This window comes from Eubalaena glacialis, chromosome 10 (genome assembly GCF_028564815.1).
Source record: "Eubalaena glacialis isolate mEubGla1 chromosome 10, mEubGla1.1.hap2.+ XY, whole genome shotgun sequence".
Lineage (NCBI taxonomy): Eukaryota > Metazoa > Chordata > Mammalia > Artiodactyla > Balaenidae > Eubalaena > Eubalaena glacialis.
This window is the reverse complement of record NC_083725.1, coordinates 121,546,560-121,607,507: the sequence shown is the minus strand read 5'-3', so window position 1 is coordinate 121,607,507 and position 60,948 is coordinate 121,546,560. Positions and strand designations below refer to the sequence as shown.

Sequence of the window (60,948 nt, the reverse complement as noted above, 5' to 3'; positions counted from 1 at the left end):
CTGAGTGCTACCGGGTGGCAGAGCCAGAGCGGGTGGGGGCACACACGAGGGAGGGGATGGGTAGCAGCAGCCCAGCCCTCATTCTGCTCTGCCAGGAGCCTGCTCTAGACTCTGTCCATGCTCTCAGTTGACAGCGGGGGCGGAGGGCCCCCCAGGCTCCTAAGCTGTGAGATGGAGCGATTCCTGGCGTCATGAGGCCGCTGCAGCAGCCAGGGAGCTCACTGCTGGAGGTGGGCTGGTCCTCATCCTGCCCTCCCCTCTCCCCGTGGTTCAGTGCCCACTCCTCCTGCCCTCACCCCAGGCCACCAAGTCCACTCCACTCCCCCGTCACACTTTCCCTTTCCTGGGCCCACGCCACTCCCCGCCACCAGCCCAAGTCTCTTGGTGTGACTCAGCAAGGGGTGGAGGTTAGCAAGGAGCAGAGACAGTGGCCAGTACCAGGAAGAGAGAAAACCTGTGTGAACTTCAAGGCAGGGATGTCTGCGGAAGAGAAGGGCAGCAGAGACGGACACACACGAGGGAGGGGAGCCAAGCGCCGGCCTTGGTGCCTCAGGTGGGATTGCGGGGTCTATGCCGTTAGTCACAAGCCCAAGCACTGCTGTCTGTCACACTCATCCTTGGAGTCAGGCCCTGGGCGAAGTGAATCATCTCTGTGGGCCCTCAAAATGACCCTATGAGAGTTCCATGGCCCATCTTACAGATGTATGAGTTTCCTATCGCTGCTGTAACAAGTTACCAAAAACCAAGTGGCTTAAAACCACACAAATGTGCCATCTTAAGATCTGGAGGTCAAGAACTGGGTCTCACTGAAATGGGTCTCACTGGCTATAATGAAGGTGCTGGCAGGGCTGCGTTCCTTCTGGAGGCCCTGGGGGAAATCCATTTCCTTGTCTCTTCCAGCTTCTTGAGGCCGCCTGCACCCTTGGCTCGCAGCCCCTTCCTTGGTCTTCAAAGCCAGCAACATCAGACTGGGCCCTTCTCACACCGCCATCTCTCTGCTTTCCCCTCTTCTGCCGCCCCCTTCCAGTTTTGAGGAATCTTGTGATTATACTGGGTCCAGATAATCTCTCCATCTCAAGTTCAGCTGATTAGCAACCTTAATTCCACCTGCAGCTTTACTTCTCCTTTGCTATGGAAGGTAACATGTTGACAGTTTCCAGGCATTAGGGTGTGGACTCTTTTTCACAAAAGGGGGTGGGGGGAGGTGCGCATTATTCTGCCTACCACAGACTGCCCTCTAGCAAGTCTCAGATCTACCTCACGTGTAAAACACACCCCATTCCTGAGGTCTCCAAAAGTCTCAACGCATTACAGTTTCAAGTCAAACCCCAAATCTCATCTAAATCATCTGAATCAGGTAAAAGTGAGACTCTGAGTACGATCCATCCTAGCACAAAATTCCTTTCCATGTTGAACCTAGAAAAGTTATCTACTTCCAAAATACAGTGGTAGAACAGACATAAGATGCCAGGTTCAGATATTTCCATCCAAAAAGGGAGAAAATGGAAGGAGGTGGACAATTTCAGAATCCAGCTGGGCAAACCCCATTAGGTGCCCATCAAGGCCTGGGAATCGTCCTCTGTGGCTCAAAGCCTCTGCCCTGAGGACTCACAGCTCCACCTTCATCATTTCTTTTTAAGAAAGGTAGCAAGTGTCCTCAGCTGAGGTTTCATCAGTCTGTTTCCTGCCCAGAGAATTTTGAGTCCAACAGCCTTTCACCGGATCCTCTGTCCCTTTCAGTCCAAGCGGGCAGGGTTTCTGATGGAATTAAATTCTCAAGAACCATGTGGGTCCCTTGTGTATGTCATGGGGATTCACTCCATAAGACAAGAGGCTCCTCCAGATCCTTCCAAGAAAATCTTTCCCGTCTCTGCCTTTGCTGAGAGGACTGAGGTCTTTTCAAAGAACCCTCCGTGGGACTGAACACTCTGACCTTGTTCATCTTTCTGAGGTATTAACAAAAGGCTGTCCAGCTACCCTTGACTTTTTCTCTTTTTAGGGCACATTTTCCCGACAGTGAATCTCCTAATTTTAGCGTCTTTTGCAATCTGGCTTGGCTGAGAATTTCTCAAATCATCAAGTGTTTCCTTCCCTTTTGTTAACAGTTCTTCCCTCAATTTATCTTTCATCTCATCTTTTACTACACACAGCAAGAAGAAAGCAGGCTGTACCTTTTAACACTTTGGTTGGAGGTCTCCTCGGCTAAATATCCAAGTTGACTGCTTACAAGTCGGGCTGTACGTATAGCTGGAGGACCCAGCAGCCCGGCTCCACTCTGCCCTTCCTTTTGCTTCCCCCGGAGGGTCCTCCCTGGGCCCCAGGCCCGGCCCATGGTCAAGTTCCACGGGTGCCTTGAGGCCTCTACTTAAGAGGAGGAGGGGGACACAGCTGGAGGAGGGGCCCATGTGGCCTGTGGGCCAAGGGTTCACAGCAAGGCCTGAAGGCAGAGGGGAGGAAGGCACGGCGGACGGGGTGGATGGCCCGGGAGGGGCTGTAGGCTCCCCAGAGGCGCAGGGCTCCTGGCAGCAAGGTGTGGGGACACAGCACGGTGGTCAGCCAGGAGTCACCACTCCGGGAGACAGAGGTAGCAGGTGGTCCCGCTAGGCCCCAGGGGCTGGTGACGTGCCAGGAAAGCAGAGAAAGGGTCTGTTGGCCACAGCTGAGCTTGAGGACTAGGTGAGCGTCAAGAGAGCAGGAAATCCAGGACCCGGCAGGGAAGGCGCAGGAGCCCCAGTGAGCTGGGAGACAGAGACCAGGGCCCAGGATCCCACCATTGCCATGTAAGGGCTGGCGGGGAGTGGGGGGGGGGGTGTGCTTAGCACAACAGAAATTAACAACCAGAGAAGGCTGTCCCTGCGTCACCAGGCGCAATGTCAGGGTCGGGGGACAGGGCCCTACAGAAGCCCCTCACCTCTGCCCACAGGGGGCTGGACAAGCTCCAGGGTTGTTCACGCCACGGCCACCCTGCCCAGCCTGCACTGCAGGCACACACCCCTCTCCCGAGCTCTCCCTATGCCCACCCCTCAGGCAGTGCTGCCCTGTCCAGAGCCCCTGGGACGGGCGGGCGGGTGGGCTGGGAAGCACCCCCAGCCGACTCCAGCCCACACTCTAGGGTCCCTGCCGCCTGCGTGGCGAGGGCACAGCACAGTGAGTGAGTGGTCAAGGGCCCCTGGAGACTCGAGACACAAAGCACGGCCCCCACCCCCCGCAGACACGTTCAGCAGAGGAGCCTGTGGTCGGCCCCTGCAGGAAGGGTGGCACCTGCCCTTGGCCAGCACAGCCTTGGTCAGTGAGAGGGCTCCACCGCCCGGGCTGCAGGGGAGGGCGCTGCCCCAGGGGCGCAGAGAGGCGGGGGAGGGCAGAGGAGAGGGGTGTGTGGCCAGACCGCCCTCCACGCAGGGCACCGAGACACTGAGGACACACGCAGGCGCTGACCTGAGAGAAGTCTTTTTATTACACCCGCACAGGGAAGCCAGGCTCTCCCCCTGCCCCCGGCCGCGTCTCCGCACAGGCCGCCCGCCAGGGCACCGGGATCCGAGCCGGCCAGCCCGGGGGCCCCTCCTGGGCAGCGGGGGCAGCAGAGGGAGACAGGGCCGCGGCTCGGTGCTCCGCGGCCTCCCCCTCCCCACCCGCCCTGAGCCACCAACAGCCGAGGTCCAGACCAAGCGGGAGAGAGCAGGAGAAAGCCACCCCCAGCCCGAACCAAGACGAAACACGGTGGAAGCGAAGCCTGCGGTCCCCGCCTCGGGGGAAGGAGCCCCGCCTGTGGCGTGTCTCCCCGGAGGCCGAGCCGGCGGCGGGGCGGGCGCGGAAGACCGGGAGAGACGGACCCACAGAAGGGGACTTGGACGGGGGCGGTCCCTAAGCGCCTGCTGAGCAGACGAGCGGAGTCCCACAGTTCTCGGTGCCGGCGGCGCAGAGTGCCCGCGCCCACACTCCGCGCGCCGCCGGGCGCCGCCTCCCCCGCGGCCGCGCCGCCTCTCCGCACGCGGGCGGCCGGGCTCACCTCTCCTTCACGTGGTTCTGTGCGCCCGCCGCCCCGCCCGCCCCGTCCCCGCCCCCGCGGCCCCCGCCGCCGCCGCCGCCGCCGCCGCCGCCGCCGCCGCACAGCACCTCCGTCAGGTCGTCCATGACCGCCGTCTCTTTGGGGTCGAGCAGGTTGAACTCGCGGGCGAAGAGGATGAAGTGCACGTAGAGCGTGTTCAAGTGTCCGTGCAGCTCGAGCGCCAGGGTCTCCTTGAAGTGCGACGAGTAGATGTGCGCCAGCACGTGGAACAGGTACTTGCAGATCTTCTTCACCAGGGACTCGAAGGAGCTGGGGAACTCGCGGCCTGCGGGGAGGGGGCCGCTGTCAGCCCGCCCTGGCCCCACCGCGCCCCCCCCCCCCGCCCCGACCCCGCAGCCCTCACGGAGCCGCCCACCGCAACACCTGAGCGAGCCGGCACCCGGGGCGGGGCCGCGAGGGTGGCTGCTCGCGAGCTGTACTGGGCGCCTCTGTGCGGGGCCCGCGACCCCGCCGCGCATGGCCTAAAGCCGGGACAGGCGCCCAGGGCGCTCTCTGTGGCCTGGGCCGCAGAGGAGGGGGGGACCCGGGAGACGGGCACCTCCTGTCGGCCAGGTGCTGCCCTCGGCAGCTCAGGATGGGTCTGGGACCCGGCTGGGCCCGCTCAGGGCTGTACACAGCTGTGGGTGCTGCTCGACGGCTGCAAGCCCCCGCCTCCCCGGCAGGGGGACCTCGAGGGCCCGGCCATGGGGGGTGGGGGGGGTAGTGGAGGCCACAGGTCCCAGAGCCTGGGGTGGGAGGGGCCACGCACCGTATTTTGTGGGGAACACGTCCTCGTCGGTCACCAGCTTCTGCACGGAGCTCATGACGAAGTCGACGTACTGGGGGGCCGTGCACTTCACCTTCTTGCCCCGCTCATCATACCAGTAGTACTGTCTGTGGGGACAGAGGGGGGCGGTGACGCCCGCGGCCAGGAGAGCTGGCTGTGCACAGCATCAGGAAACCAACGCGCACCTTCCGCTCTACACGTGGCCTCAGGCTTCATTCTCTCAAAGGAACGCGTGTTGTTTTACACATGATTTTAGAGGTATCCAAGCTGTGCCCATCCCTTCCCGGAGGCCCTGCTGTGACTTGTCAGCCGGGCCTCGACCCTCAGTAGCATCCCTGCTGCCACCAGTAGAGGCCAAACCTTTGCCCTGGGCCGGGTGGGGTGAGGAGGCCTCAGTACACGGGAATCTGGCCCCTGGATGCCCCCCAAAGACCCCAACCTGCCCCGTACACGGGGGTGGGTGTGGGGCAGACAGTCCTCAGGCCGGAGTGGGCCAGGGTGTTTGGGGTGTGGACACCTGGGTTTTCTTCTCCCTGCATAAGCCCAGCCGTGAAACCAAGCGCGTCTCCTAGCTCATGTAAACATGGCCTATCCTCCAGCAGAACAAACACAAGCCCCTGGTGGGCTCCCCCTGCAGCCACCAGCATCCCTCCCACCAAGGGCTCCAGTCTTCCCAGCAGCAGGCCCTGTACCTGCAGGCTGGCTCGCCAAGAGCTGCACCGGAGCCCATAGGGGGGCTGGGGGGACACAGGCTGCATCTGTCAGTGAGCGAGCGAGTGACCAGAGCACCCCCTTCCGTGGCCTAGCCGCCAACCCTGCCACACCCCTGCCCCAGCCAGACGGGCTTCATGGAGACCTCCGCCCAGCATCCCCGCCCCCATTTAGCTGACTTTACTTGGCTTCAGAACTGGCTTAGACCAGTTCCCCCAACACCTCACCATCCCACCTTATCCCAGGCCAGCACCCCAGGCTGGCTCTGAGCACCTTGCCCTGATTTCCTGAGCTCACTAAGCACCCCTGGGTGACAGCCATGTGGGCTCACCCACCCCCACCACCTTGCCAGGCCTGTCGTCAGGACAGCAGGGTCCCCATCTCTCGTGGCCAGCCTGACTCCAGCCAAAATAAAAAGGCACGCCCCGCCCACGTGACCTCAAGGCAGCCCTGCTGCCCGCCGCGCCCCCGCCCCCCACTCCCTCTAGCAGGAACCAAGGCTCTTCCCCGCCCCCAGGACCGGTTAGCTTATCTGTGCCCCTGGCAGGGCTGGGTGGGGGTCAGGCTGCAAGACAGGGAAAACAGCCCACACACAAATGGACAGGCCACCAGGAAAAAGGCCAACCTTCAGTGGACAAGGGGACACAGCCCTGACTGCCCCTGGGTATCAGGCCCCGCCCTACACCTGCAGTGCCACCTCAGCAGAGCCCTCCCTGCCACGCCTGCTCCCAGGCTGCCCCTAGGCACTGCTGGCCCCGCAGGGAGACCAGGCTGCCCCACAAGGCCCCCGAGCTGGTCAGACGAAGCCCCAAGAAGCTTGCCGAGCTCCCTGCCGGCCCCCAGCAAGGATCCAGAGCCCTCCCCACCACAGGGTGGCCCTGCTGGCCGTCCTCCCCCTGCCCGGGCATCGGCGCCATCTGAGGACGTGCTCCGTGAGAAGACACACGCGTCGTCCCTCTCCTCACAGCAGCCCCTGGGGTCCCCGGACCAGCTTGGGAGGGGCCCCAGACAGAGGTCAGACACCTGCCCCAGCGATTCCCCACCCCTGCTTGGTGCTGGATGCGCCTGGCCACGGGTGCCACAGTCAGAAAAAACCGCCGGAGCTAGAAAATGGGAAACGTTTTCATGATGTCAGGCCCGGAGAGACCAGCTCCTTAGGGGCACTGTGGTCGCCCCGCCTGCGTGAGAGCTGGAACACTCTGCTTTCAACGTTCCTCTTTTTCGTTTTCATTTTATTTTTGAACTGTCACACAGTAAGGCTGACTGGTTTTGGCGTGCAGTCTTATGCATTTTAACCCAAATAGAGGACCCACAACGGGCATAGCTCCCACCCTGGCCCCTGGCCTGCTGGTCAGTCCCCAGCACACTAGTGACATGTCCTCAGGAACGCCACGCGATGTCCTGAGCCGGGCTCTGCGATCCATGCCACTGAGATGGACACCTTGTGGACGCGCCAGTCTGTCCAGACATTCACCTGCCGAAGGACACCTGTGTGGCCTCCTGTTTGGGGCAATTATGGGTCAGGCTGTTAAAACCCTCCCGGGCGGGTGTTTGTATGAGCACTAGTTCTCGTTTCTCTAGGGTGGACGCCCAGGAGTGGGACAGCTGGGCCCACGGTAGGTGAACGTCTTGTTTCCTGAGAAACCATCAACACGTTCTCGGAGCGACTATCCCGCCGGGACCCCCTCCGTCCTCGCCGGCACCCGGCGTGTTTTATCAGGCGCTCCTGCAGCGTGGTCTGAATTCATATTTCTCCACCTGCTCATGAGGCAGAGCCTCGCAGGTGCTCATCTGCCCTGCTTGGGTCCTCTTCCGTGATCTGTCCAAGTCCTTTCTCCACCCGTGACCAGATTTTCTTACTGATGATCTGTGAGGGCTCTTTATCCATTCCGCGCACTAGCCCTTTCTCGGACATGGGATTATTCTCTAGTCTGTCTTCCCTTTCTCCTAACAGTGTCTTTCTCAGAGCAAAAGTTCTAAATTTTGATGAAGCCCAGTTTACGGATTCTTTCTCGCCTATGGACTGCGGCTCATGTCACGACCAAGAACTCTTCGCCTAACACTATCATGAAGGTTTCCTCCTGTGTTTTCTTCTGAAAGTTTCATCTTTTATATTTAGATTTAGAATTCACTTCAAGTTAATTCTGGCAGAAGAGGACATGCAGATGACTGGTTTTTCCAACAGCTCTGGTTGAAAAGTCTGTCCTTTCTCCATTGAATTCCTTTTGCATCTCTGTCAAACATCAAGGGGCCATGTTTGTGGGGGTCCATTTCTGGACTCTATTCTGTTGCACTGATCTCTGTGTCTCTTCCTTCACCACCGCCATGCCGTCCTGATTACCACAGTTTTACAGTAAATCTTAAAAACAGGCCGTGGGATTCTTCCAACTTGACTGTTCTTTTTTCAAAATCATTGTAGCTATTCCAGTGACTTTGCTATTCCATATAAATTTTAGAATCAGCTTGTTTATATCAACAAAAACTCTGCTAGGATCTTAACTGAAATTGCAATAAATGAATTTACACTTCCAGTGTGTTGAGTCTTCCCATCCATGAACACAGTATGTCTCTCCATTTACGACAGTCTTTGATTCCATTCATCAGCATTTTGTAGTTTCCAGCATAAAGATCCTGTGCATGTTTCCTTAGATCTGTACCTAAGTATTTCATTGTGTTTGGAGCTACTGTAAGTGATATAATTTTATCAATTTCGTGTTCCAATTGTACACTGCCAGTATACAAACTATGATTGATTTTTGTGTGCTGACCTTTGCTAAATTTATTCGACTTTTTGCTAGAATCCTTCGGTTTTTTTTTTTTTTTCTACATAGACAATCATGTTGTATGCAAATTCAGTTTTATTTTCTTCTTCTCCAATTTGAAAGACTGTTATTTCTTTTTCTTGCCTTACTGCATTACCCATCTTGGGTAAATTGTGATATTTTGTGCTTTCCAAGGAATTGGTCCATTTAATCTAAACTGTCAAATTTAACGTATGCAGAGATTTTGTTTCTTTATTATCCTTTTATTATCTCCTGGGTTTATCATTATTTCCCCTTTCATTCCTTATATTGATAATCTGTACCTTTTCTCTCTTTACCTTTGTTAGTTTTACTAAAGGTGTCTCGATTTTACCAATCCTTTCAAGGAGTCAGCTTCCGGTCTCATGAAGTTTTCCCAGCTGTTTTCAGACATCAATGTCAGGATTTTCTGTTCTTCTTTTACCATTTCTTTCCTTCTGCTCAATTTAGGGGTTTTTTTTTTTTGCTTTTCTTTTTTCTAGGTTCTTAATATGGAAGCTTAGATTGAATTGAGATCTTTCTTCTTCTAAAACAAGTGGTTTAATCCTATAAACTTTCCTCTAAGCCTTGCTTTAGCTGCACCCCACAAGTTCAGATATGTTGCATTCTCGTTTGTGTTCAGTTTAAAACATTTTCTAATTTCCCTTGAGACTTCCTCTCTGACCCATGGATTATTTTAAAGTATGTTAATTTCTGGGGGCTTCCCTGGTGGCGCAGTGGTTGAGAATCCGCCTGCCAATGCAGGGTTCACGGGTTCGAGCCCTGGTCTGGGAAGATCCCACATGCCGCGGAGCAACTGGGCCCGTGAGCCACAACTACTGAGCCTGCGCCTCTGGAGCCTGTGCTCCGCAACAAGAGAGGCTGCGACAGTGAGAGGCCCGCGCACCGCGATGAAGAGCGGCCCCCACTCGCCGCAACTAGAGAAAGCCCTCGCACAGAAACGAAGACACAACACAGCCAAAAATAATTTTTAAAAAAATTAAAAAAAAAAATTAAAAGTATGTTAATTTCTAAATGTTTGGAGATTTTCCTGTTATTGATTTCTAATGTAATTATGGTCAGAAAACTTGCTCTGTATGACTCTGATTCTTTAAAGTTCGCTAAGGTCTGTTTTGTGAGCCAGGATATGATCTACACTATTTTGATGAATAATCCCAGTGCACTTGAAAGGGATGTGCATTTTACTGCCGAGGGTGGAGTGTTGTGTAAGTATCAATTCAGTCCAGTTGGCTGATGGTGTTATTTAGTTCCAGATTCTTGCTGACTTTCTGCCTACTAGGTCCGTCTATTACCAAGAGAGGAATGTTGAAATCTCCAACCATAATGTGATTTTGTCTGTTTCTCCCTTTGGTTCTGTCCATTTGCTTTGTGTAAAAGCTCTGTTGTTTGGTACATACACATTCAAGGTCAGTACTTCTTGATGAATTGACTCTTTTGTAAATAACGCAATCTTCTTCTTTATCCCTAGTTATTTTTTGCTCTGAAGTTTACTTTGGTATTAACATAGCCACTTTAGTTTTCTTCTGATTTGGTATATCTTTGTTGGTAATATCCTCTCCCATTCTTTCACTTTTAACCTACCAATGTCATTGCATTTAAAGTGAATTTCTTGGGACTTCCCTGGTGGTCCAGTGGGTAAGACTCCACGCTTCCACTGCAGAGGGCGCAGGTTTGAACCCCTGGTCGGGGAACTAAGATCCCACATGCCACGTGGCATGGCAAAAAAAAAAAGTGAATTTCTTGTATACACTGAAATCCATTCTTATGATCTGTCTTGTCACTGGCATGTTCACACCATTGACATTCACTGTAATTACTGATCTGTCTGAATTTAAGTTTACCATCATTTACTATTTGTTCCCTTTGTTTTTCACTCCTTATATTTCCTGCCTTCTTTGCGTTATTTTTAGTATTTCCTTTTAATTTATCTATTATGATTTTGACTATGTCACTTATGTAACTTTTTTAAGAGATTGCTCAAAGGATTATAAAATGCACATGACCTTTCCGTGCTGTACCTGGAGCCAAGTATCACCTCCACAAGTGGAATCACAGAGCCGACCAGCACACAGGGCTCTCTGCCTGCCCCAGGACACTACTACTGTCTCAGTGTTCCATCCACACACGCTGAAGACCCATCAGACAGGGTGATGGGTTTTGCTCACCCACCAGACACGCTTTAAAGAGCTGAAGAAGAGTGGAGCGGCCTATCACATCTCCCGTCTCTTGCTCTCCCCGAATCCTGCTGTCCCGCGGTCCCTTCTAGCACCACTTCCTTCCTGTGTGAAGAGCTCCCTGCGCAGCTCTGCTGGCTCCCTTCCTCTGAGAAATGTCTCTATTTTACCCTCATTCTTGAGGAGCATTACGTGGAACTCCCGGGGGGACCGCTCTTTCCTTTCAGCACCTGAACGATGTTATGGAGCCTCCTCCTGGCCCCCGGGGGGGAAGGAGAGCCACAGCCACCGGCACCACGTCCCCACAGGTGCAGTGCTGCTGGCTCTGATGCTCTTAAGGTGTGTGTTCTCTTCAGCAGTTTGATTATGTGTTTGTGGTGGATTCATCGGGTTTAGCCTGCTCAGAGTTCATTAAGCTTCCTGAATCTGTAGGTTTGTGTCTTGACCAAATTTGGTAAGTTTTCGGCCATATTTCTTCCAACATGTTTTCGGCATGGCCCTCTCTCCTCTTCTTCTGGGGCGCCAACATTACCCTTTGGTCTCTGTCCTTCAGGCGCCAGCAGGGTGGACTGGATGGTCCCGGGAGAGCAGTGGCTCTGTGGACCCTGACAGACTCCCTTTTTCTATTAAACGAATTCATGTGTTTCCATTCCTTGATCTCAAATGATTCCTAGGAAGGCATTTATATGCATATCAATTCATATACATTTACAAAAACCCTACAAAGTAGGTTACAGATGAGAAGAATGAACAGTAGAATTCTCAAAATCCCCAGATCTCCAAGTTTTACATGGCAGAGCCAGCATCTAGACACATGTCTGCCTGACACCAAATCCTATGCTCTTTCAAGGAGCTTCTTCTCAAACACATCGATACTGGAAGGGCATGTGGCGCCATGGAGGGGCCCCGGCTTTCCCACTCGCCAGCCCATAGGCCACCTGTGACACCGCCTGGTCAGGCACACAGCTGGCAAACGTCCTCCAAGCATGCCACACACATGGCTCTGCAGCGCTGCCCTTGCCCACTTGCAGCTGCTGTGGCCATGTCTGCTCTACAGAGGCCACTCTGTCCCATGCTGATGTTCTCCTGCCCCAAGCTCACCTCAAGCCTGCTCCCAGCACTGCCCACCCAACACTGCCCCATCCTCCCTGGGCCATGCCTGGCTGTGGCTATCTGGGGACACACGTGACACCTGAGCATACCATCAATGGCTCTCGCTGGGTGAGTAAGGAGTGAAGAGCAGCTGTCTTCTGCACTTGTGCCCTCTGAAGGGCGGGGGAACTCTACCCTCTGCCTGTGCTGAGGCTTTGGGTGGGCTCTCAGCAAGAGGAGGGCCCACGTGTCTCGGCCTGAGCTGGGTCTGCCCACAGCCTACGGGCAGGGTGAACTCAGGACGGCAGCACTGACGTGTCCACTAGTGGAGGCCCGCTGCTCACATGTGCTCCTATCAGCCCCTGGCCTGCAGAGGAGACGTCAGAAAGGAGCTTCTGTGCCCCCGCGCCACACCCTGCCCGGGCTGAGCCCCTGCAGACCTGGCCTCCTGCCTGTGGCCTCTTCTGTGGCTTCTGCTACTTGGGCCAGTGGCAAGCCCAGGGCCACGTGGTGGCTCTCCTACCCACGTGGCCTCCAAGAGCTGCCACAGAGGCAGTGGGGTACCCTGGAGCCCCTCAGGGATGCCTGCTTACTGAGGAAACGAACGGCACGTGCTTCCAGAAGAGAGCAGCCTGCACCAGGCCTGCAGGACGTCACCTCATGGGAAGGCGCCAAGGCGTCCCAGCCCCACAGACCGGCAGCGGGTGGGGTGCAGTAGGGCCTCCACGCAGAGCAGGAGCTCTGAGTTAGAGCCATCACCCGGTGGGGCCGGAAGCCACAGCAGAGAAACACACACCCTGCTGTCTCAGGAAGCCCAGCGGGCACGTCCTGGGGAAACGTCCTTGCCCCCAGGAACGCGTCCTGTCGGCCCCTGGCCGGCTCCCAGCACCTGTGCCCCGGAGGGACCCACGCCGCCGGGGTCCCAACCTCCGCAGGGCTCTGCCTCCCGTCGCCCTGCCAGGCCCTGGGCCCGCGAGCACAGGAGGTGCAGCCTGGCGAGGACCCTGCTGAGGGAGGCCCTGAGCCACTGGCAGACCTCGAGCGGAGGCCGCGAGCGTGGGGTCTGAGAAGACAGGAGTGCGGCGGCCGGGGCCACGGCCACAGCCCGCCCGAGCCCCCGGGGCAGGGCCACACCAGGCAGTGACTCACGTGTTGCACACGGCCATCGTCTGGCACGCCTCCCCCGTGCAGAACTCCGAGATGGTGCTGTACTGGAGGTTCACGTGGTGGAAGAATGTTGTGGCTGGAAGGGAAGAGAAAGGCCGGGCGTGAAAACCACACCGTGGAGCCATTCTGCGTCTCCAGCGTCCTGCAGGCCCAGGGGGACCAGAGCCTCTCTCCTCGGGACCCTCCTGGGGGGCTGGTGCTTATCTCAGACCAAAGACCGAGGCCCCAGCGCAGCATCTTCCCGGGAGCGGGCGGCACGGACCGGACGGTGCTGAGCTGGGCAGGGTGCCCGAGGCCTGAGACGGAGTCCCCTCCATGAGGGGTGGGGCAGCAAACCTCCCACCCCAGCCCCTCGATCACACCCTGCTCTACGGTCACCAGCTGATCAGGGACACCGCTAAGGCAGGCGGCAGCACCAGCTCACGGCCACAAAGCCTACCGCTCTCGGGAGGAGGGCTGGCGCCTTGCCCTGCGCGGGGCATCCCACGAACCCTGAGCCTGTCCGGCAGGCGGGGTGAGCCCGCCACCCTCCCACAGGCCATGGCCTTCCCGCCACCACAGCACCGCCGGCCTTGCAGCCACGCTCCCGTCCCACGGTGCCCCCCTGGCCCTGGTGTCCTGTCCCCTGGTGCGACCAGGACCCGCACTGAGTCCCCGCATCTGAGAGGACCCTGAGTGCCCGGCAGGGCTGGCCACCCCGGGCCTCGGCTTCCAGCTGACGCAGGTGGGAGGGGGAGGTGCTGAGCACCAGCTCTGGGGGGTCCTGGGGGAAACGGGGGGGCTGCCCTCCCGGCCCTGCCGGCCCGCCCCCACGCACTGTTGCTGGCCAGCCACTCATTGAGGTCGATCTCCCGGGGCAGCACCACCAGCTCCTTGAACCCGAAGTCGGTGATCCTGGACTTGGTGTACTCCGGCTCCAGGTACACCTTCTTCTCCTCGGCGACGGGCTTCTTCCCGTTGGGCTTGGCTTTGGACTTCCTGCGGAGAGAAAGGAGCGCGGGGTCACGGCAGGTGCAGGCGTGGAGGCCGCGGGCCGGCCCGGGACACGAGCAGTGCCGGGGGACGCCTCGGGGGCTTCTGCTCCCGTGGGCCCAGGCGTGGGAGGAAGCTGTCCTGCGCCCGTGCCCTCCCCTGCCGCCGTCAGGGGCCCAAACCTGGAACCCAGGGCGGGCAGGGAGCTCCGGGACCACCGAAGGGTGGGGTGGTGGCCACACCAGCCGGCTCACCTGCCACATGTGACACCGCGGCCCTGCAGCCCTCTTGGCCCCCACCTGGGCCTGGGGTCCCGCTACAGGGACACAGGGGTGCGCACCACTCGGCCAGGCCCTGAGCCTCCGCGCAGAGTCCCACCGTGCGCCCTGCTGCGCAGATGACCCAGCAGCCCGCCCTTACTGAGCACCCACTGCATGCCGACGCCCCAGGCCACCCCACTGAGGCCTCCTGTCATCGCGAGTTCATGGCTCACCCGCCTGACACCTGCCCGCTGGCCCGCGCTCTCTCCCAAGTGCACGGTGCCGGTTCCAGGCAGAGACAGGAGTAGGCGTGAGCAGATGTTAGAGATTTCACGAAGTGGCCACTTTTCACTAAAATTTTTCTTGGTCAGGAAAACAGTTCTTTTCCATTAAAAATATGCTGTTATATAACACAGAATGGGCCTGTTATGGCTATTTTTACATGCACGAATACGTATTTTTGCAACGTCTTTGTTCTCCTACAGCGAGTGTCAGTACCTAACCCGTGAACCAAAGCTCTTTGGGGCTGAGGGAGCCCCGGCCCCACCTCGGCGGAGAAGGCGGCGGCCCCAGAACCAGCCTCCCTCCAGCTGCCCCCACGGCCGGAGCCGGGGCCATGGTGTGTGCGGCCCAGGCAGGCCAAGGAGATGGCACATCCCCTAAGGAGGAAAACTGCCCAACAGAGTGGCCCAGAGCCTGCGGCCAGGACGTCAGCCCGAGTCACCGTGTCTGCCACAGGCCGGAGCCCGAGCTGGGCGAAGTGAGTGGCGTGCCGAGGGGCTGCCTTCCGGGCGCCGCCGCCCCACGTCGGCCAGTGTGGAGCAAGCTGCCCTCTCCTGCACCTGTAGGCCCACGACGTTTCAACGTTAAGACTGGGTTCTTGGGCTGGCGTGGGTTGAAAAACTGAAGGAAAAAACCCCGAAGAGCACGGATTAGTCTCTTGCTTCTTTTACTTGAATGACTGAAATCTTCAGTGGCAGACATCACGACTTCCAGAAAACAAACTGCAAATCAGTCAAACCGTCCTGAGTCTCACTGACCAGAAGAGGCCACTTCCGGCTGTAGACTCTCAAGGAGGGATCACCTGGGACAGAGGATGATCGAGGGAGACTGAGGGCAGGCACAAAGCCCAGTGCGGCCTCCCACCCCAAGGGGCAGCCACAGGCCGGAGGGACAGTGCCTTGCAGGGGAGGGTGGGCGGGCCGAGGACCTGGGCCCGGGGGCTGGGGCTGGCAGCTGGGTCCTACCAGCTCATACCCCCGTGGTCTCCAGCGCCCGCGGAAAGAGAGGCGCTCCCGTCGCTGCCTCCGGGGCCTGGGTGAAAACACACCGCGGGCCCCGCACGGGGCGCGAACTAGACACTGCCGTCCTCCGTCCCAAGGGCTCTGTGTCCCTCCCGCCCCCGCCAGCCCCGCTGAGGCCCACATTTGGCGGCGCGGGGGGTGTCACACGGGATGAAAGGTCTGCAGCTCCTGACTTTGCCGTTTTTTTCCCTTCTGTTTTGAAAAGTTGCTAGTGGTTTATTTAAGAGAAACAGGAAGGAAAAATGCTCCCTGAATGCCAGGGAAATGTTTTCCCTTCAGCTTCTCACAGCAGATCTTTGCCTTAAAAGGCAATGTGTGCTTGGCCTCCGGGTGCAGCGCCGGCAGTGGCTAGTGCTGGGCAAGGGCCACAGTGTCCTGGGGACGGGCCCGGGTGGGCTGGAGCTGGAGTGCGGGTGTGAACCCTGCACAAACACAACCACAAGCAGGGGGCACTCCAGGGGTCCCCACGGGGGGCAGGTGGGGCTGTTCACTGGGGACAAGCGTGGGCACGGGCCTTTGGGGGCCCTGCAGCCTCCCCCAGTGTACACAGAGGGGGACAGGGCCCCAGAGGGGCGGAGGGCGCCCTGGGCTCCCCGGAGAGGGGTGGGAGGGGTGCTTTCCTGACCCTGGGTCTGTGCTGCTGAGCCAGGCGCCACCCGTCAGAAAGCCTGCACTCGCTTGGAAGGTCCTCATGTCCACAGCCCCAAGCACACAGGACGCACCTCCAACCCCAAGCCAACTTCTGCTCTGGTCACCCGAGTGTCCATCTGCTGGGCAGATTCCCAGCTATGAGCCCGGCCAGGCTTAACCGACCCCCTCGCCTGTGCTGCAAGCGTGTACCTGCCCGCCCCCCGCCGCAGCGCACACCTGGCCCAGGCCAGCCCCCACTCGGAGCCTCAGTGTCTGGGTGTGGAGGCTGCCGCCACCACACGTGAGGGTGGGATGAGCGGGGGCCTGGGCTGTGAGGCCACTGCCAGACCCGCCTCCTCGCCCCGTGCTCAGGGCACACACGGCAGCAACAGTGGCCGGGCGGCCTTTACGCGAGCGACCACGGGCAGAGCGGCAGCAGGAAGCGGCCGTCACGGAGGGGCGTCACAGGGCCTCGGGCACAGGTCTGCTCGAGGATGCCGTTGTGCTGAGGGTGTGGTGTCCTCGTGCCCACACATCACTTCCAGGGAGACCGAGAGCCCCTCCGGCTGAGGGCACCCTCCGCGTTTGGTTCTCAGAGGGGCGGGGGAGGCAGCCCCAGGAGGACCCGGGTTTCTGCTCCGTGAGACAGGCGTCGGGGGCTCTGGGCCATGATCTGTGTGGTCAGAGGCCTCCACCTCCTCGCCCCCCCTCACTTCTCCGTCCGCACCGGCCCTCCTACAACCAACAGGCAGGAGCACCCCGGGGCCCCCAGGCCCTGCCTCATCACCCAGCGCTGGCCTGGGGCCCCAAGACCCAGCATGGCTGGGAACGGCTCTCCTGCCAGGTCGGCCGGCCCGGACCTCTCTGCACCGTCCTCGAGTCTCCCTTCACACCCTCCACTAGGAGACGACGGCCACTGACCAGGTGGTGGCAGGACTGAAGGACAAGCAGGCCTGGGGCGAGTCTGGGGACGTGGAAGGGCCTGCCACACCTGAGTGCCACCGCCCCAAGTCCTGTCCTTTTTAGAGAGGTGAAGACTCCTAGCCAAGGCGCTCGGCCCCTTAGAGCACAGGGTTTCAGACGACACATGGTGACCTTGGAAGTGGGACAGGCTGCTGCGTGACATAGCGGCGGCACCCATCCTCGGTCCCTGAGGCCGCGTCGGCAGAGAGAACGGGACTCTCCGCCCACAGGCACCAGGCTCCTAAGCGGGCCCTGTCCAGCCTAGGCCCAGGCACCCCCTTTCCAGCTGGGGCTCCCACAAATCCACGGAAGGGAAGGCTGGGCATGGCCCTGGTGCAGAGGGACAACTGTGGAACCCCTGGGCTGCGGGCAGGAGAGTGGACGCCAGGCCTCAGCCCACCCAGGGTCCGCCGTGCCCTCCTGGGAGAAAGAACGCGGCTGTGGGCACACGCGGAGAACCCCCCGTCTTACTGTGGGCTCCGAGGCCGAGTCCCACCCGGCCGACGCCAAACACCTGGGAGGGGCCACGGCTCCGCAGGAAACACCTTCTGACGGTCTCCCCAGTGGACGCCCACCCAGCCTCACCCCTCAGCCTCCCCTGCTCCTGAGGCCTTTACTGCGGGGGGGGCAGGGTCCCCACACCCGAGGCATGGACCCAGCTGGGTCCCTCCGCCAATGTGCCTGGCCTGGCACATTCCTGTCTACAAGACCCCGCCCAAGGTCACTCCGCCCAGTCCCCTGGGATGGCCCTGCGGTGGCTGCTCGGTGTGACTCGGGCACAGACACAGACGGCCCTGCAGCCCAGCCCGCCGGGTGAGACGGCTGGAGCGTGTGGGAGGGGTCCAGCCCGAGGAACGTGGATGCGCCGCGGGCCCCGCCTGCACACAGCCCCGAGTGCTGGGGTGGGCGGCGGCCGAGGGAACCCACCGAACGCCGAAGGCCCACGCCACGAGCTCAGTTCACTGTCTCCATCCAAAGGCAACTCGGCTGGCCCAGACCCCAGACCCCAGGCACGGCCACCCCTGGGGGCCACCACAAGGACGCCTTGACTGGCACAGTCCTGCCCTCCAGGGAGCACCAAGCAGCTTCCAGGCTTTACAGACAAATGAATCCTCCAGGCATCATTAGTGCTGGGCAAGGGGCTGGCGGTCTCCAGGCACAGAGCCGGCTTGGCTGCAGCCAGTGAGGTGGCGCTGGATCGGGGGACGAGACGGGCAGGTGGGGGCGGCTCCCCTCTCTCCTCAGAGCCCCGCCCACCCTGCTGTCCGCTCCCCAGATGCTGGCACAGATGCCAGAGCAGCCAAGGTTCTCACCAGGAGGGGGATGCAGGGCAGATTCGGCAGGGGGCACCTGCAGGAAGTCAAGGGAGCCTGGAGGCCTGAAGGAGGGTGGGCAAGCCTGGAGGTGGGGTGGCCTGGAGTCAGCCTTGTGGGACAGAGGGGGTCGAAGGTCTGGGGTGGGGAGCGGGGTTATGAGGCTCCTGCAGACGCGTGAACGTGGACTCAGAGTAAAACACAGATGCTGGGCAGGTCCCACAGGAAGGCCCCATGGAACACTGGGCGGTGCCGTAGGTGGTCTTAGAAAGGAGGAGCCCACAGACAGGGATGCCCACCCTCCCAAGACCCCAAGTTCTATGCAGTGGGACTGGGAAAACCGCACTCTGACACTTAGAGACCCCCCCCCCGACCTGGACCATGTTCTCACCGGTCCTAACTGGCCCTGGTGACCAGCCCCTTCCCAGAGCAGAAACTCGGAGGCCGAGGGCTGGGAAGACCCCCACGGAACCCCTGTCAAATCCCCACGGGCTGCACGAGGCAGACGCTGTGGAGAGAGACACACAGGTCATTTCTCGGTTTAACAGCCTGGCAGTCAGCACCCAAACAAAGCACACTTTCACAAGCCGTGTGTCCCGTACAAAATAAGAGACCCACTGAGAGGGAAGCCACCGGGGCAGACAGAGCGAGGGCTGCAGACACCCGAGACCCACCGTCCACGCACATCAGGTGCTTGGGGCACTGCTGCATCCAGAACTGCAGCCACGAGGCGGCCACTCTGCTCAGAGCCCGCATCCTCCTCTACCCATGCGCTAATAAGCTGCTCTTCTTCTAACACCTGGCTGGACCGCCACCTTCACTGGAAAGTCTTCTCGGATCCCCCAGGGGGGCGGCCTTGGCCTCCTCGCAGACAGCTCAGAGGGCTGGCCCTGCCTTCCTGTCCTCCGTGGAGCCCGTCTCAGCTTCCAGGCCCCTCCCACCACGCCATGTGCACACACGCACGCACCGGCCCCCGCTCGCTGTGGGGACGTCACCGTTCCTGATCTGAACCAACGACCTGGAGGGGGCACTGCCAGCTTGCCCCACACCTTTACATCGCAGGGCAGACTCCCCGTGAGTCCTCCCTGGGTGGCAGGGGGCGGCCCCTGTGGGAGAGGAGGGTGCAGACCATAAGAAGCCGGAGACACAGGTCACAGAGCTCACTGCTGGTCCCACCACCAGCCACACTTGGCCCTCACCCCAGACCCTGACCAAGAGGCCTGCTTAGCTTGGTTGCAATTAAAGACAGGATTAGAAAAGCAAAAGATACTTTCACTTAAAAGTTCCAACCCACCCAAATTACAGGCAAATACAAGATTATTACATTGAAGGAAACGTGATTTCAGTGTAAACTGTGACACATCCTAGGTGAGGAGGGGCAGGGCTCCTGACCCCGCCAGGAGCCTATCCTGGGCCCCCTCCCCTCCCCTCCCCGCTGGGCTGAGCCGGGCCCCCCAGGCCCGCAGCACAGAACAGACCTGACCATTGTGAAGGCCAGGAAGGCCTGCTCCCCGGCCCCCATGCTCTCCCGAATGCCTGAAACAGACGCTTCCACCCTGAGACAGAAGAGGCGCTGGAGTTTCTCCAAACCCCTCGTGTGGGACACCGGAGGCTCTGCTGCAGCAGGTCAGAAAAAGAGGTGAGAAAAGAGGTCAGAACCTGCTTTTCTGGTAACGCCCCTACAGCAGACAAGGCCCAGGGAAGTTCTCTAGATAAGGCCACTGGTGGACAGACTCTGGTCATCCTGCCCGGGGACCAGAGGCCAGACACCGGGGGCGGCGAAGGCTCTGTCCAGCAGGCTCGGGAGGGCAGGAGGCAGGTCTGCTGCGGTCTGAGACGCGGTTCATCAGAAAGACGGACACCAGTCATGGGCGCCCCCTGTTTGTACCCAGACCCTCTGGGCCAAACACTCCCCTTTCAGGCCCCCCCCCCTTCAAACAGCAGGAAGCGCAGGACTCTAGGGAGAACCTCACTCCAAACAAAGTTCTGACCGTGTCCAGCTGCTCCCCAGGCATCCACAGGTGGGGCCGTGTCTGCCCCGGGCCCATCAGCCCCCCAGTCCCACCGGAGGGGTCTGCACACCACGGCAACTTGACCCAGAGGACAACTACGGCCACTCCTCCCCAGACTGAGCCCTGGGGCAGGGACTAGGGACAGTCACACAGCCCCGCCGCCCCTGCCACATTCACCTGAGCACTTTGCCGACTGCTTGAAGCACCATCTTGCAGCTGAGCCCGGTCTTCGGGGGCTGGCTGAGCAGAGCCCGGTCTGTGGGGACACTGCTGTGGTCTCCCAGCATGATGGGCAGCGCGGAAGCAGGCTGGGAAAGTGGGAGCCCCGGCACCGGCGCCGCTCCCCGCCGCCCTGCCCTCCGAGCAGCCCTGACTCGCCCTGACTCGGAGCCAGCCACGCCAGCCAATGAGGACAGCGGGGGAGGAAGACGGGCTCTGGCCGGGCAGGGACAAACAGCTGCTCCTTTTACAGGCGGAGGCCGGCCAAGTCTGGTTACACGAGGGAGTGTCTCAGTCGCCTTTTCAAAGTGGCGCCGTGCGGGCGCAGCGTGGGGCGAGGCCGCTGCCGAGGGGACAGGCATAGCCCACAGAGAGGACCCGTCAGTGAGGCCCCGCCATGGCACGAGGGCCCTTCCGATGTGGCCGGGAAAGCTCTCTGAGCAGGCGGGGCTGGGCGGGCGCCCCGGCCGGGCTGCAGGGAGAGGCTGGCCGTGCACCTGCAGAGCGCAGACGCGGGCGCGTGGTGTCTGCATCCACAGCCTTGGGAAGACAAGGCCGGGGTGCCCGGAGCAGGAGCCGAGCTGGCATAAGGTAGTGGGCGGTAGACCCCAACGGACACGGCCAGAGGCCTCCCGAGGGGGCACAAGAAGCTGCGTGGCCGAGGCCTTCTTTACAGCTGGGCCACACACAGGAGACCACCAGGGACTGAAGAAGCAAACGTGTGAAAGAGGACGACGCTCTGCGCAGCCCTCATCTCCGGCTGACCACGGGGACAGCTTGCTGCTGATGGGGGCAGCACGGCCACGCTCGTCCAGAGGCCCCGTCCAGCGGCAGCACAGCACCCCAGCCTCAGCCTGGCCCTCTGTCCCCGAGGCCGAGTCCCATAGAGGGCCCAGCCAACCATCCGTCCAGGCTCAGGCCAGCTCTGTGCGGTGGCAACTCCAAGGCCACCAAGAGGACTACCTGACGTGCAGTGGGGCAGGCTGACCGCCCGGGCAAAGCTGGGGACGCCGACAGAGCCCCGGCTGCATGTGAGGACCAGGGCAGGAACCCAGGCACCGCGCTCACCCAGTGAGTGAGTGAGACTGGGAGGCCCTGGGTTGGGAGGACACAGCCTCCGGGCAGTTGGAATAACTGAGCCAAAGGTGCCTCTAGGCTCATCGTGTTATATGCCCTGCCCTGGTCCCACAACCAGCCACTTCTTCAAGGAGCCCTGGGTCCCTCTATTGGAGAAAATTAAAGACCGAGACCTGGGACTTCCCTGGTGGTGCAGTGGTTAAGAGTCCGCCTGCCAATGCAGGGGACCATGGGTTCGAGCCCTGGTCCGGGAAGATCCCACATGCCGCGGAGCAACTAAGCCCGTGCGCCACAACTACTGAGCCTGTGAGCCACAACTACTGAAGCCCGCGCGCCTAGAGCCCATGCTCTACAACAAGAGAAGCCACTGCAATGAGAAGCCCGTGCACCGCAACAAAGAGTAGCCCCCGCTCGCCGCAACTACAGAAAGCCCATGCACAGCAATGAAGACCCAACACAGCCAAAAATACATAAATTTAAAAAAATAAAAATAAAAAATAAAATGAATAAATAAAAATAAAGACCGAGAACTGACCTGGTCATCCCAGTGCTGCTGGGATGTCACGTTCCTAGACCCTCTCAGCTAACAGCGCAAGGAGACGGGTGTGCGCGCCAATCTGTATGTCCACCTCCCCACTCAGGTGTACGCTGCAACCGCATTAAGCCAGACACGAGTTCATCCTGACGCCTCCACCTCTGATCCGACCTCCCCCACTGATAGTGATACACCTGCAGGTTCTGAGTGGCTTTGTGAAACCACAGAAGAGGCTCCCGTGCTGTGAAGGCAGCAAAGCCATCGGGCCCAGAACCCTGGTTGAAGGTGCAGGAAAATTTGGTGCACTTAAGAGCAAGTGGGAAAAGCTACAAGGTTGAGTCCAATGAAAATAGAGAAGAATAAGGAAGAGTAATAACTAAAATACTCCAAAAAGACACACACAAAACAGATGAAAACTGTACCTCAATAAATTAGAATTTGAAAACCTCAGAAATAAAGTGATTTAAAGAAAGATTTGAAAAGAGAGACAAAAGAACTCAAAGTAAGAACCACAAATGAAAGTTCCTGAAATGAAGTCTAGGCTAGAAGAAACAGCAAGGCAGTGCCATGGGAAACAGAAGATGGGAAGGGGGATTTTTTTAATGAAAAAGAAATGAAAAGCTTTCCACTTCCCCGATGGAATAACTGATGCTAGACTTGACTTCCACCATCAACAACCTCAAACTGGGTATAACATACAAGCAACTGGTTTCAGACGCTGGACAATGCGCAGGATGGTGCCCGCTGGAAACCGTGGTGCAGGAGGGCAAAGCCTGCGCAAACCCCAAAGTCTCAGCCGCTGCGGATGCAAGAACAGAAGCTGGGCTGCTGACATGCACAGGGCAGGGAAGCAGAGGGACGGGGCTTCCCAGAGGAGGGGCTCTAGAAATGTGGACAGAGGGCCATGAAGCCTTTGGCCAACCACTGAGCTGAGGGCCACAGGTTGGAGAACAGCTACGGGAGCTGTGAGCCCAAGCAGCTTGTATCCCGTATCCTGAGATGTTGCTAAATTTACCTTTTTTCTTTAGCTCTAGCAGACTTTTCGCAGTTTCCTATAATTTTATAAGTACATATGACCCTGTTATTTCCCAAAAGACTACCTCTTCCTTTCCAATATCTATACCTTTTATTTCTTTTTTTCTTCTCTCTCTCTCTTTTTCTTTTCTTTGCCTCATGGCACAGCTCAGACCATCAGCGCAGTGCTGAACAGAAGTAGTGAGAGACAGCATCCTTGCCTGGTTCCTGATCGCAGGGCAAGATGTTCAGTCTAGTCTTTCAACTGAACATTTGATATGAGCTCTAGATTTCTTCCGGGTGCCCTTTACCACTTGAGAACATTCCCTTCTATTCCTGGTTTGCTGATTGTTTACGTGAATATTTTGCCATGCACTGTTTCTACATCTAATTGAGATTTTTTTTCTCCTTTATTCTGTTAATGTGGTGAATTATACTGACTGATTTTCAAAGGTCAGCTAGGCTTAGATTGCTGGGAAAAGACCCCCTCTGGGTTATGAGCTGTTGTTCTTTTTATGTATTGCCGGATTCGTTCTGCTAATGCTTTCTTAGGGAGTTCTACATCTGTGTTCACGGAGGACAGTGCTCGGCAACTGTCCTTTTCTTGTCAGGTTCTTGTCTCATTTCAGCCTCACTGAATTAGTTAGGTAGTATTTCCCCCTCTGTGTTCTGAAAAAGCATGTGTAAGAATGTCTGAAGTTTTCCCAGTGAGGGGTGCTCCTGGTATCTTGTGGGCGGAGGCCCCACACAAAGAACCGTCCTGCCCCAGCATCCACAGTGCTGTGCAGGCGGCAGACACTCCGCGAGCAGCGTGCAGCTCCCGCGCTCCCGCGCCCACGAGGCCTCCACACAGCTACACGGCTGCTTCTCAACCTGCTCCTGGTCCAGCAGCACGAGCAGCACCTGGGAGCCTGTCGGAAATGCCAGTTCTCAGGTTCACCAGCCCGGTTGACCGGGAACTCTGCAGAAAAGCCGGGATGCGGGTGAAGAAGCTCTCCCGGCGAACCCGACACGCGCGACGCTCTAAGGACACGTGCTGAGGGCGGTGTGAGCACCAAGCACGTCCTACCTGGAGAGCCAACACTGCATGACGGGCGCACCAGACACGACGTAACTCAGAAGATGCAAGAGGAAGGGGAGCGGCAGGGGTTTCCAGCTAATTTCAACACTGCTCCTGTGAGGGAACCAAGAGACAATGGCCAAAAGACGGCGGGACTGAGGGCTTCACAAAGGCAGCTGCTTGAAAAACCAAACATTTCTAAATACTCTTTTTATTGTAGCAAAACACACGACATAAAATTTACTATCGCAACCATTTTTAGGGGCACGGTTCAGTGGCATAAAGTATATTCACTGCTGTGCAACCATCACCCCCATCCACCTCCAGAACTTCTTCATCTTCCCAAACGGACGCTCTGTCCCCATTAAATACTCACTCCCCTCCTCTCCCCCAGCCCTGGGCACCCACCGCCTACTTCCTGTCTCTATGGATGTGACTCCTCTAGGGACCTCATGTGAGTGGAATCAGACAGGATTTGTCCTTTTGTTTCTGGCTTATCTCACTGAGCATAATGTCCCCAAGGCTCATCCATGTTGTAGCCTGTGCGGTGACTGTCAGCAAGTTCACCTTTTAAACCAGAAAGCCCTTAAAACTGCCAGTTGGGACGTCTACTCCCAGTCGAGAGGGAGTAATGAGGACCGGTTTTTACCTCCTGCTTCAAACAACAGGACACTGGACAAATATATGACAGTTTTCAAGACACTGGACGTCAGGCAACAGAGCGCGTGATCCCTGCAAGACGGGAACCTGCGAGGGGACGCTGCAGTGGCCCGCTCCCGCCTGGATGGATTGGCACGGTGGGGAGGGGACCCAGGAGGGCCCCGGGGGATCCCAGTTGAGGCGTCTCAGCGGGGAGTCTGAGAGGCCAAACAGCCAGAGGTCAGGGGGCAGCGCGCCAGGGGGACAGGACACTAAGCGGAAAGAGCTGCATAGAGAACTCGGCAGACGTGCTGAGGGGCCCCGTGGGGTCCCCGGCTGAGCTCGGGACAGGGCACATGTACAAGGAACTGCTGCGGGAGGGACAAGCCACCCAGAAGGATCTGCAGGACCCTCCTCAAGGTTCGCATGGGCCCAAGAAGAGTTCCTTCCCCACCAGCCAGAGTGGCACCAGGTGGAGACCTCCAGAGGTTCTGTGTCAGTGGTGAGAAAAACCGGCCTGAAATGAAACATCGCCATAACCCCACCAACACAGAACAAACACAAGAACTGAAAAGACTCAATCGTTTCCAACTGAGTCCAAGGAACACAGGCACACAAAAATATCCAGCACCAAACAAGGCAAAGCTCACAAGGCCTTGCATCCAAACAGAAGTCACCAACCTCAGGAAAGGAGGAAAACAATCCATTACTAGGAATCAAATCAATCGATCAAAAAAGACTCCAAAATGGCTCAATGACACAGAAAACAACGGTGTTAAAGAGTCACTATGACTGTATCCCATCTGTTCCAGAGACTAGAGAAACACTGGACATGGTATAAGGAGATTTAAAAAAAAAAAAGTGTTTTTCTTTTTTTGAAGATCTAAATTGAACTTGTACATATGGAAACTAAAATATCTGAGACAAAAGGCACCCTGGGGACATCCCTGGTGGTGCAGTGGTTAAGAATCCACCTGCCAATGCAGGGGACACAGGTTCGAGCCCTGGTCCGGGAAATCCCACATGCCACGGAGCAACTAAGCCTGTGCGCCACAACTACTGAAGCCCACGCACCTGGAGCCCGTGCTCCGCAACAAGAGAAGCCCCGGCAATGAGAAGCCCGCGCACCGCAACCAAGAGTAGCCGCCGCTCGCCGCAACTAGAGAAAGCCCGCGCACAGCAACGAAGACCCAATGCAGCCAAAAATAAAATAAATAAATAAATTTATTTAAAAAAAAAAAATTGGGGGAAGAACTAGGGTTTTTTAAAAAAAAAAGTGGTGTGTGTGTATGTATGTGAGTATTTGTGTGTGAGTCGTGTATATATGTGTGTATATACGAATGTTCACGAATGTGTATGAATGTGTGAGCTGTGTGTCTATGCGAGTGTGTGCTCTGAGTGTGTGCGTGTACTTACAAGCGTATGTGTGAGGTATGTGCATCTATGTGGGTAAGTCTGTGTTGTGAGTGTATGTGCGTGTTTATGAGCACACGTGTGAGTTGTGTGTGAGTACAGCTGCCGGGCAATGGTGCCCTTTCTTCCCACCCTTCCTCCCCTGGCCAACCCCAGTGCCCCTCCCCGCCACCCCAGGCTTGCCCCACCGGCCCCTGACGGCACTGTGAACAAGCTCATGCCACCGGGGGCCACGGCCCTCCCACTCCTTCACAGGTACGTGGCTGGTGTCAGAATGCGTCTCTCCTCGCCCTCCCAGCTGCACCTCTTTTACCAGCATGAGCTCCAGTAAAGGACGCAGACACAGACTCAGGTGCTCACGTCCACCCAGGCACCCTGCCTGCCTGCCCCCGACCCCTCCAGGAGGCCAGCCCCAGACATGCAGAAAGGGCCACGTGCCAAACTGGGAATTCTGTTCGGAAGCAGCGGGAACGAACGCTCAGTCCTTGCACGTAACAGAGCAAGTCGCCAAGGGCACAGTCCACGGAAGGTGATGGGGAGCTGGACATCGTCAACAGTAACAATGTTTGTGCCCCAAGAGACACAGGTAAGAAAATGAAAAGACAAGCCAGACTGGGAGAGGAGGTCTGCAAATCACGCACTGATACAGGACTTCTGTCCCCAACAGACAAAGCACTCTCAAAACGCAACAACTGAAAAATGGGCAAGAGACTGTAATAGACATTTCCCCAGAGAAGCTACACCCCACACCCACCAGGACGGCCAAAGTCAGACCATGGAGGCTAACAAGGGCTGAGCAGGACGTGGAGAAACCGGAGCCACTGGAGGGGATGGAGAGGACAGGGCGAAAGTCTTCCAGAGCCACACACGCCCTTCCCCAGCGACCCAGCAACTCTCCTTTCTGCAGGAAGGATGAAGGCGTCGGGCACACGAAGACACCGTCAGTGTCGACAGCAGTGCAATTCATGATCTGCAAACACGTGGGAAACAGCGGAAATGGCCTCCGCTGGTGCCGGCTGAGCCAACTGTCTGATTTGTGAAAGAGACCAATTCTCAGCCACAAAAGGAAGAAGGTGCAGCTACACACAAGAACCGGGGTGAGCCTCAAAGCAGCAGGCTCAGAAGGGGCAGACCCCACACGCCAGACACGCGGGGATCCCTCTAGATGGGTTTCAGCCGGAACAGAAGGCAGGCGGCAGGTCAGTGGTTGCCAAGGCCCAAGGGTGCGTTGAGGGGACGTCCAATGTTCTATACTGTCCCTGCGGGCGGTCATAGGCTACGCACCTCTGTTGAAATTCAACAAAGCTTATGCTTTAGATGCAGTGCAATGTAAATTACACCTCCGTAAAAGCTGACCAGAGGCAAACACACCAACAAGAGAGCAGGAACTCCTGCTGGCGCACCAGCAGTGAGTCCCGCAGGCCTGCGGAGAGTGAAAGAAGCCACCGCCCACAGGGTCACTGGCACGGGATTCCATTCACAGAACACCCAAGGGCAACCAGGTGCCAGACGTCAGGATGGGGCAGGAGGGCCGCAGGGCCTCTGCGTGCCGCCTCCTTTCCGGTTCTGTGACATGGGCAGGGCGTGGTGCGCTAACCTGAAACCTGCGCACACACGTGCACTTGGAGTGGTGCTTTCTCTGCATGTGTTACGTTGCAATGAACGATTCACTTCAAAAATATAGGAAAGAAAAAGAAGACAACTGTGTTGGGATGTCTTATTTCTACACTGGATGGCACTTACAAGGTGGACTACCACTTTCTCAACTCCTTTTTGTAGGACTGATCCATTTCACGGTAACAAATAGCTTCGTCTATGTTTTCAAAAATGAAAAAGTAGGCAAAGGTTTTAGGGGACTGGAACGGCCACACAGAGGCTACCTTCTCACGGGCCTGCCCTGTCTCTCTCCTCAGCACCAGGAGCGCACCGGCCCGCCGACAGCGTCCGCCCCGCCCCCTGCAGGCTCCTGAGCCCATCCCCCACTGCCACCCACCCACACTGGGGCCACATCCAGATGCCCCAAACAGCCTGGCCAGCTCGTGCCCTGGAGTATGGGAAAACTGCTGGGGTAAAGTCACTATTCTCATGAATGGAAAGGTCCCGGGAGTGACTGAAAAAGGTGCTTCTGTGACTTCAGTCAGAAGTGCTGGGACGCCTTGCCAATGTCGCAGCCAATGCTACCCCATGGCGTCGCCACTCCGCGGGGTCACCACTCCATGGGGTAACCACGCTGGATCTCAGAGGGGAAAACTAGAGTTCCACTCAAAGAAACCAGCTTGGGACCAAGGGAAGAGCGCTCAGGACACACGCGGCAGTGGTGGGAGAGGCAGGAGTGGAAGGTGGGCCTGGGGTGGGGGGGGTTCTGCAGCGACAGCCTCTGGTGCAGGGACAGAAACTGCCCATCCCACACCACCCAGGGGACAGAGGAGGAAGGAGAAGCCCCTCCCACAGCGGGCTGAGGCCCTCTCCTCGCCTCCCCCTGCTCGCGAGAGGACCTGCTACATCCCGAGCCGGGTGCCAAGAGCCTCGCTCTGCTTCCCGAGGCCGCGCTGGCCCGGGAACCCCGGGCACGTGCGCCGGCGACGACAGACAGGAACTGACCGCCTGGAATCCCAACTCCTGGGCCTCGGTGCCCCAACTCCATTCCTGTGGCCTCCCCGAGTGCTCCGATGACTTCCCAGTGTTCACTCACTTGAACCCTGACGTCCCCGTCTTGCAGTGGAGGAAAGGGAGGCACAGCCGAGACAAAGTCCAGATCTGACACAGGCCACCTGCTCCAGACCCTCTGCTCTTAACACCACCCCCCTGCCCCGAGGGGACAGGCACCTCTGGAAGGGAAGGAAGCATTTCTATGCTTGGCTAAGCTCAGCTGCCCCAGCAGAACGCAGGGCCCTCGGCGGCTTGTCACAAGCAGCCCAGGCAGCTGCTCAGGGGGCAGGTGGGTGAGTCTGACTTGCAAGGGCCGGATCCCCGCCTCTCTCGCAGCCCTCTCAGCAGAGGAGGCAGCTGGAGGAGGAAGCCCCGAATCCACCACCGCTCCCAGGAAGCTGCCAACACACCTCTCACCAGGGAGGAGGAAGGGGTGCTTTGGTGTGAGAAAGCCCCTGCCGGGCTCGCTCCTCCCAAGCCTGAGCGCGGCCAGGGCTGCTGGGGCTGGGGGAGAACGGGGCGGGGCTCCGGCCCATCGCCCTCCAGGGCTCACCCTACATCCCTCACACCCCTGTCCAACACCCCTGCACAGCACCCTGTGGGGTCAGGGTGGAGGTCAAGCGCCGGCCTGGAGCCCGGCTGCCAGGGTGAGCGTGGAAACGCCCAGATGCTGGAGCAGGGCGGAGTCCAGGCAGGAAGAGCGCCTGGAAAGGGAGTGGGGGAGGCAGGCTGCACCCCTGCCGGGCTCAGGGCCAGGAGAGCAGCACAAAGTTACAAGGCAGAGAAATGCCCCACACGTCATGGTGGCATTTCAGGTTCAAATCCAGCCAAATGCCACCCAGTGGGAGTGGCTGGTGGAGCCTAGTGGGTCTGCTGGGCCCCTGGCAACCACCGACCACAGGGGCGCCCAGACCGCACAGTAGCCACGTCTGACCCCTGCAGCGCTGGCTGCCAGACGAGCAGATGCAGAGCAGGTGGTGACCAGCGAGGGCCTGGGGTCACCAGGAGCAACGCTCCCCAGTGCGCTCCACGCCCACAGAGAGGCCAGCTCATGGCCAGGGACTCGGACACTGCTGCCCACCCGCCCAGTCTTCACAAGCCAAGCGGGCACGGAGCCCAGGCCGCCTAAGAAAAGGGTGATAAAGGGTGACGTGGGTCCTGCCAAGTCGCCCCGCCCTCCCCGCTGGTATAAAAAGCTCGGAGGCAAGATTTAGCCCAGGCTCAGTCCGCAGGAAGGAGGCTCGGAGTGCACACAGAAGGGAGCCGCCTGCGCCTGTCCCCGCACAGGCCTGTCCCCGCAGGCACTCCAGCACCAACACTGGGAATCTCCCCCCACCCAAAACACTAAAATCCAATCAAGAAACAGCCTTTCCTGAGAAAAACGTCAGAGAGAAATGGAAGAGGTCCACTGCACAGGGAAGGGCGGTAGGGAAGTTTCCAGAGAGGGAAAGACCCCAAGAAAGGTCAGGCTAAGGAGCCCAGTGGGGGCGGAGAATGAGTTCCTGCCCACGGCCCCCCACCCGCGGGCCCCAGGCTGTCCCCTCACCACCGCCAGGAACGCCATCCGTCAGGGGTCCGGGGAGAACTCGCGGCAACTGTCAGAGCTGCAGACCTGAAGATGTCCACACGCCCCACGTGCGCATAAGATGCGCTGAGCCAGCCGAGCAGCTTCACGGCACTTACAAACCTGGCCGCGCCTGGGTCACGGCACTCAAGGCCGTGAGGGTCAACGATCACCAAAGAGCTCCGGCCACCCTGCCGGGCTGGTGTCCTGCGTTGTCCACTTCCCACTGTGGCCATCAGGCCTGGGGAGGGCCTGTCCCTGGGGGTTTTATATGGGAGAAACAAGGGGATGCAGCCGGTCACGCAGGAGAAGGCGGAGACTCTTCCTCTGGACACCCGACTCACCAAGGTCAAAGGGCGGCCGGCAGTCAAGCAGTCCCCACGGCATATTCACCTCCGACTGGAGATCTGTTTCCTTTAAATTAGAGGGAAGGCATCCGACGTGGGAGTGTCAGAAAGTCAGAGGAAAGCCAGAGCGAGATATGCCGCAACCCAGACTTCAGATTCCTCCAGGGGAGGCCCGGCTGGCAGGAGGGCAGCGCTCAGGCCAGAGGAGCCGCAGGGAAGAGGCGCTCGCGGGACAGGGGTCCAGACGGCAGCGCCCACCACTGCAAGCTGGCCCCGCCACACAACAGACTCTGCTCTGCAATCAAGAGAAGGAACTGCTGCACGGCTGCCGGTGACCACAGACCAGAGGCAGAACTAGTCCAGAAAGCAGAGGAGCGGCAGGAGGGCATGGGGAGGCAGTGCCTCGAAGGGAACGCCATTGCTCACGAGAATCCATCCTCATCGAGGGGCGCACTTCAACTCGGAGGACGCTGTGGAACGTAAATTACACCTCAACACCACTCATATCACTCACACACACACACACACGCTTTTCCAATGCAATCCCGTAACTTTGGAGACAAGGGCGGGGCTGATCGCTACCAAGACAGGCCTAGAGGATGTCCAGCCTGTGACCTGCGCCCGCCAGGTGAACACAAAGGTGGTTGCCTGCGTCCAGGATCCAGGTGACCGACGTTATCAGAACTCACTTCACGATGAAATACAGGATTATGGGTGAACTTCCCTCCACTGGTCATGCCTTTTCCCAAAAAACGTCTTTAAAAAGTAAGCACTGCACGTAGAATGAGGAAGGATGGAAAGATGCTGGGGGAGCAACGTGGACACGCGTGTCTGCGAGCTGACAGCCACCCCAGGCACGACACGCCAACCACACGGCGTTAGGTTTAACGTGGCGTGTCTAAAATCTGAAGCCAGGAATTATTAATTAGGAAAATTAAGAATACAGGCATCCCTGACTTATGGTTCGAGTTGTGATTTTTTTGACTTTATGACAGTGCAAAGGCAAAACACGTTCAGTAGAAACCGTACTTGGAATTTGGCATTTTGACCTTTTCCCGGCAGTGACGCGGGGCAGCAGTGTAGCCCCCAGTCAGCCCGCAATCACAAGGGTGAACCTGACCCACAACCATTCTGGACCCACACAACCATCTGTTTTTCACTTTCAGTACAATATTCAATCAATTACATGAGACATTCAACACTTTATTATACGACAGACTTTGTGTGAGATGATTTGGCCCAACTATAAGCTAATTTGTGTGTCCTGAGCACATTTAAGGTAGGCGAGAAGGTTAGGTGTAGTGAATGCATTTTCAACTTTCAATATTTTCAACTTAGGATGGGTTTGTCAGGATGTAATTCCCATGGTAAGTTGAGGGAGATCTGTATAAGGACAGGCCCCAAACAAGACATACGATTGGATCCAACGCCTCAGAAGTAACCTGAACCACCCTCAGTACTTTCTGAGTGGTTTCCTGACGGGGAGCCCAGAATGAAAGTCTCAGCCGGGGGTCTTCAGCTGCAGCCCCTCCCTGCACCCCCGGAGGTGACCAGCTCTAACCAGGCGGCTCCCCAGCCCTCTGCAGGGCTGCTGCCCCTCCCACGGCCGTAGACCCCCTTCCTCTCCCTTCGGCACTGGGTCTCCTCAGAAGTTTTCTGAAAGGGGGCTGATGAGATGCAATATTTTTTTCAGAATTTACATGCAAGTTTTATACTATCCTCACACAGGATTAACGGTTTGGCTGATGTGAAATGAAGTCCATGTTGCAAGTCCTTTTCTGACAGTCTCTTGAAGATTATTTTTTAGTTTCCGGGTTGGAATTTTGTTCAGATTCCTGGTTTGTTTTGTTTTGTTCCTCTCTCTGGAAGCTTCTGAAATCCTTTCTTTATCCCTTGTGCTCTGAAATGGCACAACCGTGTTCCCTGCTGTGGGGAACAGGGAGCATTCACTGTGTGGGGCACGGGGTGAACTCACTTCCTGTGATTCTGGAAAATTTTTGAGTTGCTTAAAATTCCCTCTTTCTGTTTCCTGCTCTTTCTGGAATTCCCTTGTGGCCGCAGAGCCCGCTGCACTGATGCTCTGATGTCTTTACTCTTGCACTCCCGGTGTCCATACCTGACTTTTTGTTCTACTTGCTGGGAAATACACCCAAATTTTATCTCCTATCCCTTTATCAGGTTTTTAATTTGCTATCGCACCTCTAACCTGCAAGCGTTCTTTTTAATTCTCTGGATGTTCCTTCTTTGTACCAGTCAGTTCTTACCTGCCGGGGTTCTCCATGGTCTGTAAGTCTCTGAGGAAACTAATGACAGCCCCATTTTACTTGGTTGTTCAGAGTCTGCTCCCTCTTTTTCTTTTGGTTTTGGTCTCTGCCGTTCCTGTTCACACGTTCCACAAAACATCTGGTGGCCCTGGCCACTCACTCATACTTGAAGGTGGCACTGAAGAGCTCCCTGACATTTCTGAGTGCGCGGGCGGCACTCGGGGCATGTCACTGGGGGACCATGTGCCTCCCTACAGCAGGTAGCACGGGGGATGTCCGTCGGCCCCTCCACTGTCAGTGTCTGGAGGTCTTTTCTCTTGGGCGGGTCAGACTCCAGGCATTCTTCTGCCTGGAGAGTGGACTGCAGTTGCCAGGTCCTGGGGTCCAAGATTGGGTTGGGGAACCTCACCATCGCGGCTGCGGGATGTCCTCAAGGCTTAATCTGCATGATGGTGGCCCTGGTGCAGTCCTGGGACTCATGTTCTCCAGACAGTAATCCTCAGATTCAAGGTCGCTGGGAGGGAGCAGGGTGTCTAGCTGCTTCTCCTGCACACCTCCAGACCTCCAACCGGCTCCTTTGGAGGCTCCGAGGTCCCACAAATCCGGAAGCCATCCTGAGGTTCCTCAGGAGAAACTTCCCAGCTCGTGCAGGTTCCAGCTTCCTCAAGCCTGTGTTCCACTTGCTCACCAGCTTCCCAACTTCCTCCTCTGTGTGCCGTCTGTCTCCACCTTTGCTCCCGTGGGTCTCTGCCTTTCCAGAACCCTCAGCTCTCATTCCAGTGGGCCTGGGCAGGGGGTAGGTTCCACACACAAGTCCAGTCCAGTCTACTTCGGCATCAAGGCCAAGTGCGACACAGGATACTGGCGGGTGGCCCCCGGCTCCCCTTCCGTCAAGGGCCCCCAGGGCTCTCCCCTTCCTGACGGCCCCCACACTCGGCTACCAATTGATGCCCACACCTCCTGTGCCCGTGTGTGGGCAGGGCTTCCCACCCAGCTCAGGCAGATTCACAGAGGCAGGCCCTGCCCTGCCTGCGGGGCTGGATGGCCTCGTCTAGACAGTCTCCCGGTACAGCTCAGCCCCTGCCCAACCCCCCCGCCCCAGGCAGCACCTCAGGATACCCCCTCCCTTCATCCCCCATCTTGCAATGCCAGGGAGTCAGAAAACCTCTTGACCCAACCCTGAGGGTGAGTTGCACCCTGTCCAAGGCCATGGGATATAACCCAAGTCCCAGCCCAAGGCTTCCACACGGACACCACTGTCTCCGTGGAAATGTGCCCAGAGATCAAGGACAAAGGACACATCTGTCGCCCACTGGACCCTCCACCCAGAGCCCGGCCAAGGCTGCTAACCCAGGCTCCTGCCTGCACAGGGAGGGCGCGGCACGTGGGAGGCCTGCTCAGAAAGGGGGGCCCCTGGCGAGCCCCGGTGCACACGGCACCTCGCGTTTGTGGGACCGCACTGCCGCCAGCCACACCCTATCCTCTCTCGAGATTCTGACACCCCTTGGAGAAGGCCTGTGTGTCTCAGAGAGGTCCCCACCCCCGCTGCTGGGGCCACAGACAGACTCCCTGATCCTGGCAGGGCCCCTGTCCCAGGCCTCAGGTCGTCACGGCAGAACGGCCAAGTGGACAGTAGGCTCTGCGTGGGGTTGCTGTTTCCATGAGGACCCTGAGAAGTAAACACTTCACTCAAGGTCAGCGAGCCGCAAAATGCAGACCCTCCTCTTGGCAGCCCCTTAGAAAGGTGCTCAAACACTGGCACCTATTACAGCCAGACAGTGGTGGTGGGCCCGGAGCTGGGCCTCCCCAGAGCTCAGAGCTAAGCAGGGAACCAAACACGGGCACAAAATGGACACATTCCCCTGAGGTCCGTCACCCTGACGGGTGCCACCAGACGGAGTGGTCACAGGCTGCCTAGAATCCCTCAAACAAAATCCCAGCATGGGGCGGGGGAGCGGGAAGCAGGGTAAAATGAACAGGCCAGCAGTGGACCGCCTGAGACAACGAAACACCTGTTTCACCTTCCAGACACTCAGAGATTGAAACTCTGAGGCCGCCCAGCATCGGAGGGGATGAGGCCGGGCGCCCCCCGCCCCCGCGCAGGTGGGAGTGGGAATCACGTGCAGGCCCGGCGTCTGCCCGAGGCTCCCACCTTCCCAGGCGATCGGGCCGTTCCAGCCAAGCCCACCGGCCACTGCCGGTCCGCCGTATGATACGGGCCACCCGGCGGACCGGCAGCAGCCAGCAGCCCGCGCGGACGTGAGGGGCGGCCGGCAGCAGGAAGGGACCACTCAGCGCCCGCGCGCTCCAGCTCGCGCCTCTCCTCTCTCCCGGTGGCCGCAAACCCCGCCCCGGGCCCCAGGCCCCGCTGGCGGCCTCCGGCGCGCCTGGCGCGCCCTCTGGTGGACGCAGGAGCCACACGCGGGGAGAAAAAGCGGCGCTTTCAACCTGCGGAGCCTCCCTCTCTCCTGCTGCAAGTCCCGCAAAGCGCTCCACGCGCCCCCCCCCGCCCTCCACCCCCACCCCCGGCCCAGAGCCTGTGTTGGAGAGAGAGCCCAGGGCCGCGAGGTGGGTCGGTCCGCCTCCTGGGGGCCCCCAGACACAGCCCAGAGGCCTCGAGAGCAGGCTCGGTGGGCTCCGAGCAGAGAGGGAGCCGTCACTTCCTGGCCTCGGGACGGGGCAGCTGCCCGACTCTGTGCCTCCTTCCGTCTGTGAAATGGCAGCTGCCCACCAGTCCAGCGCGTCCCCACTCGCAGAGCGCGGGGCTCGGGCCGGAGGCCGACTGGCTCCTGGACACCCGGGGCCTGGCCAGGAGAGCACGGGAGCCTCGGGCACACGAGGGGAGGGAGCATTTTCCAAACGAACGGAACTGACGGGGTGAGAGAAAGAAGAGCCCCGGCAAGCGTGTCTGCGGGTAGAAGAGTGAAATCTCCCTGCTGTGCAAAGAGAAGGCGCCAAGCCCAGCTGCTTCCAAGGTCTTACTACATCTGAGTGTGGCCCCAGCTCCTGGCACCGGAGGGAAGCCGCTCTGCGCGGGAAGCACGGGCAAGAAGAAATCCCTTTCCCAGCAGTGAGCACAGCAGGCGAACCTGAACAGCATCCCGAGACTGTGCCGAGCAGTTCACAGAGGGAAGCTCAGACAAGGCAACAAGAGACATCAAAATAGGCTCCGCCCCACTAAGAAGAAACACGGCGAGAGTGCACTGACACTTCACCCATCGAATGGAGGACCACAAACGACAGACCGCGCCAGCCAGGGCAGGGCCTGGGCCACCCAGCAGGCAGCCGGTAACAAAGCGTGCGACAGGATGCAGCATCAAGGGAGGGCCCCCAACGGGCTTCCTACAAAACAAGTAGCAAAGAGAGATGGGCCCACAACACTGTTTATAACAAGCACACAGGAAACAACCACCGCAGGTAAACTATGTTACACTCACACGTGTGACACGGGCCTTGGGCAGGGGGTGGTGGTGCACGGGATCCACAGCAGGTTGAAGAGCCCCTCGTGCTGCTCAATCCACCCTCTCGCCCACCCCTCTCCACACCACTGCATCCTCGGCAGGGCTGGGGGGAAGAAGGGCTGCCCTGGCACCGCAGCCACTGGGGCCGCCAGGACCTGCGGGCCAGACATCCACGCAGACAGCAGCACCGGGGCAGGGAGGACCTGCACAGAAGCCCCCCTGAGACCCCTCAGCTCCCCAACAGAAGCCACAAACGCTCGGGAAGGCTCGGACCTGAGGAGGGATGTGAGACGGGACTCTTCCTATTTGGAAAAAGCCTTTCCTCATTCATTGAGACTTGATGTTCCTGATAGAGAATCACACCTGCACGAACGACCTGGGAACCTCGTTCTCTCAAGGGGTCTTGATTCTGATGCGTCGTCACCAAATCCTCATCACTCTGGGTCTCCCAGAGCAGAGGGAGGGACAGGCAAGAGCACCGGGCCCGCCTGAGCTCCACGGTAAGCTCTGAAGGGGGTCTGGGAAGCCGGAGCCAGGCCCGGGAGGGGCACAGAGAGAGAGCAGGGGGACGTGGGGTCCACACCGAGCTGAGGCCGGTGGGAGGGGCTACCCTGGAGCAGCAGGTGCCCCGGCCCCAGCCCCTTCACTCCCCACAGCAGCAACCAGGGACTGCGGAGGAAGGCTCAGGTCCCAGCGCCTCGAGGGGCCCAGGCCCCCAGGGACCCCAAGCCCGGGTAGGGCTGTGCTTGGCTCACGCCCCTCCCAACCACACTGGCTCCAAGGCCAGGTCGGGCTGCGTCTCAGCTCCGCCCGGAGCAGTCGCGTGGCACAGAGCACTAACCAGGCACCCCTCCCAAGAGGAGGGGCCCAGCGTACACGGCAGGGGCACTGCCCACACACCCCGCGCACACCCCATGCACGTGCACACAGTGCATTCTAGGTCACGCTACAAAGTGAATTTCTTACTCTGGGTCATGATCACAACTGGACAAAAGACTGTTCTGGAACAGACAGTGGCTGTCTCGGGCCCTCCGGTCCACATGGGGCACAGGGCCTGGGCAAGCCCGCCTGCTGAGGTGCCTGTCGGAGGGTCCTTCCTACACACCCACAGGAGCACACGTCACACAGTTTGGAAACAACTGCAACATCTCTGCTTGAGAGTCTGGTCCAGGTCCAGGAAAGCGCTGCAGGTACCAGGGTGTGCAGCAGCGCTGAGGAGACAGACTGCTGTAAGAAAAGCAGAACTGGGCCTGAAAACAGGGCCAACGGAAAATGCCCTCCAACAGGATGCACTTAAGTATGTTCAATGAATCAGTGATTTTACAGGCTGGCCATGAACTTTAAATGAAGGCTGCTATTTTTAGAGCTGCTTTTCAGGTTCTGCTGCAGACAGTTATTCGAAGCTTCACTTGACGAGTAAAAGCCCTCCCCAAACACCTGTTACAGAACTGACACTCCAACACCCCCGACTCCTAGCCGCCTTGCCGTCGGGGCACCCGAGGGCTCCCTTCCTGTGTCTGTTGCAAGCCTCCAGCGCGACGCTGTGACAGCGTGTCCCATGCTTGCAATTCTCCGGATCCAGTGGGTTTTGGCGATTAAGAGTCAAGACGATCAAGACAGGTTGATGAGAGAAACCGTGGGGCTCCAGCGCCATGAGCTCAGGGAGTGGGCCCGTCCGAGGCCCAGGACCCTGCTGCCTCGTCCCGGTTCCTTCCTGTCCTTTCCCTCAGGAGCCTCGGCTCAGCTTGGAGCCTGGGGTTGGCAGCTCTGGGCTCTGCACCTGGACGTGGGCGCCTCGGGCAGCTGCTCTTTCTGCTCCAAGCCAGGTTCCCCGCTCCTGGCTTCCCTGGATCGGAATCCCTCCTGACAACCAAACCCGGCAGGCCCTTCCCACACAGATGATCAAAATCCTGATGCCCCAGACCCAGGGCCCCCCATCAGGCCAGGAAGCTTTGCTACCACGGCTGCCCCGAGCAGAGCAAGCAGGTGGGAAAGGAGCCTGCTGCTCACGAGGAGCAAGGAGGAAGCTGAGAAACGAGGGGGCAGCAGGGGACACCTGTGCCGGCTCCGAGAGGCCGGTCCTCCCGCTGCGCCTTCCTTCATGGGCAGAGAAGGCACCGCCTTCTGCTGATGTCCTCGAAGAGCTGACGCTGAAACACGAGTACAGAGGAAATCGCGGGGCAAACGCACCATGTTTGGTTCCTCACATCTCAGTGTACAGAGTAACAGATGACTGGCCGAGGGTGTTATGACCAGTGGTGACCCCGCAAAGGACAGTCACTCCGAGTCCGCCCCTCACTCCCCAGAGGCAAGCCCAGCCAAACTTTGTCACTTCTGAAGACAACAGAAATGGGACCTCTAGGGCACAAAACTAAAAAAGCTAGTGTAGGCCCCCCACCAACACACACACACACACACACACGAAAACTCATTCAACTTAAAAAGAGATCAACAGAGAAGAGTGATGGGTGAATCTGATTCAAAGTTATTAAAAGAGGACACAGGGAATGAATACATAAGAATTAAAAGAACAGCCTCTATACCAGGAAAGCATGCCAGAAAGATCTACTCCTGAAGATAGAAACTGTCACCTACAATTCCAAAATTGTTTAAAAAATTAGGAAAATTTAAAAAGCCAGGAGAGAACCACCATGATCATAAATCAGAATTACAAAGTCTCAGAGTGACAGCAGAGGAACCTAACTGTATAATGGTATAATCGGTTAGTAGTACCTCCTGGAGAGAAACCCACCCTAGCGACCGTGGACACCCAGACACAAGCAAGGGGCACAACCGAGGGGCACGCAAACCTGCCTCCCCACACCTGCTTTCAGCACCACACTGTTGGGGGCGGTGCTGGTGTCGGTAGGAGAGTCCCCCGTACGGACATGGATGAATCAAGTGGGAAGTTACGTCGGTGGCGGACCACCTGGACCCTCGGCGTGGTGAGAGGCGGCTACAGAATGGGCCGGATTTCGTGAACGCCCCGGGCCCTGCAGTGGAATGGGGAGGGCTGGCGTGACTCCAAGGTGCCTTCAGTCTTTCCGCATGTGGTCTGTTCACCGAAAGGTCCTAGAAACAATGGCCATCCCAAAGCAGTGGGCACCCCGACACCGGGAATGTGGTCTCTAAAAACCATTTCCCACTACAAGAAACCAGGGCTCCTTGGAGAAAAAGGTGGATTCCAGGTCTGGGCCTCGCTGTCACAGCAGAGAGCAATGACACTGCCCGAGGCCATTAGGGTCACTGTCACAAGACTTGGAACCAGCTTGAATAAGCTCCCAGGGGCCACAGACAGGGCAAAGTAACCATCAGCGAGGATCAGAGCTTCAATGGACTCAAAGGCCAAGACTGTTTTAATCCATGAATTCTTTTTAAAAGATATACTTTAAACCCTGTTGGTCACTTTGAAGACGCTAAGGAATCAACTCTTTAATTTTGAAAGCTGGTAAGTAGAGGGGAAGAATCAAGCATTTATCCTGATTTTCACATATTAACGTGGGGTAACCAAACAGCTGACAGGAGAAAGTGTCTCTTTGTAGAAGTCTGTGGCCAGGGACTTCCCCGGTGGCACAGTGGTTAAGAATCCTCCTGCCAATGCAGGGGACACGGGTTCGATCCCTGGTCCGGGAAGATCCCACATGCCACAGAGCAACTAAGCCCGTGCACCACAACTACTGAGCCCTTGCGCCGTAGCTGCTGAGCCCGCGTGCTGCAACTACTGAAGCCCGCGCGCCTAGAGCCCGTGCTCCGCAACAAGAGAAGCCACCGCAATGAGAAGCCCGCGCACCGCAATGAAGAGTAGCCCCCGCTCGCCGCAACTAGAGAAAGCCTGCACACAGCAACGAAGACCCAATGCAGCCAAAATTAATAAATAAGTAAAAAAAAAAAAGTCTGTGGCCAGAGCCCTGTACTCCAGGCCGCCCAACGCTGGCACGCAGCCTTCATCAGTGCGTCTACACCTCAGAAAGGTGAAGGCTCACACCTATTCTCTCCCTCTCACCCAATGAGGAGAAAATGAGACACAAAGTAAACAAAGTAAGTGCCCAGCTCTGACCTTGGAGGCGAGTGGGGACCACACAAAGACTGTGAGCTCTGAGAAGGGAGGTCTCCTGGCCAGCACACAGAGAGGTCTATGTCAGATGTCTTCTAGACCAAGCTCCCGGCCTGCCTGTGGCCACTGTGAGAGCCTGGCGTCGCCTCTCTCCCATCACCTCTGTGGGCAGAGAATGGGCCATGTGCGAGGATGGGCCCTCTGCGGGCCCAGAGGATGCTTGGAATGCAAGAGGAAGTGGTCAGCTGTCCCACGGGGCCTTGCTCATCTGTCCGTCAGCTCTGATGGGGCTAAGGGTTTGCTTCCCTCTCCCCAGAATCCCCAGTTACCCAGGGTGGATGAGCGAGTGAGAGAGGGCAAGGTCGCAGTGTCCTGAGCTGCCAAGATGCCCACTACGTGCCACGGTCTCCTTTACAGAGTGGCTGCTTTCAGGCCCTCGGACCCCAGTGGCTCACAAGAAGCTCTGCAGTGCTGGGTCCTTACAGCCACACGGGACACACAAAGAAGGCAGCCTCTGGATCCCCTCTAACACCTGACCCAGGAACCTCGCGCTGGGTGTCCAGCTACTCGCCTCACAAGGTGCCTCGCAGGGGCTCCTCCAAGGCAGATGGCCAGGCAGACCTGTCTTGCCGGGCACTCTAGCCATGGGCAGGCTGGCATGCAGGAAGGGCCCCGCCGCCTCTCTGGGATGCTAGCAAGAGGCTAGGAGACGCCAGCAGAGGGGGCCAAGATGCATGTGGCACCGGGCACCCCCCACCCCCGCCCCAGGCCGGCCACAGGAGACCCTGGTTCACAGACCCAAGACCTCACTGCCCTGCTTCCAAAGGGATGGCCAGCAAGGGGAGCCGACAGAAGGAACAGAGGCTGAAGGGAGGCCAGAACACTGCGGTAGCACAGGAGACCGGGGACGGGGGCCCTTTCTGGGCGGCCTCCAGCCACCCCGGTGGAGGAGTGGAGAAGACAGACTGTGGCACCAAGAAGACACTGGACACGGAACAGAGGGAGAAGCTACAAGTGGGGCCCAGCACATTCTGGAAATCTGTGAGGGGGACGCCACGGGCACTAGTGTGGGCCCCACCATGACACAGAGCAGATTTCTATCGGGAGGGCCACCAGAGCCCAGGTGTTCATGTGAGGTCTGATGGAAAAGGACACTCACTGGAGCAAAGCCTGTCCAGAAATCCCAGTGGATGCTGGCATCCCCGACCTCACAATCAGGCAAAGGGGCTCTGACATGACCGACCAGCGACACGGAGCAAGGGCAGAGCCTGCAGACAGGAGCAGGGAGAGTGGGCCTTCTTTTTTAAACAACTTCAACCTAAATAATCCAGAATCAGCAGAGATGAAAAGAAAGGATCTTACTGATTTTCATTAACAAAGGCTGATTTCAAAATCCTTCAGTAAGAGACGTGGGCCATGCCAGTCACTCAGCCGACGTTTATCTGGGGCCCCTCTTGTTTTGCAGCTTCTCTGCCTCTGGCCCCCGAGGCAGCGGCCGGGCTTCTCCTGGCACCGTGTTCTCCCCCTTCTGTCCACACCGCCCGGCGCCTCAGGAGCTGAAGGCGCACGTGTGCCTCAACGTGAGTGGGGCTTCGGCCCACAGCTCGGGAAGGGTGGAACCTAAACGTGTGCACACTAAGTGTAAAAGGGTTAAAAGGAAAGACTATTTACGTAGGTCTGGTTGTCCACTTACGTGAAGTCAGCAGACAGGCGACCCTGAGCCCTGGGCAGGCCCTCGCCCATGGCGCTGAGCAGCGTGGCCGGGCTCCTTCCTCTGATCAGGGCAAGAGCGTGTCCCCTCCTGTGAGGTGTCCGTTCGCGGAGCCTCTTGCCCATTTCTCTGTGATCTGACAGGGTCTGGATGCGCCTTCTGTCAGTGACTTGTGCGCTATGCGTCCCCGGGCGGCCGGCCTTTTCCCTCTTGAGGGATCTATATATACATACACACGTACCATGTTTTCTTTATCCATTCATCCATCGATGGACACTTAGGTTATTTCCATACCTTGGCAATTGTGAATAGTGCTGCAAGGCATGTGGAAGTACAGAAATCTCTTCAAGGTAATGATTTCCTTCAGATGTATTCCCAGAAATGAGACTGCTGCATCATACAGTAATTCCATTTTTAGTTTCTTGAGGAGCCTCCATGCTGTTTTCCACAGTGGCTGCACCAATTTACACTCCCAACAGCAGTGCACGAGGCTTCCCCTCTCTCTACATCCACGCCAACTCTTGATGCCTCTTCTCTTTCTGATGATGGCCATTCTGACAGCTGTGAGGTGGTGTCGCTTTGTGGTTTTGATTTGCATTTTCCTGATGACTGGCGATGTTGAGCATCTTTTCATGTACCTCTTGGCCATCTGTGTATCTTCTTTGGAGAAATGTCTATTTAGGTCTTTTTTACATTTTAGCTCCTTGCGTATTTTGGATATTAACTTCTTATCACATGTGTGATTTGCCAATATTTTCTCCTATTCCCTAGGTTGTCTTTTCATTTGTTGATGGTCTCCTTTGCCGTGCAGATGGTTTTAGTTTAATGTAGTCCCACTTGTTTATTTTTGCTTCTGTTGCCTTTACTTTTGGTGTCAGATGCAAAAAAATCATCACCAAGCCCAATGTCAACATACTGCCTATGTTTTGTTTTATAAGTTTTATGGTTTCAGGTCTTATGTTCAAATCTTTAATCCATTTTGAGTTCATTTTTGTGTGTGGCATAAGAAAGTGGTCCAGTTTAATTCTTTTCAATGTGGATGTCAAGTTTTCCCAGTACCGTTTATTAAAGACACTGTCCTCTCCCCACTGTATATTCTTGGCTCCTTTGTTGCAAATTAGTTGACCATATACACATGGGTTCATTTCTGGGCTCTGCCTTCTGTTCCATTGATCTTTATGTCTGTTTTTATGCCAATACCATACTGTTTTGATTACTGTAGCTTTATAATATAGTTTGAAATAACTGACAGTGATCCCTCCAATTTTGTTCTTCTCTCTCAAGATTGCTTTGGGGTCCTTTGCAGTTCCATACAAATTTTAGAATTATTTTTTATATTTCTGTGAAAAATGCCATTGGAATTTTGATAGTGATTACACCGAACCTGTAGATTGCTTTGAGTAGTATGGACATTTTAACAATATTAATTCTTCCAATCCATGAACATAGAGTATCTTTTATGTCTTCTTCAATTTCTTTCATCAATGTCTTATAGTTTTCAGCATACAGATCTTTCACCTGCTTAGTTTATTCATAAATATTTTATTCTTTTTGATGTTATTGCAAATGGGATCATTTTCTTAATTTCTCTTTCTAACAGAGAGGGCAAGCATCTTTAAGAAGATAGCTGGGAAGCTCCATCCTTGCCCCCATTTGTGACTGGGCCCTGAAGCTGGAGGTCAAATGTTCTAGGAGCCCATGGCCAGAAAGCCACACAGGAGTCAGGCAGGCAGACGGGAGGCTCTCCAGGCCAAGGAGACAGTGTGAGCACAGGCCAGGGGTCTTGGCTGAAGAGGATACATCAGAGGCCTGACCAGGCTGCAGTGCAACGGGCACCCATGGGTTGGGGGTCAGGGATGGAAGGAAATGGGGACTTCATCCCTTAGGCAAGGAGGTCCAGAGGGTCTTTTAAGCAGGAGTACAACATGGTCAGTACTCTGGTGGTTTGCGGAAGATCTGAGCCAAAGACAAAGACACGCTCCCCAACTCCACCCACGGGTGCCCGGGTCTAGAAGAGCCTGTGGCCCTGGAGCTGGGTCAGCCCAGGGAACCATGGGCCTGCCTGGAGGGAGCCCAGTGAAGTCGTGACCCTGATGTGGTCACACCACCCACAACTGGCTTCTGAATCAGGCCCTGCGACTAGGACCGTGGGGTGTGTGAGCAGTCAAGCTCCAGGCCCAGGCACACAGGCCAAAGAGTGCAGTCTCCACCCCAGACCCTCCAAACGTCATTTTAGGGGACATTTTATTGTTTTTGTTAGAAACCAAGTGACCCGGACTTCTGCGAAAGAGATAAGAGATGGAAAAGCGCAGTGCAGTGCTGCCTGTGAACTGCTCCTGGCAGGTACACCCAGCTCCCGGGGGCCAGCAGGGGCCCATGATTACCAGTGCTCTCCCATCTGCTGTGTGACCAGGAGGATCCTGTGACCCCAATTACAGTGAATCAACAGAAAGCTGGGGACATCCGCAGGTGCAGCGCCCTGATCCTACACCTGAACTATCAGAGCCGACTCAAAGACCAGTGACCTGTGGTCCCATAGTTCCCCGGCTCTGGGAAGAGTCACAGGGCGGGGCAGCTCCCTCACTACACCCCCACCCCACCGTCCAGTCCCGTGGCCTCCCTCCCCTGGGGACAGCCCAAGCCCAGCACCATCATCGCCCCCCGTAGCGCCACAGGCGCTGAGTCCTGAAGGTCCACGGATGCCGTGCAAGCACAGCTGTGTGCCCAGCCCTGACATCCCCCCACCGCGGATAGACGCAGGGCGAGGGCACCGTGGAGACGCGGCCACCACGTCCCTCACAGCGGTGCCTGTTCCCACCACCCAGTCACTGCGACAGGAACAGACACCAGGACACCGCCGCCCGCCAGCGGGGTGCCAAGGCCCCCACACACGGGGAGCACCTGAGGCTTGGAGAACTGACACAGCAGCCGAGGTCACACAGCTGGTGGTGGACGGGGGACCGGAGGCCAGTCTGTGAGATGGCAGAGGCAGTGTCTCTGACCACCACGTGCACCGCCACCAACACCAGCCCTCGGCCAGCCCTGTCCCCACGGGTCTTGCCTGTGCTGATGCAAGCAGGGAGGACCCGCACACAGGAGGTGGACCCGAGGCAGGGCGGATGCCGAGAGCAGACCCCTCAGGCCCCTGCCACTCCAACCCCACGCCCCCGGCACACAGCGGAGCTGCTCCATCCAGAAAAAGACCACGCAGGTCCCACGGAGCACACGTGCAGCCCGGGGGGGGCTCCAGCTGGGAGGTGAACTGGAATCGCCCCGGCCCCCGAGCAGAGAAGGGAGGGGAGGGCTTCCGGGGGGCACAGACCTGCTTCCAGGTCGGCCCTGTGCACGTCCCCCCAACCCCGTGCTGTGTGGACGGCCACGCGGGGCCCCGGTGGGGCGAGGCAGGGAGGGACTCCAGCTTGGTGTCTGGGCGGGCCCTGGATCTTGCGTGAGTGGGACATGAGCTCCACTGACGCCCCCAGGGGCACAGGCTCCACCATCAGGGTGGCGGCGCTGCGCCCTGGCATGGAGCCATCTCAGGAGAGAGGGGACATCTGCCGTGAACAACAGGCCCCACTGCCGTCCTGGTGACAGTTCAGACTTAGGGGCCGGCAAACCACCAACGCTCCCACCTACAACCACGAGTCCCATGAGGAGGTGACACACAAGAAAAAACGATACGGAGCACAAAGCACCCCAAGAGGAAGCACAGCTCCCCCCAGCCCCGCCACGACTTCACACGAGCATCCGTACAAGGATGTACGGATCGTTCCTGCCTCGTGGGGCTGACAATCACGCATCCTTAAAACCCGGCTGCACTAGATTGGCCTGGGAGGAACTGCACAAAAGCCAGCAAGGTCATGACAAGAGGACACATTTATTTTTACATGAATTATAAATGCCGGGAGCTCTTGACAGAACTCAGCTGAGCCCAGCACTTCTTCAGCCAAAAAGGTAGGAGACCTTCCAGGAGGAACACGAGAATGTACTAGAAAACAAGGGTTTTTATCACAAGGCATTTCTCAGTCCCTGCTGCAGTGCCCACGTCCAGAGAAGCGCCTGGGTCTCACTCGGACAGCGCAGAGCGGATGTGGGGCGGTGCAGCGCTCTGCAAACAGCACCCTGAGACCCAGGGCCCGCTGCAGGTGGCAACCTGGACCCAATCCAACGCCCTGCTTCAGAGGCAGGCCGCAGGCCGGGCAGGGAGGCAGCAGGGACAGCCTGCGTGATGACGGGCGCGACCCGCGAGACGACCAGCGCGTGCCTTCGGTGCTTTTAACGCTCTGTGGGGCGTGAGCACGTCTGCGTCCCTGAAGCTAGTAAACCTGACCGTGGTCACAAGGACACCTGCCACACAGCAGGCGCCTCCCAGAAAACAGGCCCCAGCCAAAACCAGTCTGCAGGGCAGGGGTGGGAGCCCCCTCCCCTGATCCGGGTGCCCGGGCTCGGAAAGCAATCGTGACCCCAAGATCACCTGACCCGCAGACAGCACGTGGAGTGGGCATTCAGCCCTCCTCGCCGGCGCCCCCTCCTGGGACCGGACCCTGCAGGGCTGATGCCCCACGGCCAGCTGCCCACAGGCTGGCTCGGGGTGCCTGGTGCCTGCCTGCCTGCTCCCGTGCCGAGGGAGTGAGGCTACCTGTGGGTCTGGGAGAGAAGATGAACACCCCAAAAGGGAAGCACCTGCCACACGTTTCGTCGGGCGAGCAGGGCACAGGACCCTCGGCCAACAGAAAGCACTCCTCTTGTGGCAGGGAGCGAGCCCTGTCCTGCGAAAAAGCCGCGGCCCCAGCGGTCCCCGGGGCACACCCCGTGTCGGCGATTCTCAGGAAGATGGGTAGGCTCAGCCCTGCCCACCCGCTGAAGCCTCTCCGGCCCCGGATGCCACACAGCTCACCCAGGACACGGAAGGAAAGTCACCAAGCATGACCCGCCCCACACGCTCAGCAAGAAGTTCCTCTGAGAGGACGCCAGCCCTCCGGGAGCAGTGAAAGGCAGGGCAGCCCAGGGGGTGATCCAAGGCCTGGATTTTCTTCTTTTGACTCCTTTTCTGTTCATTCATCACCTTCAACAGCTAAGAGAGAACAAGGGCAGTGGGACGGGAAGAGAGTGGTGAGGTGAGTGTTCTGCAGGGTCGGCGGAGGCCAGGCTGCGGCTGCTCACTCACTCGGGACGGCTCAGCCCTGACCTCCTGCCGTGCAGAGCTCCCAAGAGGGGCCTGGGGGCGTCCCAAGCTCGCCTGGGCTCCCTGGAGGACGACACTGGTCCAGGCTCTCCGTGTCACCCCTGCGCCCCCCGCCTGCCATCTCCTCCACGGCCTCGGGAACCACACGCGGCCCCGACCAGCAAGGGCCTCCTGAACACTTCGTGATGGCAGCATGGATGGAATTTCTTTCCCAACAGAATCAACTAAATGGCGCACACAGTCCCCATGCTTGTGTGTGTGTGTGTGTGTGTGCACGTGTGTGGGCTCACACGCAGCCGGGAAGGAAAAGGGCAGGGCGCACAAGCTCTGGTCTGTCCCTACGGCCCTGCCCAGGCCGCAGCCCAGAGGCGCACACACAGGTCCCGGGGCTCTCTCGGCCCAGACACACGCACATGCAACTCGCTGTCCCACCGCTCACTCGGGCCTCCTGGTGCACAGACAGCCCCGACCCGTCTGGGTTCCCTGGTCGGGTTCCCAGCACAGCCGCACCCACCGTCCCCTCATCTGCCAGCAGAACGCACGCCCAAGGGAAGCACAGCTAGCCGGGAGGGGCGGTGAGACAGCCCCCCGACTGGGTTCTAGCACCTCCCAGTTCCTCTCTCTGCTCTTAGCTGTCTCCTTAAGAACAAGTTCTATCATCTTAATACCTGGGATTTAATACCGTTAAAGTAGAAAGAACTCACCCCAGTCACGAGAAGCTAGACCACTGAGCCAAGAGCAGGCCGAGGATGCACTACGGAAGCACGCACGGCCCACGCACACAAGCGGCTCCCGCTCCAGCCCTCCCGCGAGGAGACGCAGACCAACCAGCACCCTTCCTCACCTGCACTGCAGGATGCCGAGGAGCATCCCTGGCCCCCACCCACTAGGGGCCAGCAGCAACGCCCCACCACACCTCCAGGCCCTGCCCAGCGTCCCTGGAAGGTGAGACCACTCCAGGCGGAGACCCACTGGCAGGCAGCCCGCTCGTGGGGAGGGCAACGGGAGGGTCCCTCACCTGACGCAGGGACCAGGTCCCGAGCTGCCAACACACCAGGCCCTGGAGCCAAAAGTGGGCACGAGTCAGCACTGGCCCTTCACAGGCGCAGCCCGGTAGGCGAGGAAAGCAACTCGGTGCCGCCAGGCTCAGTGTCTCTGGGTCCCTTCGCGGCATCAACGCGGGGCCACAGAAAACAGTCTTGAGAAGAACTCAACGCCTCAGGTCCCCCTCTCTGAGCAGCCAGAGACTCGGTTTCCAGCGGGCTGACGGCACCCCGAGAGCGCCGTCTTCTCCCCGCCCGCCGAGGCCAGCAGAGGGCAGGGGCTGAGTGCCCACCTACGCCCACCTCTCCTCCTGGTCCCAACCAGCACTAATGCACACGGGGATATACAAAGACGCCAACCTCGCCTGTCCTCACTGGCGGCCCCCCAGCCTGTGTCAGGGGCCTCTGCATCGTGTGCAACAATGCCCTCCACTCGCCACAGCAAGGAAACTGGCTCCCTCCCACTCCTACGGGGCGAGGGTGGCGGGGTGAGGGACCTCATGAAGGCCACGAGCTGGGTCCTCCTGCCCACCCCACTCCCCACGCCTCCGCTCCCAGCCCCCAGCAGCTGTTAGGAAGGCCCCGCCGAGATAAAGCTGCCGCGGTGGGGGCGCCCAGCTGTCTCCCGTCCGCCTGCTGGGCTGGGGGGACCCCACTCAGTAAACATCACCTCCCGGCACCTCCGCCCCCCTCCCTGCCCCGGGGGCCACTGGGCCGGCGTCTCCATCGTTGAATCAGAAGAGTCCTTGTAAACAAGTCACGGGTCTGTTTTGATGCGCAGCCAGGGAAGCCAAGCCGGGTTAAGCAGCCCACAGGGGTGCAGAGAAAGGGCCCGACGGGAGAGCTGCCCCGAGGAGAGGCCTGACCCAAACCACCGAAAAGCACGAAGGTCTCTGAGCGGGCGGTGAGCGCTCTGGAGGCGCGGCGAGCCCCATCCTGTGGGAGCAGCCGGCCACTCCGAAGCCCCTGTCATAAGGTTTCCACATTTTCCTTCTACTCAGAAGCCTTGGCTGAGGCGGTGAGGGCCCGAGTGGGCGCAGCCCCACGCCTCCAGACACTCTTCCTCCCCGAGGGCGTCCCCCGGGCCACGCTGAGGACCTGCTCAGGCCGTGACACCTGCGGAGCCAGCCTGGAAGTAGGGAAGCAGGAGCCCACACTCAGCGGGAGAACCCAGCGGGGAGGCCTCCTCTGCAGCCCCAGGTGCGCCCCGAGAACGCCCTCCCCGTGGGAGATAGGGCCCAGCATCACTTCTGAGAAGCCTGCAGGAAGAGGCTCTGCCCCGGGGTCTGAGGCTCCCATCGGCCTGCAGTCTGGCAGGAAGAGGGAGGCAGCCCCACCCCGTGGAATAAAAACTGCCACCGCCCAGAGGCCTATTTGTTTTGGAAGCGGCTCACTCATGAGCAGCTGGGACAGGTGACAACCGCTTCCTCTAGGCCCCTCTGCAAGACTCAGTCCTCAGGAACCCGGGGCACAGGCCACAGGGGCCTGTCACGACCAGAGCTGGACCGCACCAACGCGGGGACCCGAGTGCGGGATCTGAGGAGGACAGAGCTGCTGGAGAGCGCCCTCTACACATGGCCCTCTGGCAGCCCAGGACAGACTCTCAGTGCAGAAGTCGTGGACCGACAGCAGGCCACCACAGCACCTTCCACCTTCCACCTTCCATACCGAGCTCCGCCATCCCGGCAGGAGGGGAGACGCGAGGGGTGGCCAGGGAGCTCCCGCAGCACCCGGGGGGCGGGAGAGCGGACCGGGTGAGCCAGCTCAGGCCGCGCCCTTCCCGCCACCCTGGGATCAGTGCCAGAGCGGCACTCAGCCCTGGCATCTGGCAGGGGAAGGTGGGTGTGGCACGACCAGGGGACCGGGAGCGAGCAGGTTACAGGTGGAAGGCGCCATCGGCAGGGAATGGGATCAAGCGGCCTCCAGGGCGCCAAGCCCCTGACCCCTCGCCTTCCGCTCGAGTCACCCCGAGAGCCAGACCTACTGCAGAAGCCTGGGCTGCGGGGCTGAGGGCAGCCGTGCATCGGGACACAGGGCTGGATCCTCACCAAAACAGCACTCCAAGGGCAGGGCAGAGGTGATAGTGACAAGGTGGCCTGGGGGCCGCAAGGTGCGGAGCCCTTGCACTCACTTTTCATGCAGGCGCCACCTTGCCAGGTAAGCCCCACCTCACTCTGAGGGGACAGAGGGCCTTCTCCACGGTGGACACCTCACAAAATCCCACCACCACCAGCTGGGAAGGTTACTACTACGCCCATTTCACAGACAATGAAACTGAGGCTTGGGGAAGTAAAACAGGATGACTCGTGAAGCTGTAATCGGGATTCAAACCCCAAACCATCCAGCCCCCGAGCCCCGTTCCCATCTCTCACCTCCCCAGGTCTTAGCTCAAATGGCACCTTTTCAAAGACGCTCCAGAAGCCCTACTAAAACGGCTCTCGAGCACCCACCCACCGGATTCCACCCTGCTTCCCAGCATGGCCTGGATCCCTCCGTGGGAGCTCCGCGCCTCCGTGCGGCATCATCCCCGGGACACACATGCAAACCGCTGCAGGGAGGACACACGCATATTCCACCGCAGGTGACCGTGCACAGCAGCTCTTTCCCACCGGCAAAGGAAACTTCTTCAAAGAGAAGAAAACCAGGCGACGAGGAGAACGTGGCCACGGCCCAAAGCCACACGGCTCCGCTCAAACAGGACCACGGGTCACACGTGGCCCAGTCACCCACCAACGACCTCCTCGTCTTCTCCTTAAGCATCTGCATTCTATCCTCCGGTTCCAACGGTTCCTAGTCCCATGTCCCCAGGCTCCATCCCACAGAACAGCCCTGCACACCGCCGGGGGTACCCGGGCCGGGAGAAATCCTGTGCAGAAAGAAAAACAAACACGAGGAAGACAAAGAACGGCAGGCCTTCCAGCCAAGTCAGCTGGGAACAGCCCGCGCCACCGCCTCTTCCGGACACAGCCACTGCTGGCGAGGGACACGCGCAGAAGTCACCGTTGGGCACTGAGACCAGCTCCCAGACCAGCCTGCGGGGCCGACGCGCCCAACACAGGCACAGAGGGTGCCCCGCCGAGCACACCTATGCCTGGGCTCGGCCTCCCTCCCAGGCCACGCAGGCCCGCCCCCGACAAAATCAAGGACGTGCGCTTGGGTGCGTCTAAGTTTCCAGGACCACAGCAAGGACACTGTGGGAAAGGCTGGGGCAGCGAGAACATCGACACAGGCATCCCCACAGAGGCAGCCTGCAGCACCCACTCGCGCGAACCCCTCCCAGGCCACCATGAGCTCTGGACAAGTCCAGCAGCCAGCGCCCCAGTGCCGCCCGGCTTTCCCAGCACCCTGAGGAGAGGCCTCGGTGAGCCCAGCAGACAGTGACGCCTGGGGCTGAGAAGCCAGGACAGAGGCTGGAACAGGGCACTGCGGCTGCCCCAGGCCCTGCCCACCCCGCAGAGCCTCCCTGCGGTGCTCCGGTGGGTCCCCGGGGACACCTCCGCAAGGGTTCCCTGCACACACCCCAAGCAGGAGGACAAATGAGAAATGACACGTTGCCAAGAGCATCCAGGCACGTGGGGCTCGTTCTGCAAGGGCTCCGTGTGACCGTGGCCCTCTTTAAAGGGATCTGAACGCACCCTAGCCCCAGGCAAGCACTGCCACACACCCGGGCCACAGTGACCGCCTGCCTGGAAAGCAGCTGCTCCTTGCATGTGCCCCTGCAACCGCAGGTTCCAGGGCCCACTGGCCGCAGTTTTTCTGCTCGTGCCTCTATGCCTTTGCACATGCCGTTCCTCCTTCCTGGGCTGCGACCTTTTCTCCTTTCTACTTGGAAAACTCCTATGCACCCTCCCAAGCCGCCCTCCTGGCCTGTCCTCTGCCGCCCCGCATCATTTGCTCCTCCTGCACCAGCCTGACAGAGCACAGAGTGTCTTCTCCATCGGGGACACTCTGATCCTGAGCTCGGGGTCTGGCCCAGGACAGACGGTGGACGCAGTCGGGACTGGAGGTCCCCCGGCAGGAAGTGGTCCGGCTCACGGCTGGAAGAGGCTGGGTCACAGCAGCATCTTTCAGGATCAGCAAAAAGCAGGAACAATCCAGGTGTCAGTGGAGAGGCAACACATGCGTATCTCCACACCATGGAATATCATTTGGCAACAAAAAGGACAGCTGACACCAGCAACACCACCGATGAACTTTCACGACATTAAGCTAAGTGAACTGGTCACAGAAGACCACGTGTTGTGATTCCATTCCATTTCCATACGAAATGCCCAGAATAGGCAAATCTGTAGAGATGGAAAGTAAATCAGTGACTGCCTAGGGTCAGGGAGGGAACGGGGGGCCACTGAACACGAGGTTTCTTTCGGGGGTGAGGGCAACATTCTCAAACTAAACTGTGGTGATGGTCACACAGCTCTGTAATTTTACTAAAAATTTTTACTTAATTGTACACTTAAAGCAAGTAAACTTTATGGTAGGTAAATTATACCTCAACGAGGCTGTTAAAAAAAAACCCCAAAACCCTAGAGAATCGAGCAAACTCAGCCTGGGTGCCCTCATATGGGATTTGACTGCCAGCCACCGCGACGCCCTCCCCAGAGGCCAAGTGCCAAGGGAAAGTCATCAACACCCGGTTCAAATGCCCGCAGAGGTGGCATCCACGGGGCTGGATCCCCTTCACCTGAGCGCAAGATTCCTGCCGGCAGACCCATCAGGCCCGAAAGCCCCCGACCGCGTCGCACACCCTGGGCACTGCCCAAGAGCGCCAACTCCTCCGCCCTGCGGAGTGAATCGCCAGGCCAGGAGGCCTGTCTCCTCTGGCCAGAGCCAGGAAGCCCTACCCTGCGCCTCACCCCACCTCAATCTGCCCCCGGGGAGGAAAGGAGGTGCTGACGTCAAGGCCCGAGCGGCCCCAGCAAAGGGCTCGCAGGGTGCGGGCTGGGCTAGAGGGCGCGGGCGGGCAGGTCCCTGCAAACTTCACCCCGTAGGCCCCCACCAGTCAGAAGCGGAGGAAGTGCGTTTCCTCTTCTATATTCCCAGATGCTCGCTGGGAAGCTTGTGGACCCAGCTTTGTCGGGTAAAATGTAAACCGCACGCCTATCGTCCGCTCCCAGATGCCTGCCACTGCCCGTTGAGGACAGGACAAAAGTTCTCCCTAAACTACCATGCTCTGCGGGGTGGCTCCCTCGCTGCCCCCACTCATGCAGCTTCTGCTCTGGGCAAGGGTGCCACCCTGTCAGCTGCTGTCCAGAATGGGTAGAGCCAAGGACCCCAGAGGTGACCTACACAAGAAGCGCAACCCTTTTCAAGTTAGAAGTTACTTTTGTAAAAAGAGAGGAAAACAATTACCATGCACCTTGGTGCTCAATGCCAAGCAGAGGAAACGTACAGTAAGACGGATATGAGCTGCCCGTCGCAAAACTCTCCTGCAAATGAGCCCCAGCAAAGTCCAGCAGCAAGTTGTAACATGCTGGCTTTCTTCCTAGCTTCCCCGAGCAGGTTTCCTGCAGGCCTCCCTTTGCTCACACACGGCAGGGAGAGCTGAAGATAAGGCTGCCAGCATTACTCAGCAAGGCCCTTTCAGTGACACGGAAGGTGTGGTTTCACTCGAACATCTGTAAACCGCTCTTCTGGTCATGACAGTGATGAGAAGAGGAGGAGGAGAGCACACCATTTGCCGCTACAGCTGAGTCCATACTTTGTCCCCCGTGATGAACAAATGCAAAGAAACTTCTTTTAAAAAGAACAAAAAACATTAAAAACATGAGAACTCTATTCCAAACAAACCGGTTGACACTGAATGATGTGAATTAATAAAAATATCAAGAAACAGTAAAAAAACCACACATTTCCTCAATTCTTTCAGGCTGAAACCTGGCTAAAGGATTAACTGAAGTCCCAGCACTAAGCATGTAAAGGGCGTCTGGCAGGAGCCAGGCCCTTCACGCGCCGCCGGCGGGCTCTCCTCACACGAGGGGCCCGGTGGAGTGGCAGGTGGACCAGAGGGGGAGAGGTGGGGTCTCTGCAGCTGTGAAGTCCAGGCCGCTGCATCCTCATACTTCACAGCAGATGCTCAGTGAACCTGTGGGAGGGACAGAGGGACACCCGGGCCCTCCCAGCTCCAGCATCCTCAGACACCACCCTGGAAACACGCTCTCGAGAAGATCAGAACTTGACTACTGAGATTGTTCCACTTTTTTTTCAAGGGGGGGTGTTCATAGTTAAGGAAATGTTAAAGAATTCATGCTTCACCAAGTCTGATATGCAATCCACCAAGTTTAAAAACACATGCACGAAGATAAGCAAACTCCATCCTAACCCTTCTTTGGAGATCTCTAGTTCCCTTTCAGAACTGCCTACTTTACAGCCAGTTGGCAGCGAATGCTCCTTCCCTCCCCAGAGACCACAGAAGCAGCAGCTCCAAGCCCGTCCCTTTCAAAGCTGTCTTCCTCCAACACTGCGCCCAGCCTCCCCGCCACAGGGAGGTAAGTGCTCCGCTGATCTTACCCAGACAGTCCTGACAAGCGCCTCGAGAATCAGACCCTTCTAAGCCTAGCTGTGGTAAATTTCTGGTTGTTCACAATGATGACAATAAAGTCCATAAAACACAAACCTCAGGCAGTTAAAAAAACTGACTGCTGGTCAGTTTCCAGGCACAGAGTACCTGCTTCTTATGGACATGAGCACATAATAACCACACACAGACAAAATACAATCAGCTGCCCCCTCGGCAACCCAGCTGATCGGGCTGGTCCCTCCGACCCTAAGCCCTGTTAATTCAACTCAGCCAATCAATAGCCTACTCCCCTGAAACCGACTCACGGGAGGCCAGGTAGCCGCCAAAGCAATCCCTCCTGATAAACACAGAAAGCAAGCATCTATGGTTCAAAATAAAGCAAACACAGCTGTCTGCCCTCAACTCTTGGTGCCCGTGGGTTACGAAGGCCTCCTACAAACATCTCTCCTTACTAACAGTAACCAACATCCCCCAATGCCAGGCACTGTGGTAAACACTTTAGTGGACCCCTCCACAACACCACGCTGCAAGGACCATGATTTCCACTTCACAGATGACTTTTTAAAAGCAGGTCTGGAGAAGAAGTAACCACCTAGAGTCACACAGCTAACATGCAGTGGGGCTGGGACGGCAGTGCTGCCTCTGCAAGAAGCCAGGTGAGCGGCCCTGCCCCACGGCTGGCCGCCTGCATCACCCACATGCCGCCGTGAGCCCTGTGCTCTGGCTCCAGGTCTACCCCGTCACACTCAGCAACTCTTTGGCCTCTTTATTCATCCTTCACGCTGTCTGGTCTCCCCCTGGTCTCCCCCTTCACTAAACTCCACCCAACCTGCCGGGAAGGATGGGTCTCATTCATGTCCCTGACTATGCCGACAGCACCCTCCACTCTGCCTACACCGCGAAAGGGCCTGACAGACACTGACACGAAACGTACATCGGACCTTTCACCTCCCTTCCCGGACTTCAGTGTGTAGACAAGCCCTTCCACCGGTCGAGGCCAAGGACACAGCAACCGCTCCCTCACTCCCACCCCAAGCTCCCGGAGTAACTAACCTAACTCCAGAAGGGTGCTATACAAACCAGAGCTGGGCACAGATCGGATGGAGGACCACGCTACTGGGTGAAAAGTGCCAGCCCTTCTCGATCCTCAAAAAGTAAAAAAAAAAAAAAAAAAAAGAGAGAAATAAAAAAAGACAAGAAAAAAATGATGGCTTTAGATAGAATAACTTGTTGAAGACGACGTGACGTTTGATACGTTTATCTAACTTCTAGCAAGCCCAACACACACGCCGACAAGAGGGAGAGCCCAGCCCAGGCTCCGGTGCTTATGCTTCCTTCCTACCCCGCCCTGCGGCGGCCGCCCGCGGAGACGCCGATCGCACCCCGGCCCCGCCGACCTCGCCCCGGCGGACGTTGGCAGAGTTGGGTTCTTTTGCTTCTTTTCCCTCGTTTTTTAAGGGGCTGTTCTCTGCCGGCGTCAAAGTTATCTCTTCCCGAAGCAAGTTCGCCGCGGCGACCGGCGAGAGCAGCCTCCGTCCGACCTCCCCCACCGCCCGACACCCAGCGGCGAGGTGTGGCCGCCCGCCCGGGGCCGGCTCCCGGGACGCGACGCTCCGCGCGGGCGCCGACTGCAGGCCGGACGCGGCCCCGCTCCCGGCCCGGCCCCGACCCCGCTCCGGGGAGCCCCGGCCCCGCGCCCAACCCGGGGACGCCCCTCGCCGGCCCGGCCCACGCCGCCCGGCCCGACGCCCTTGACCGGTGCCGCCCGCGGCGCGCCCCGCGGCCCCTCCCGCGGCCCGGCCCGCCAGCCCCGCCACCCCGCCGCCCGACTCACCCCATGAGCCAGTCCATGGCTACGCGGGGACCGCCGCGCCCGCCGCCCGACTCTCTCGGCCCTCAGCTCGCGGCGGCGGCGGCGGCCGGAAGTAAACACTCGCTCGCTCACTCCCACACGCGCGCCGCGGGCGCCGCCGGAAGTGACGCGCAGCGCGCCGCCTGCTGGGAAACGTAGTCCGGGCCGCCCCTGCCACCCCTACAGCCCTGCCCGCCCCCCACCCCCACCACGGCCTGGAGCCTGCGCGGGGATGTCCCCTGACACCCCGGGATGTCCCCCCACACGCCGCTGTCCCCTCACACCCCGGGATGTCCCCTCACACCCGGGATGTCTCCCCACGTCCGGGATGTCCCCTCCCATCTCTCTGTCCCCCTGCTCCCCATACTGCCCGCTACGCCCTGGCCGCCCCATGTCGCCAGAACGCCGCAGCCCCTCCCCCCTCCTCGGGTCCCCTCGGCCACTGGCTTCTCTCCAGGCTCAGGAAGCTTCGCATGTCAGGCTGAGCCGTCAGCTGGCAGCAGGGGAAGTTTTCGGGGACAGGACCGGCACGGTGTTGGGCGCTCCCGGCTCGGCCAGGGGAGCGAGACCCTCTGAGCCCCGCGCCCTCGCATCCCAGCGGCCTCTCCCGTGACCTGAGCCCCACTCTCTGCCCGTCCCGGCGGCGGAGACCAGCAGGTGACACCCTTCCATCCAGCCTCCTGGCAGCCATGGGGCCCTGGACGCGGGGACAGTCAACGAGACAAACAGAGGTCTGTGAGGCGGCTCCTTCCCCAAGGAAGGAGAGAGCCTGGGGCAGGCGCTGGCCTTTGGCTGCCCTACAGGGCAGATGCCCAGAGGGACGGGCGCCTGTCCAGGGACCACATCGGTGGTGGAAGCCGCTGGCTGAGATCAAGAATGGAGGAGACGGTGCTTGGGACACATGGGACGCTTGGGACGGATGACACGCTGCATCCCCGCCCCCCCCCCCCCCCCCCCCCCCCGCCCAGTGCCGCTGCCCTTGGCCCTGGTCCCGCCCCACCCTACGGGCCCACCTGAGTCTCATCAGCTGCTGCCAGCTGTGCGGAGGTTGCCTCTCTCCCTCTGGTGCCTTGCTGATCATGAAGCTTGTGGGGGAAAATTGCACACTTGACCACCAGCCACCTGAGATGGAATAATGAGGAAAAACAGAGGGATGAGGGGAAGTCCTGTCGCGTGTCCCATCTCAGGGAGGAAAAGCACGCAGATATGGGCCAGGCCCTTCGTCTCCACAGCTGGACAAGTGGCCAGGGTAGATAGTTAGGACTTTGCCTGTGGCCGGCCACTCTGCAGGTTGCATCTCTACCTAGGACAGTGACCCAGACCATCCTTCCCGAGGATTATGAGCCCCTGGGGACCCTGCCTGCATCTGGCTGCTGTAATCTTCCCTAAACTGTTACCCGAGCTTCGGGCCACCCCCCAGGTTGCATCCATCTTCCTGCCCCGCGACCCGCCCCCCACCCCCCCATCCCACGTCCCCACAGTAGTCTGGGCTTCGGGTCCCTGCTCTTCCACTTACTGGCTGGGTGACTTGGAGAAGTTGTTTAATGTCCCTGCGACTCAGGTTCTTTATTAGTGGAATGGGAATAATAGTGCCCTAAGAAACTTCATAAGGTCACAGGTGTAGGCTGAAGATGGGGAAGCAGGGAGCTATGACTCAGCGTATTGGGAGTGTGACCCCCCTGCTCAGGCTACTTACCTGTGCTGAAGGTCCATCCCCCTTCCCCCGACGGTGGTTTACTGCTGGGTACACCCCACTTTACGGCTTTGTGTCACCCAGTCCATATTGGGCCATTCAGATCACATAGTCATGAGATGTCCCCTGGTCTTATGTACGGTCTGAAGTGGAGCCCAGTGGCAAGTCAAAACTCGCATCTCAAAGAATCATGATTTATTTCGTAAGAGGATGTGGCTTTGCTCCAAGACCCTAGGGCCCTCCTATCTCGTTCACCCACTAGAGCTCCACAATCTCCCCCAAGCACCACTGCATCCATTGAGTCATAAGTGCCAACTGGTAGAACTGCTCGTACTGCAGCCTCAGCTAAATCTTCTCCTCAGTTTGGAGCACATTCAAAACTGGCAAACCCTCAGGTCTCTTGCCAACTAGATAAGAATAGCACACTCAATGAGCACTGGTCAGAGATGATAAGTTACCTGCCCAATGTTCATATCCTTTTCTTCTCCCTTCCTTCTCTTCCTCCTCCTCCTTCTCTTTCCCAGCTTCCCATGTAGACAGGGTGGCCAATGAGATGGAAGTGGAAGTTGTTGGGTGGCTTCCAGGAAATCCTTTTTGTCTTTCCTCCCCACCCCAACCTGGCCCAGTCTCCTAGTTCCTGCCAATAATAGGAAAATGACGGCTAGAGCTTCTGCAGCCACCTGGGGCCATGAGGCACGCTAATGATGGCAGAGCAGAAATATGCAAAGAATTTGAGTTCCTGCTGAAACTCTGGAACCTCCACAGCAGTCCTGAACTTCCTACCTCTGGACTTCTTTAATTGAAAAAATCTCAAGTCGCTGTTCTTTCCAGTTTCTGTTACTTGAAGTTAAAGACGATTGTCTGATTGATATATCCATCAAAATGTGTGTGTTCTTCCTAGTGTTGAGGTGCTCAAGGTGTCCTTCACTTTGGAGGGGATGTCTTGACATTCCCAGATTACTGAACCTCCAAAATTTCACCTAGGTGTGGCAAGTTCCTAAATTTTCACGGGATCTATCCCTTTGGCAACCATGTGTGTTATTTTAGTGTCTAGAATATCACTAAGTCCTGGGCTCTGCAGCCTATCAACGGGACATCGTCCATATGATGGAACGGTGTGGCATCCTGACATAATCAGACTCTGCGTGGACAAAACCATGGTGGAGGGCGTAAGCGCTGATGTGACCCTGCAGTGCGATGGTGGAGGTGCACCCCTAACCCTGGCAGAGGACATCTCACTGCCCCTGGTGCTCTTGGTGTGTGGGGGTAGGGTGGGGACTGTTGTACTGACTGGCTCCAGGAAGGATACCACATCTGGAAGGACAGCTGTAGCTGGAATCATCATGGCCTTAAACTTGCAATAACCCACTGTCAGTCACCGACAGGCCTCCATCTCCTGCACAGACAACACGTGTGAGTGAAACTGGAACGTGACAGGACCTCTGCACCTTGCAGTTCTCTGGTGGTGGCACCAACCTCTGTGACTTCTCTGGAGATTCAGTTCTGCTTGTGGTCTACTACTTTGGCAGGGAGGTGGAACTGCAGGGTTTTCCACTTAGCCCTTCTTTCCATTCATCCATCCACTTGGCAAATAAGTATTGCGTGCCAACCATGTGCCAGGCCCTCCGTAGGTGCTTGGAATGCAACGGCAGACAAGACGGACAAGAAGTAACCCCCGTAGAGCTTACAGACTAGTGGAAATACACAGTCAATGAAAAAAATCAAGACGTATAATACTTTAGGCAGTGGTAAGCACTCTGGAGAATGATGACGCCAACGATGGGGACAAGGAGTTCTGGGTGTTACAGGTTGAATTGTGCCCCCCTAACCCCTCAAAAGAGGTATGTTGAAGTCATAACCCCCCAGTACCTCAGAATGGGACCTTATTTGGAAATGGAGAAATTGCAGATTGAATTAGTTAAGATAAGGTCGTAATGGAATAGCGTGGGCACCTAGTCCAACAGTGTCCTTATAAAAAGGGGTGATTTGATCACAGAGGGAAGATGGTATGAAGAGACACAGGCCAAGGAGAGGCGTGGGCCAGAGCCTTCCCTCAAAGCCCTCAGAAGGAACCAGCCCCGCTGACACCAAAGATTTTGGTTTCCGGCCTCCAGAACGGTGAGACAAAAAATTTCTGTTGTCGTAGGCCACTCAGTTTGTGGTCCTTTGTTACAGCAGCCATAGGACACTGATGCAGACGCCAACCCTCAACCTTGTCCTTTCCACCAGCCACCTGCCTTCTGCCCAGATTCTGCCCAGAGGGGTGCCTGGAGCTGTGTGCCAGCAGGGAGTTCCTGGGCAGGGAAACGAGGGGCTTGGTTTTCCCAATTATGCTTTGCTGTAGACTGGGGACCCCCTGAAGGCAGGACCTGCAGGAATCCTCCAGAGGAAGTTGTCCTCCATTGTGGGGCGAAGGATGA

General features: G+C 58.2%; 1 protein-coding gene across 2 annotated transcripts; it reads right to left on the bottom strand.

Moving 5' to 3' along the window:
- Positions 1-3,436: 3,436 nt before the first annotated feature.
- MOB2 (MOB kinase activator 2) lies at positions 3,437-56,920 on the bottom strand. 2 transcript variants are annotated; one of them, XM_061203919.1, is made up of 5 exons: positions 56,818-56,920; positions 13,595-13,755; positions 12,760-12,853; positions 4,815-4,939; positions 3,437-4,331 (listed from the first exon to the last, which is right to left on the bottom strand). In XM_061203919.1, exons 1-5 carry the CDS (start codon positions 56,832-56,834, stop codon positions 4,003-4,005), a joined length of 726 nt encoding a protein of 241 aa, XP_061059902.1. In that variant the 5' UTR covers positions 56,835-56,920; the 3' UTR covers positions 3,437-4,002. The 2 variants fall into 2 exon arrangements, with proteins under 2 accessions (XP_061059902.1, XP_061059901.1); XM_061203918.1 differs by lacking the exon at positions 56,818-56,920 and adding an exon at positions 20,409-20,544.
- Between the last annotated feature and the right edge of the window lie 4,028 nt (positions 56,921-60,948).

What these genes read in the sequence shown, in the direction of transcription:
- MOB2 (XM_061203918.1), bottom strand. Translation starts at nt 20,518, where the DNA reads ATGCTGGGAGACCACAGCAGTGTCCCCACAGACCGGGCTCTGCTCAGC. An exon ending in TGAGTGGCTGGCCAGCAACA is followed by an intron (nt 12,854 to 13,594) that starts GTGCGTGGGGGC and finishes CTTCCCTTCCAG; the next exon opens with CCACAACATTCTTCCACCAC. An exon ending in ACGATGGCCGTGTGCAACAC is followed by an intron (nt 4,940 to 12,759) that starts GTGAGTCACTGC and finishes CTGTCCCCACAG; the next exon opens with ACAGTACTACTGGTATGATG.